Genomic DNA, 72,089 nt, shown 5'->3' on the forward strand with positions numbered 1-72,089 from the left:
ATACAGAGGCAATCTATTATTTGTTTAAGTAAGCTAAACCAAAGTTGTCATGTACATTTATTTTTATCAATAATTTTTATCCAAGAAAAAGCCAGAAGTATAGATGTTAATCTACATAAGATGCTTTTAGTACCATCCAAATCAGTGAACCAATCAAATAAAATATTTTACCCTCCCTATCACACTGGTGTTGTTTCTGGATAAAGGCGTACGTAGGATTTATATAGGCAGATGGCCCCGACTTTTGAAAAATAAAAAGATCGATGACAGTGTTAAAAATCGACAGTTTTCATTAAACAAAACTTTAAACTACCGAACTATGTCGTTTTTAATATTAACACATTCTCAGTATTGGTGTAAAATGAGTTCAAAGTACGAACGGTACTGGCATTTTGTGTTAAAATTGCTGAATTCGGCCATTTCAGACTCAAAATTCGCTTATTAGCAACCCTTGCTCCGGTTAACAATTTATAACAGCTATTAAAATTGTTAATTCCATTTAATATTTTCCTAACCAGAAACCGGAGCAAGGGTTGCTAATAAACGAATTTTGGAAAAAACGATAATATTTGTTTGGCCTTTTTCACGTATACGAGTAGCCTCCCTTGAAGCTAGGTGCTCGTTGCCAGGCAATATTATAGGTGGCGCCACTGTCAACATGTGGATGTGAAAACGAAAGTAGATTATTTATCGTGGAATAATTACAATTGTTTACCCTTCTACGTGGAATTTATATGGTAAGTAGATTAAATGCCATTTTGTTGTGTTAAATAAACCAAAAGAGTATTCATTCGATTCTCTTTCAGTGGAAAGCAAGCAGAATTATTGACACACGAGTGTCACAACGATAAAGTTATCTGTGACAGTGACACACAATAACTTGCAGTAGTGATTAGAGATATTCAACATTTCTGTATTTTCGAATGATTTTTTCAGCACTTGATTAGTAAATTTGACATCGTTAGAGCTTCGGACATACATAGTAACCGGACGATGTTTATGAAGTCCACAACAATAATGACATAATTTCATAAAAAGTTAAAATAAATGGACTGGGAAGGGATGTCTGTTAATTTATCACGCTTAAAACGGTGGTGTTTTGGTCATAACTGTCCACCTTGATAAGACTGCAAAAGAAAAAAAATCTACTGACATGTAGTGTTTACATTTTGCATTATTTTTTCTGATTTGTTTATAACAGTAGATTCAACCTGATGAAAGGTGTGACGACTCTACTCATTGAATTGCATACATGATCACTATATGAATATTTCATATTTACTGAAAGTAATGAAGCAGTAATTTGACAAATACAAGCAAGCAGATATTGTTAATTGATTATTAAAATATGGAATATTTTTTCTGATGTCCTTCACAAATGAGACAAACCCTTCAGGTATAAAAGAATGCTTCACTGTCTGCTTCATTGTCAACAGAATATGATTGAAATTGTAAAGGTCTTATCAACATTATTATTGTGATGTCTTGCATTAATCAGTGTTTGTTTTGTATCATATTTCAGGTAATGGTATGAATTGAGATGATTTATTTAGTTACCTTCAACTGGTCAGTGGTCAACAAGGTATGTCTTTTTGATAATTGTAAAATTTTCATTACACAATTTTTCTTATGATATAGGCTTTCCAAGTTAATCTCCACAGTTCTTTAACCATCTATCTACTTTGTTTCTACTGAAGGCATAAACACTTTAAAATAATTATTCTATATTCTGTATATCCAGGGTTGCAGTGTATTACAAGGTCCTTTTGAAATTTCCTTGACCTGTATTTTCTAGAATAAAAGGAAATGTTTGTCATATTTATGCACGAGTAACACCAGATCAACTATAAGACCCAAGATATAGTAGTGGTGTTATGACTTCTGTTCTCATGACACATTCTATACAGTGAAAGAGCAGCTGCTGTGGAATGCCAGTCTGATACATGTACCTGTCAGGACATTACCTTTTAATTCAAGAAAATTGCTTTGAAATTCATTTTGTGACTTTATATCTTTAAACCTGAGGCCATATTCATAAAGCTTCTAAGATTATTTTCATTTAAGATATTCAATATTTTCTTGTATTTTCATCTTATTCTATATTTTCATCTAAGATTGAATGTAAAATTTTATTTGATGAATATTAAAAGATGTTCAGTCATATTTTGCAAAACTGTTAATAATATTGCTATGAATTTGCCTTTGTAGTGTGATGAATGCTGGTTATATGAAGGCATTGTTTTTATTCTAAGCATTGAAAGTGTTAGAGACTTGAAGTTGAAATATTTTCTGAAACATTATGGATTATGACCTCTGTAATTAAATTAACACACAATTATGCATATTGGTTATGTCATAAATTATTCTTTGACTTTTTTATTTCAGGGAGTATTACTGTGTGTCTTGAAACATTGAATGCCCCAAAACAACCAGTATGATAAGAAGGTAATTTAGAACTCTTCCTTGCCTTTCACAAAACACAAAACCTGTAACTGTGGAATTGAATTGAATTACCTAAGGAAGATCTGATAAATAAAACTTTAAAATACTAATTATGCTCTGATGTACACACAGATTGTACCTTGCATTTTTGTTTTTTTTTTTTGTAAAGATGAGAAGATAGTACATGTATATATTTGTTTCTGAACAAGATTCAGAATTAATTTTCTATAAACTATGACAAAAGCAGACAGATTTCAATACATGTCCTAACAAAATTCAATATTTCAGTAACTCCTTTTCAAAGGGATATATTAAAAATTTATCAAATTGCTTTATATTACATTACAGGCCAGAATATACAGCTTCCCAAAATGTTGAAAGACTAAGCTGTTTTTTCTAAGGACTTGTGAGTATTTTGAGTGTTTGATTTCTCTTTTTAACCCTATGATTGAATATTTCATTTCAGTTAGTGATGGCACTTTTTCCAGTAATTTGCATCTACCTTTCAACATGTTTACAAGGGACAGCAAAAATAGAGATGTATCTTTTCTTAAAATTTTAACATTTAACATTTTTTACACAGAAAGCAAAATATTTTAAATACTTGGAAAATTATTTTTATTTCTTTTATTCTAGGTATACTATTTAGGTTGAAATTAGCAATGGACAATGAATTTGGAGGTGCATGCTGGAGCATCAGAAATTACATACTTGGAATAAATATTTGCAAAATATACAAGTAACATTTACTGAAAAGTGACTAATGTTTATGTAAATAAAGTGCAATATCCATCTTTGTAACATTTACATGGGGGTAATAGTTACAGTGTTGAAAGAGACTGCCAGTGTTACATTTCAATCTAAGTTACAGTGTGGATGCTAATTCTAAATTCTTGATAGTCAAGTGTTTTTAGTAACTTATGGATACTAATTATTTATCAAACTGTTTAATTTATTACATTCCTACATCATTATTTTACACAAAATGTTTGTGGTTATATAATATATGTTTATATGGTAATAAATTTTGTTTCTGTGTAAATATCTTTGTTTTTGAAAAATGAAAATGAAACATTCAGTGACCATCTTCTGTCAACAAGTTATTATAAATGCAACAAAACTGATGAAAAGTTATCCAATTATTTTTCACAGGTTAATATTGAATAGCAGAATACACATAACATTGTGTAATTTTCCTAACTTGTATCTGAGGCCATTATAAATTAATTGCTAGATTAAATTTTCTTCACAAGGGTAAGAATTTTTTTTTATTTCAGATATATTTTATTTTTGTTTAATGAAGAGTTAAATAGAAATAATCACATGTAATAGTTATTTTTGTCAAATAGATTTGATTATAAGGAATAACAACTGAAAGAAAATAATTTATTACATTCTTTATAGAAGTTTTCCATACTAAAAATGGTAAGGGGAGGCATAAAAATAGTGGGAGTGGATGATAATCTATCAATTAATATAGTATGGCCTTACATATATAAATCAATAAATATTTACTGGCAATAATATTGATTAGGTATGATGCAGCTATATGTTAAATATATATTTTTTTAAATGGTGATTTGTTATGAGAAAATAAGCTGATATATACAGTCTAGAGTCTTCTTGTAAGCTGCATAATCATGCTTGGAACTAGCTCCATATGTCCTTTCTTTTGAAATCATAAACTTTACTTCATATAAAATAACCAAGTATCACAATTATATGAATGTGTACACAACTGAAAAAGCATTGCATTCATTTTCTTAAGTAATAGTTAGCATTTGGTTATTACTCATATTTGGCTTTCAGTAACTGGAAAGGGAAATCAATAAAAGGAATTTATGATTATACACAAAATATGGAGAAGACTGAAAGCAGTAACTGATCATTGCAATAATAGCAGAATACTTCAGCTTATGATTGTCAAAATTCATTGTAGACTAATAGATGAACTCTTTCTTTAAGGTGCCAGTAGGTTAAATGTCAATATCACAGTGACCCTATATAAGACTGAAATATTTTATTATCGAAAGCTGAATGATACTTAATTTTGCCCATTGTCATCAGGCTTTAAATGTAACAGATGAATAATTTGGGGTCAGTAGATCAAAGATAAAGGTCACAGTGACAATTAGATAAACAGTGATTCAGGTATTATAAGCTTGAGAACACTTTGATATACTATGTGCAGTAGATGACCACTATAATAATTTGGCACATAGGTCAAAGTTCAAATTCAAACCATACTGAAAATAAATGTAAGTTACATGCCCAGTCACCACTGACAGGCCATCATGGGAGACATATAATTTTGTCTTTTTTTCTGTTGCCATTGTTATGAGACCAGCTCTTCAATTGGCTCTCTTCGAAATTGTGCAGTTTCTACTTATTTTTCTCCAGTAATAGTACCTTAACCTTTGAAACCTACATTTTCTCTTCTGTTGCCATGGCAATGAAAATTTTTTATACCTTTTTCGCATGCAAAACAAAGTGAGTGGATTTAAATCCATTTTATCACTGCTTACAGTTTTATCTTTATAATTAAGTTGTGACAACAAATGATGAAAACTTACCTTATCCTACGGAAACATTATTAAACAGATTACCACATGACCTGTTACCATGGCAACTGAAAGGCTATTTTCTGTTTTCTTTACAGGAGCATAGTGAATTGTCAGTTGTAACAGTGATCAGCCCATAAATGTCCAAAATCAAAATATTGAAGCCATAACATGCAAAAAGGTTAAAAAATGCTAAATTTTAGCCCCGTTGCCATGGCAACTGAAAGGCTATTTTTTTCTGTTTTCTTTACAGGAGCATTGTGAATTATCAATTGTAACAGTGATCAGCCCATAAATGTCCAAAAATCAAAATATTGAAGCCATAACATGCAAAAAAGTAAAAAAATGCTAAATTTTAGCCATGTTGCCATGGCAACCAACAGTAAAAGTACACCTTTTTTATTCACTAATATACCAGACCAAGAATTCTTCCTCTGAACATGATTTTAAATCATACTTTGAAACGTTAACAAAAATAAAACAATAAAATATTGTTTTTTAAGAAATTTTTAGTTTCAGGATTCGAAAGAGTTATTTCCCTTAGTTAGAACCGTTTCTATGGCAATTCTGTTATCGGGTTATACATGTTTGAATAGCCTGATGGGTTTACATTAATATTTTAATTAAACATTTGTAATAGTAATCATTTATTATTTTGTTTTTCCAATTTATTTAAGTATACCCACAAGACACGCTAATGCTTTCTTTCACAACAGCACATAATGCAAACATTGAATTTTCCATAAACAATTGTCCTTGCAGATTTTAATGTTTATTTTTGGAAAATACATGCATTTAGGTAGCCTGGGAAGCCGTTGATAATATTTTTGCTTTGTCAGAAGAAATCATACCTAATATTTATGCATTAAAGATATCACTGAATTGGCGCTAATAAGTGTTAATTGGCATTCATCGAGTTTCTGATGTTATCAACGCCTGGGGAAATCTGAAGGAGTTTCCATGTAACTCCTGATTATCGATTTTCTATAATTAGCATACTTAACATGTGATCATATTTGCGCTTGTTTGAATCGAAAACGAGGCAATGCTGCTGAAATTTCGACAATTTTCGTAGATCGCTAGGTCTGCATTAAAATAACATCTTGATAGCTATGACGCAAATTAAAGTTTATACTGACATATTTAAAAGTTGTTACAACTTGCTGGAAAAGCTATTGGAGGTACAAACTGGTATTTGTCTATGGCCCGGAAATGTTCGGAAACCTTCGGAAGTACACGATTCCGATCTGTTTTTTCCGTGAGAATTCCGTTTCTATTTTTAGCCATGGATTATTGCTTTCAGAAGTTATCGTTCTTTATTAAACACCCGCATATTTCGGGTGTAATATAGGAGAGATCGCCCTGACGTCACGCATCAACACCTGTTTATCTGACGGTGGGCAAAACAAATATTTTTTACATCGTTTGTGTATGGGATCGGAATTTTTAATTTCTAATAACTTTTTCGTTCATTTATGGATTTTAAAAATTCAAAAAGTTTTGAAATGCTTACGATTTTCATATTTTTATATTCAAATAACTTTTGAAAATTAATAACCGTTTCAAATGACATATGATTTTAATAGCGGCGTAGCGATGCTCCAAACTTTTAGAAAAAACACTGTAAGTTAAGCGTTCATAATTAATCGAATTTATTTCGAAATAAAAATTAAAAGTTATCAATAAATTGCTTGTTTTATATCCTTTCCATTGATCAAAAAATTATTGATATCATTTATGATTTAAGAAAGTTTAAGCCATTAGAAAAACATCAATGTTTACAAAAAAACATGGACGCTCGGCGACAGCCCACCCGGTCTTTGTCTTATCAGTTCTAAAAATAGAATATACAACGGATTTGTATACAAACACGATTTCTCCTATAAGGTGGCGCTGCGGTCGGAAAACAGGTTTCCCCAGGCTGTCAATTTGCAGGTAATAAAAAAAGTTAGAAATTGCCAGGCTGGATTCCCAGGCTAGCATTTAGGTAAAAAAAGGCATATACTTTATCATCATTTTGGTGGGGGCCAAAATCGGCCCAAATCCTACGTACCCCTTTGACACATCAGCACAAGACGAATGTTAACACTGGAAGTAATGTCAGTTTTGTCCCATAAATTTCTGCCATTTTAGCTAATTCCACTGACTTCGGAAAATTTATGTGCACATTATATTTTTAAAACCCCCCAATAAAGGCATAACGCCTACACAAGTTAAAAGTGTTATGACTGTTTCAAATGGCAATCCTTCTTTATTACCAGTAAAAGGACAAGTGGGTGATATAATACCGCTCAGAAAACAAAATTAGAATATTACTAATGGCCAGCTAAAATCTCTACAGCTTCATAACAGATCCTTGTGGTTAATTACAAGATTCTCTAATATATACATATTAAGAAACAGGGACATAAACTAAAGCATGTGTGAAAGTAGTCTCAGGTCTGACAAATAAACTCTTCGAAAAAGAGACAATCATTGTCTGACTATGCCCAGTAACAAGATCATTTTACTAGAAGCAAAGAATTTAGAACTCCCGATAAATACAGCGGCCTAGATATAATTGTGTTTTACACAGTATTAATAACACTTAATGCCTATTTAACGCAGTATTAATTATGAAGCTTACAAAACTCTTAATGCATATTGAACATAGTGTTCTGTATGCAACTTACAAAACTCTTAACGCTTATATAAGACAGAATTAAGTACTGTAAAAGCAGAAATTTTCGCGAGGGTTTAATTTTCGCTATATTCACGAGGCCATATATCTTGCGAAAATTGATCCTCGCGTAATTATTTACCATTAGTATTCTAATTATAGTCAATACAGTATTAAGTATGCAGCTTACAAAATTTTTAATGCTTAGTATTGTTTCTTTATCCACGAAACAGTGGGATTTATATAAAGAAACAAATCATCTTCAGCTTCCAATAAAATATAAATATTAACAGCAACAAAGCACATTAATCACTTCAAAATAGTTTTTTCCAACTTTTAGGTGCCAGCTTATTGTTTTGATTGCTTGCAACAGGAAGAGGAGGAGTACAGTCGTTTATAAGGGGTGAAACTGATATACAACTTTGTTAGGAAATCATACTTTAAGTTAATAAGAAAACAGCTGGCATTTATCAAAAATAAAACATGGATATGTTGCTTTTTCAATATATTTAAAGACGACAGAAATCATATCAATTACTTTTATCCAAAATGAAACTCACAGACAATAGTTTACACATTGAAAGTAAAATCATATGCTCCTTCCGACATAAAAATAAATAAGTCAACTTTTATATTTCTTATTTATATCATATTACAGAGTATACTGGCTGGCGAGGTAACATCGGCTAATAAAAAAAAAACGGCATTTTATAATTAAATCGATTTAAAGATTTTGTCAGTCAAGTTCAATATTTACTAGAAACATTCGAACTCTACAAAATAAATACTAAAAGCTCGCTCAGAGTTGGCAAGTTTTGAATATATTTATGATGACTCCGACTCTTTATTTACAAAAATTGTTTCAATGTATCTCGGGTATTTCGTTTCTGGTGTGCATGCGCAAGTGGCTGTTTTGGGAGGATCTCCGTAGATTTCCAAAATAAACCTACTTCCACTATCAACACTTAGTGGTAAAGAAAAAGCTCAGTCATAATTTAAGTGATACCTATAACTTTGAGGAACGAGTCCCAGTTGTTTTCCCGTCTTTTTGGGCAGTTGTGGGCAGATTCTTTTCAATATTTCAGTACCGTTAGTCTGTCCACTTCTACGGTTCCATCTGCCCACATTTACGGTATTTACGGAATTAATTTATAGATCAAATATAGATCTGCACACTTCTACGGTATGGTTAAAATATACGAAATAACGACAAATAAAGGTAGCCAGCCCAACAGATATTATTGTCCGTTTTTTGTTTTGTTTTTAGTAGGTATAAAAGTGCCGTTCTGGTGTCCGTACTTTGTCGAGCTGTCGTATTACCGTGTCATCGTCCCGCCAACATGAAAGAATGGCACTTTCTTTATTTTGTCGTGTTGTTGTGCTGCCGTGCTGGCGGTTCGAACGCACAAAAAATACGGCATCTCAATAGATTTTGCACGAAAAAAAAGGCAAATAAAGGTTGCCAATTTCACAGATTTTCTTTTTCGAGATCTCGTGTCGGTGGGTATGAAATGTTGTTCTGGCACCCTTTATTTGTCGATCTATCATATTATTGTGTATTCGCCACGTCGACACGATATCATGACAGAATGTCTCTGTGTTTGTCTAGTACTCCTTATGTCGTATTGTCAGTTAGAATATCAAAACAAAACGTTTAAAGCTCATAGAAGCAATGGCAGTCCGTCAGTTCCGAACTTTTCTTCGAATATTGTATATTTTGGCATAGATACATACAGTCGAACTTCGTTAACTCGAACTCGACGGGACCAGCAAAATGTGTTCGAGTGAGCGGTTGTTCGAGTTATTGAACATAATTCATTAAACAGGGATTTTTCTTGGACCTGACGACGTGTTCAAGCGGAGGGTGGTCTACAAATTCGAATTAACAAAGTTTGACTGTATTCGTCCCACGACATGATTAAGCCTAAGTACAAACTTTGTTTTTGTAGTCTAAGAAACAGATACTTGGGGTCAGAACACCTTCCCACCGCTCCTCCGCCCATGTCAACTGTTAGCCAGAATTGTGTAGCATTAAAACACGTTCCGTTCTGAGCGTTGTTGATGTTAAAAAACGGGTTTTGTTAAATCTCATCAATGCTCTGGGCATATCTTAAATTGACACTACAACTAATTAGCCCCTACCTAGAGGGGGAAGATATTATCCAGGTAAGAGATCGCCTTATCATTTCTACAGGAAGAAATAGCTACACGTGCGCATTGTGACGTCATATTTGGCGCCACATTATGAAGTAATAGTGTATTTTTAATTTGAAGTATCTGAAAATGCTGCGTATAAACGGTCGGCAAGAAAAATAATCTAAGTTTAAACTTCGTTAAAGCTCGGTTTTCCATTCCACGCTGTCTCTTGGTAATGGGAAAAATCTGTCTTGCTTTACACGGGCAGTCATATTTACATAAACTTATAAGATTCTTATATTATAATAGATCTATATACATTTTCAACGTATGGACATTTTGCGAACTTCGAAATGTACTGTGTTCTCCTGGTTTTTTTGTTGTTGTTTTTTTTTGTTGTTGTTGTTTTTTTGTAAATTATTAGGCCTACGTTACAACTCGGTCATATAGAATCTACATGTTATATTTTATTATTGAATTTCGTCTACTTGAACCTAGATCTAGCTTAAAATCGACTCTCTTTTTATTTATAGATCTAGGCCTATATCCGAAAAATTAGCTCTAAACAAGTTCCTTTCATTTTTTAGAAATATAACATTATCTACACAATGCGTTTGGTGAATACTAGAACTTTTAAAGTTTATATCTAGTAAGTCATGTCTAAATCCACGATGAATTATTTTTTGGGATAGGCAGCGCTTAATTACTATCACTGTACTAGCAATTTAACTCCATTTCCAGTCGAATTTGAATCTAAGGACCCGTAGTATTGAATGACAGGTCTGTGCACGGACATGACAAAACTGCAAGTATAATCTTGATTTACATCATATAGTCCAGTTAGACTCACCTTTCGATGTTTATCGTTTCTGGAACGTAAAACTTCTAGTTACCGTTCAGATCTTGTATAATTTTGAATGAATTCGTAAATAAATAGTAAATAGATAAGACAAAATCACATATTTTCACAAACACTAAAAATGGACAGCTTCCGCTTTTTACTATGGAATTCCTTTTACTTCTATGATATATTAAAATGACGCATATTGAATTTCTTTATTCAAAGTAATAAATAAAATCAGCTAAAACATAAACTGTAAATTATATTTCTGTAGCACATGTATAGATATATTTTTCCTACAGACATTTACTATTCAAGTGTGTATATGTATTTAAGTCCTCACCATTTGTTCAAAAACTGAGAGGGCCATCCTGACCGAGTGGTTATGGTCGCTGACTTCAAATCACTTGCCCCTCATCGATGGTGGCTCAAGCCTCACTCGGGGCGTTGAATGTGAGGAAGCTATCCAGCTGGCTTACGGAAGGTTGGTGGTTCTACACAGGTGCCCACTCGTGATGAAATAATGCAGGGAGGGGCATCTGGGGTCTTCCTTCACCATCAAAGCTGGAAAGTCGCCATATGAACTAAAATTGTGTAGGTGTTGGATGATAGTACAAGATATGTAGGTTTCATACTTCGGGACACCGATCCAGAAGTTTTAGTTTGAAGAGTTGGGAATCAAACTATCCATTGGTTGTGAAAAGGACTATTAGCACACTTTATTTACACTGAGCATACACCCTACGTGCCGGGCGTTTCGGCCAATATAAGGGAAAATTTTAGCCATATACGGATCATCATAATATTGATAACCAGTGTTCTTTGATACTGTACTAGCACTATAACATGTTCTTCGTAAGTGACTGCCAACTTCGCCACATGAATTAGAGGACGATGACGTATGATTTCAAATCAAATCGTCCCGGAGAATATAGGCCTCACTCTGGAATCGAACTGAGGCCCCCGCGATCCTTAGATCCTACTAAGCTAAGTAGGTGGGTTACAGTGTGGGAGGCATTTATCAGATACGAATGTTGAATAGGTGTCATAAGAACTCTCTGTAAAAAAAAATATTATATACGCAAATACTCTACATACTAGTATAGTGATCCCAATGTCACTTGTCACTTGTCATTTTCAAGCCTCTCAATTTCGGCAGTGGTAAAACTATTAGTTTATACTAATTTATTTTAGCTCGATTGTGATGAAGCTTCAAGCTTATTTGAACCACTTTCGAGTCCGCTTCCTAGAAAAACCAGTTCTGGTGTCATATGTGAAGGCATGGTCGTGATCTCAGTGGGGCCCGAACCCACGACCCCCGACCACCTTAACCACTGGACCACTGCTCCCCTGTAAACTACTGACACCAAAACTTTCCACCAACTACGAGTACCGATTTGATAAATGAATGGTTCACTATGAAATTCACTAGATAAGCGAATATAGCCACATCGACATCGTGCGTGTTTCAATAATTTCTACTGAATAAACAATACTTGCGATAGTACCTAAAAAATTCAAATTCGTCTTTTAATTACAGATTTTTTCAATGAGAAATGATAGCTAATTGCACCAGTTTTTATAATATAGCGGAAAGGGTCACTGGATATAACGGTATGATTTATGGTACACTGGTTACACGGTGCCCATCGTACATGCCTGAATATGGAGGTTGGGCGTTCACACAGGCTACTCTGTCAAGGACAGAAGCTTGAATGTAACATATTGCAGTTCGGTGTCAAGATAAACTAAGCATAAATTCATATAATTGCGTTACTAAAATAGAAGCGTTTTTATCTTATCTTTGAAACTACATGTTATGTCTTTGGTTAACACAATTTTGATATGTTATGACAGAATGAACGGACCGTTACAGTAGCTGCAATACAGGGAGAAAGGTTAGTACGTTTTGATAATACAAACATATTGCCTACATACATTGATTTAACCGACTGATACGTTTCTGTCTTCATTAGATGTTTTTACAATGTTTATTTTGCGATGCTGAGAAGATATGTGCCTTCCCCGAGGTCATGTATATCAGTTCAGGTGTTTGCAACACGTCTGTGAAAATACTGCACGTATGTCAAAAAGGATTAAATAATCTTTTTTGTTTTTTTTTCTATGGAGTTATTAAGTTGTCGACAACTTAAGTAGATGTAGAGAACTCTCTTATTTACATACAGAAAAAGATAAAACTGATTTTTATCATTCGAATATAGACCTAACGTTGCAAATTTTCTATTCATCTTTCAGGTGTATATAACAATGAGTCTCCTATTTTCAAAATTACTGTTAGTCAGCATTTTAGGTAAGTTTATTGTTTATTATAAACTCTTTGCCTTTTTTCTGTTTTTGATCTGGAGCGGCACCAGGCATCTGGTTGTCAAATAAACATCATTAAAGGACTGTGACTTCAAACTAAACATAACAAAGTCGACAAACTGTATTTTATAACTTAAACATGGGTGAACATTGACCGTCATATTCGACTGGCATTCTCTTATGTAGGCTTAATTACCTACCAAAAGGTTCAGACATACAGGTTACTTAATTAACAGTAAAGTCAGCACAGTAAAGTCAGTACACGTACTTGATGGAAGAAAATTAATTTATGATTTAATTTATTCAAAGGTATTCAATGTTTTTCGTATGTTAAAATTTCAGCACTATCCAAAGCCAAGTTCGATCCCATAGCATTCTCTGTATCCCAGTATGCAGTACTCAGTGTCACAAATGAGACGGTACTCCCATATCCTCATGTGAGTAATTTTAAGTATTGGTCATGTAAGCTATCAAGTAATATATACATGCTTGAAAAAATATTAGCGGAATTTTCAGGACATATGTTATGCCTAACCCTGATTTAATCGTTGAATAAAATCATCCAGTTTCAGAGGCGGAGTTACAATAACACGCACTTGAATGACAAAGACTGTACTTGATTTTTTTTCTCCCCGTGATTCAGAAAGCCCTATTACTTTGTTAGTTACATGTATTTGTGCACAAAAAAATAGAAATATCTTACTAGTTGGAATAATACAAACCCCCAATCCCACTCTCCCCAAACTCCCTGGTTAGTTATTATCATTCAAACAAAAGCTTACCAGTTGATTTTCCCTGGTTTACAGCGTGCACTCAAAGGGGGGAAACAACTAACCTGATAAATAAATGATAAAGATTGCCGACTAGACACTATGTACGTATCCACAGTACTACATATCACAAAAATAGACGCTGAAGAGAGGAAACCTGACTAGTAGGATCGGTATTCAAATAAAAACACATTTCCAGTAATTCTTATAGTATTTTTCTCGATTCCAAGGAGTGCGCTACTCTACGAAAACAAAGTAATTCGTTTTAATTTTTTACTATTATTTGTCGAATATGACATGCAAGAAAAAGTATTTATCACTGTATGAAGGTGTGCCAACTCTTTTGGCGTACACTCAGCAGTGCCTCGTTACCACCTTAAAAGCTACTCTCAAGTCGGGAATTTCAGTCTACACCTACAAAAAGCGAAAAAATGTCAATAAGTAAACCCCAGATTCGTAAATGCAGTGGCAAAAAAATCAAATTAAAGGTAGACAGTCAAGTCGGAGGATTGCGAAATAAAGATTTGCTGCAACTGTTAATAAGATTAAAATTCAAACAAATGCGTATGAAATGGATGGGAGCACAATACTACATATTAAAGGTGGTCAATCACATTTGAGCAACAATTAAAATTATGAAATTTTTCATTTTTAGTATATTCTGTTAGAGATTAAAGACCCATTTCAAGGAGTAAGATTCCTATTAGAAATGTTTGTTTTATTATTTTTACAGACTTTTGTAATTAGTATTACTCCCCTTTAATACAACAGGATTGAAAAAATTGACTTTTGAGTTTAATAAAATTTCTTATTTTACATTTGCATGAATGCCTTAACAATCTGAATCAGAAAGCAAGTTTTGAAACAATGTATAGCTTCGGAATTCATATACATTTTGTATTTCCAATCTATACTGGCTGCGCAACCAAGATAGATGAGGTAATAATATTTTATTTACTTGCATTTATGATGAATTTTGACTAAATATATATTGGTCACTGTAAATGATTGACAAATTAAATACAATAGGTCATATATTCATACGATTTCTGAAGCAAAGTATGTTTATTATATTCATATATATGCTGAGATATTTCTATCTTGGTTGAGCAAGCAGTACAGGAAAACCAAATTTTAAAATACCCCCTTGTATGAAGCAGTCAATGAATACAAATAAGTGTAAATGGCTATTTCTAAAATTTTCAATCCTTTATTCCATCAAAATCTGATTAATCACATTCAAAAGGTCGAAATCCAGATTCTCAGGCGAGGGAAATGTTCTATTTGAAGAATTGGCAGAAAACAATATGTCTGAAACCACTTAGCTGATTTCCAGCCTGAAAAATCAAAACATTAAGTTTATAGTAAAATCTGCCTGAATTTCGGCATATATAATTATGGCATCATTTAAAAAAATGATATTATATTAACGTTTATCAGTATGAACATTAGAAAAATTCTTTTGTTGAAATGGCTATAAATAATTCTTTCCAAAAAATATTTTAGATTTCCTTAAGATGATCTCGTATTTTATACATCTCGTAATAACAATATCTGCTGAAATGTTAAAAATGTGGCGTAAATTTATATTGTTTAACATTTTCAGAATCTTAAAAATATTTGTTTATGTTATTTTTAAACATCAAATATTTTATACTTTTGATCATCGATTTTTTTTTTCTGTTCACCCAAATTTACGGACTCCATTTTGTTTTAATACAGACGATAACAAATCACATGCACAGAAACGAAATATCAAACGGTGTGTTTACAAGTAGAGAGGGTGGAACCTTCAAATGTCAGGTGTACTCATTAGCCGGTAGTAACAAGAAAATATTCCTGGAAATCTGGCATAACGATCACCGGGTCGCTTCCCTATATGCGCATTCACCAAGTTACGGTTCTGGGGGAAACGCTGTGGTTCTCTCTCTCTCCGAAGGGGATACAGTACAAGTTAAAACAAGGATTAACTATCCTGAAGTCGTTTACGATTTGCCAAATGAAATATACAACACATTCACGTGTGTCCAGATTGGATCTGAAGCAATAAGTATGTACATGTGTGTAATACTATAGTATCTATAAGAAATACGGAATGTTAATTCCTCAAAAAAGCAATTATTAAAACCTTTCCATTTAGTGTGTTGTTTTAGCATAAAACTACTGTGTAGTCTCAAACCTGCCAAAGAGCTATACTTCTTTGAGCCTGCTCACAATTTGTTATCGTTATTTCTAATAAAGGTACTGATGAAACAGCCATACCGGCTTTCTCGGTAACATCCAACCGTAACCAGAATGTGAATGGTGGAGACTCGATCATGTACAACACTGAACTCGTGGACATTAATAACGCATTTAACCTAGACACGGGAGTCTTTAATGCTCCTACCTCTGGAATATATATTTTTCACTTTTTCAGGTAATTTAAGCCATGCAGTTTGCCCTTTGTAAACTTTTGTACGAAGTACTTTCCAAACATGATTAATAGTATTTAAGGCAGCTTTACTTCAAAACTTCTACAATCATTGTTTTTAAAGCACTGATAATAGTGTTTGTTAATTTGAAATAAATGTATGAACTAAAAGCAATTATTTATGCTCTGAACACGGGAATATTGCATTACTCCGATAGTTGAAATACTGGATAAGTCAAACGTGCTCTTTTGGGGATGTACGTAGTATGAGTTGGGTTTTATTATAGTTCTTTTTTTACTTATTTTCTATTTTTTGTTGAACACCACAGAAAGTCGTATTGTTTTCTGTGACAATGCTATAAAATATAATTAGTATGACCATTTTAAAGAAAAATATGTTTTAACTATTTTGTTAGTCTAGCTCACCAAAACGAAGAATTATGGCAAGATTTGTTCCACAATGACCACTACGTATGCTCCATAAAATGCGTAACTGACTTTGAATGGACTGGTGCGGGAAATACAGTCATTTTACATCTGAACGCCAACGATACCATGACAGTAAAAGCTCACGCAGGAGTTGACAATTATTTATTTGGAAAGCAAGACCAAATATTTACAACATTCTCGGGAGTCCAAGTTATAACAGATCTGGATATGTTATCACCAGGTACCACTTGCGTAACATTTGTTCTTCTCATTATACTAAGAATGTTCAACATTTTTACGTACTAAGTAGAGGTTTAGTTTTGAGAGAGGTGCTCGATTAGCACAGATGTGATAATCTACCTTTAACAGAAACAATATTATGTAAATCTTTAGTTAATTCAATACAATAAAACGCGGTCATTATAATATTCAAGATTAATTAATTAAAGAGGGCAATTAAATTAAAATTTAACAAAAAAAAAAAGTAAAATTAAAACCTTTCAGCAAATTTAAACCTGAAATTAAATGTTATGTATGCCATTCCAAGTATTTTAAAGAAACTATTATCCTATTAGAGTCTGATTAAAGAAATAATCGTAAAGCAAAGTAAAACGCAATTAACATTATATCTATAGATAAATGTTGCTTTATTAATTATTGTTGTTATATGATCGTAGGCCTATACATAACCGACCTGTATTCATGTTTTCTAGGATAATAAGTAGAAACAAAATAATAAAACTATAAAAATAATTTCTGATGCCATGAAACACCAGACTTCAAACAATACTCTTTTAACTATTGACCGGCAAGCTTTTCAATAAGTGTGTGCTTTTATACTTTTTCTGTGTAAAAGTCGAAATGAAATGGAGGTTATACCTAAATGTACTCATCATATTGATTGTACACTATTTACCGTAGGCAGATGAGGTCAGCACAAATTTTATATTTCATTTTTGTGCAAGATAAAAAGTAGGTTAATTTTACTATTAGTGTATATTTTTCTCCAAATGATACCATAGTCGCTCCTCAAAAAAAGTTCCGAGAAAACAGTAAAAATACAGAAAAAATATTTCAACTGCGGTATAAAGTAAAAACAATAAAGATATACATTATGTATCCCATTTAGTATTTCATAAGAAATAAAACAAATCACGTACACATCCATTTTCACACTGATATAGGGTACATATATGTGTACATGGAATGTGGCTTTTTCGAATGTATATTAATCTTTGTGATTTTTAATAATATAGAAGACACTTGCAAATATTGAGCATATTAACGCTACATGTACCTATACTTGAAATATCTGTTTATCATTTTTTAACCAAACAATATCTTCCAAAATATGAACTACTGGTAATAATTTATTACAGAATCATACCCGGTAGTGGCATTTTCTGTCGCTCTTACACATAACGTTACGGTGGCAGCAGGGTCAACTGTTCCATTTGACAAAGTTTTCGTCAACTATAAGAATTCCTACAATATATCAACCCGTCGTTTCGTCGCACCAGCAAGTGGTGTTTATGAGTTTAACTACCACGGTAGAACATCAACTGGAAGCAGTATATATCTAAGACTGATGCATAACCAAAGGTTTGTTTTGACAGCATTTTATATTTTTTAAATTATTTGAAACAAAAATAACTATTTCATCGGCCGTACATGGAGAGGATTGCACGGATGCACAATTTATGAAGCGTTTTTCAATGAATAACTTAAATAAATCTGGTAGAGTCATAGTGAAAAAATGTCAACTAAACAACACTTGGCTATGGCCATTGAAATGCAGAAAATATTTTTTAGATTTTATTGACAAAATTTAATGACAAACTTAAGTTTTTAGAAACCTATTATATTTCCTAAACAAGAGCTGTCGTAGTACATCAACGCTCGACTATTCTACAGCCTTTTCTATTTAATGAACATAAATGTCGAAAAAGGGGCACAATTTTGTAAAAACGCAAAACAGGGTTATTGTCTGTTACACTGGGCTTTCTTAGCGAATACAATGTAGTATTGTAATTGAAGTGTCTAAACAGGGTTATGGAACTTGTCTAAAGCCTGTCAGATCATCACAGTGGACCAGTGTGTTAAGTTTAAATTCATTACCATCAGTGGATACAAATCTACGAGCTTACATACAATAACTTCACCAAAATTGCTATGTGGAAAAAGCGGCATAAGTTGTAAAAATGCAAAGCAGAGTTGTGAAACATGTGCAGTGAATGACAGGTCATTAATAGTGAACAAGCGTGTGAAGTTTCACTCCATACCTATAAGTTGGTACTGAGATACCGGCTCACATACAAAAAAAACTTACCAAAATAAAGCTCAGTCGACAAAGGGGCAAACTTTTGTAAAAAAAGCAAAATAGAGTTTTGAAAGCTGTGCAGTGTAATTCACAGTGAGTTAGTGCCTGAAGTTTCAGTCCTTTTCCGCAAGTGGATAGTTAAATACCAGCTTACATACGAAATCTTTAGTCGAATAAGAGGCATAATTCTGAAAGAAAGCAAAATAGAGATATGGAACCTAGTATGTAATATAAGTCAGAGAATGAGTTTCAGTGGTAACTGAGATATCAGCTAACATACAAAAACGATGGCGCACTTGACACAGACGTTGTGTGGCGTTTCGATAGTACCTGTTTGAAGGCGCTTACGTTTATAAATTAGTGTGATTTGCCAAATGAATATAATTTGTAGGAAATTACAAAAGATATATCAGCCGATATTGAATACAAATACTTATCAAAAATATTTCATGTTTCCAGATACATAAACAGCATATATGATAATATACCAGGTCACCATGCGACCGCCGGAAACGCCGCTGTACTAGAAGTTGTTGGAGGAGATGAAGTTAGAATCGAATCAACAGGAATTACAAACAAACTGTATGGTGATCGAAATGAAATATACTGTACATTTTCTGGCTATCTGCTTCATGCTATCACACCGGGTGAAATAATTGTGGGATAATAAAAACCAGTCAATACACATCTGCCTTATATATTTCGTACAAATATACATCTGGTCCAATATCAAAAGCGCCCTTCGACGTACGTATATGCCTTGTGTCTACACTTTCAAGTCTCCAAAATAAAACACCAACACAAATGTTTTCAACGAAGAATGCATCCTGAAACTGTTATTGTCAGTGACGTTGAAACATATTTTTTTAAATCATAATCAAAACATCTGCTCTCAATGTCAATAGTAGTAATGAAAAGTGACGCAACAGTAGTGCGAGAACTATCTTCGCGTCTTCGCATCGCATTATAACACAAGTCAACAATGCGGACAACGGTGGCCGTAACACAGCATCGTACTTACAGCAGTTAGATATGTTTGAAACGAACAAAACAATTAAAAAGGCGTAAAATCCTAACTGCACACACCTTACACGTAATGGATAAACTAATCCCTGAGTCAGCTCGATCCCAAGTAAGCTAGTCCCCAGTTTCGTGCTATGTCATATCGTTTACCCTCGAACCCTAGTAAGCTAGTCCCAGTTTTAACCACATGTCAAATCGTCTCCCCTTGACCCCCCAGTAAGCTAGCCCCATTTTCGACAATATAACGTACCGTTTTCCCTCGACCACCAGTAAGTTAGTCCCCACTTTCGTATTAAGACATATCGTCTACACTTGACCTCCAGTAAGCTAGTCCAAATTTTCGTCGCTACGCCATATCGTCTCCCATCGACCCCTAGTGAGCTAATCCCCATGTAGGTCACTATGTCAAATTGTCTCCCCTCGACTCCCAGTAAGCTAGTCACCATTTTTTTTACTATGTCATTTAGTCTCCCATTAACCCCCGGTAAGCTAGTCCCCATTTTCGTACTATGTCATATCGTCTTCCCTTGACACCCAGTACGCTTGTCCCCAGTTCCGCCATAATGACATATCAGCCCTGAGTGAGCTAGTCGACATTTAGGCCACTATGTCCAATTGTCTCCCCTCGACCCCAAGTAAGTTAGTCCCTGTTTTTGTCATTATGTCATATTTTCTCCCGTCGACACCAGTAAGCTGGTACTCATCTGGTCTCTATGACATATCATTTCCCCTCGACCCTCAGTAAACTAGTCCCCATTTTGGTCAATATGTCATATCGTCTCCCCTCGACCCCATTAAGCTAGTCCCCATTTTGGTCAATATGTCATACCGTCTCCATTCGAACCCCAGTAAGCAAGTTCCCATATTGGTCACTATGTCATATCGTCTCCCCTCGACCCAAGGAAGCTAGTCCCCATTTTGGTCACTAAGTCATATCTTCTCCCCTCGTTCCCCAGTAAGCTAGTCCCCATTTCGAGAGCTTAGAGCGAAACTGGTCTATCTGCTTCTATTTCTATATACAGATAGACCAGTTTCGCTGTAAGCCCTCGATTTAGTCACTATGATATATCGCCTACCCTTGATACCCGTAAGCTAGTCCCAATTTTTGTCACTATGTCATATCGTCTCCCCTCGACCCTCAATAAGATAGTGCCTGTTTTTGTTATTATGTCAGATCGTTTCCACTTGACCCCAGTAAGCTAGTCCCCATTTGGTCACTATGACATATCGTCTCCACTCGATCCACAATAAGTCAGTACTAATTTTTTTCACTATGTCATATCGTCTCCCCTCGAAACCCAAGTAAGCTATGTCATATCGTCTCCCCTCTACCCAATTTATGCATTTTTGACTAAGTCAATGGCCATAAATCTGGCCTGACTGAGTGATATTTCTAACAAAATCCCAGATGCACAACTTCACATGCTGAATAATATTCCTGCAATGTGTCATATTCCTGGTTCAAATATTTTGTTACATACATGCAATACAAACAATGTCCTTTTTATGCATATTATTGACTAAGTCACAGGCCATAACACTGACCTAACCTTGTGAATCCAAATTAAAACTCCTGGTGCACAACTTTACAATCATGTGACGTTTGATGACTCTGTGTGAAATACTTTTTGAGATATGCACAACACAAACTCGGACGGACGGACAAGGGGAACTCTAAGTGCCCCCCTCCCCCTAGAAAATGTTGGGGTTACATTAAAAAGTAAGAACATACGCAATACGGGAATACTACTTTATTTGGAAAAGCAGAATATTGACTATTATCTCACATGATCACAATTTTATCTTATGTACAAAATATGTTGACACTTCACATAACAACAGCTATAGCATACTACCTACGCAATTGACAGCCGTCATAAAAGTATTGCACAAAATATACAAAGAAATGTAAATACTGCAATTATTAGCTAATGTTTCACATTTTCCCCAACTGTATTACAAACTTAAACTTCAAATATATCATAACTATTTTTTTTTGTTTCAAAGAAATAAAATTAAATAGATTAAGCATGGTATATAGTTTCAAATTTTTCAGGAAGAATAGCATTATTGGTAACTGAGTGAAAAAAAACAATCTCTACAATATTACTTCCCGATCAATTCATTTTGTTTTTGAAGTACCGAGTTCTGTGTCCCACCTAAAGCTTAAGCAATACCTTAACCAACAGGAAGGCTAGGGAATATGCCTTAAGCATTATTTTAAACATACTGCATATAAAACAGATCTTACAACGGCATACTGATAACCTACGATGGTTTACACTATGGAGAGTCAGTAAGATCAATTGGTTAACATCGCTTTGAAAGACTTAGACAAACCTACCCAAAACATCTTGGAGGGTCATTACCATCAGGGTTTTATATCATTAACCAAACAAACATTAAAGCTTTCATTTAAAAAAGAGTTGTGTGTACAATAGGACATTGTTCAAAGCTGGAAAGAATAAAACAATGAAACAAGATCAATAAAACTATGAAAAAACACACTCGTGTAAAAATATTACGTATCATGAAATTCAATAAATAAATCTCGTAAAAAAGTAATAAGAAAATAAAAGGCTCGAGGGTCTTCAATTTTGCTGCATACTTAAATGTGACCTTCCATACCAAGCATGTATTGAATATACCGTGGCAAACTATTATTTGTTTAAGTAAGCTAAACCAAAGTTGCCATGTACAATTATTTTTATTGATAATTTTTATCCAAGAAAAAGCCAGAAGTATAGATGTTAATCTACATAAGATGCTTTTAGTACTGAACCAATCAAATAAACTATTTTACCCTCCCTATCACACTGGTGTTGTTTCTGGATAAATTTGACACATTAGCACAAGACGAATGTTATCACTGGAAGTAATGTCAGTTTTGTCCCATAAATTTCTGCCATTTTAGCTAATTCCACTGACTTCGGAAAATTTATGTGCACATTATACTTTTAAAACCCCCAATAAAGCCATAACGCCTACACACGTTAAAAGTGTTATGACTGTTTCAAATGGCAATCCTTCTTTATTACCATTAAAAGGACAAGTGGGTGATATAATACCACTCAGAAAACAAAATTAGAATATTACTAATGGCCAACTAAATCCCTATAGCTTCATAACAGACCCTTGTGGTTAATTACAAGATTCTCTAATATATACATATTAAGAAACAGGGACATAAACTAAAAGCATGTGTGAAATCAGTCTCAGGTCAGACAAATAAACTATTGGAAAAACAAGACAATCATTGTCTGACTATGCCCAGTAACCAGATTCTTTTACTAAAAGCAAAAAAAAGCAAAGAATTTAGAACTCCCGACAAATACAGCCGCCTAGAAATAATTGTGTTTAACACAGTATTAATTAACCTTAATGCCTATTTAACACAGTATTAATTATGACGCTTACAAAACCCTTAATGCATACTGAACATAGTATTCTGTATGCAACTTACAAAACTCTTAATGCCTATTTAACACAGTATAAATTATGAAGCTTACGCAACTCGTAATGTATACTGAACATAGTATTCTGTATGCAACTTTCAAGCTATTAATGCTTATTAACATAGAATTAAGTTTGCAACCTACAAAGCTACAAAGCTCTAAATGAATATTTAAAACAGTATTAAGTATGCAACCTAAAAAACACTTAATACATATTTAATACACTCAGTATTAAGTATGCAGCTTATAAAAGTTTTAATGCTTATTTATCACAGTATTATGTATGCAATTTACATAACTTTTAATGCATATGTAAAACAGTATTAAGTATGCAACTTACAGAACTTTTAATGCATATTTTAAACAATATTAAGTATGCAGCTTACAAAACTCATAATGCTTATTTAGCATAGTATTAAGTTTGCAACCTATAAAGCTTTTGATGCATATTTAACATAGTTTTAATCATGCCACTTACAAAAGTTTTATTGCATATTTCAAACAGTATTAAGTATGCAATTCACAAAACTCTCAAAGATATCCAATGTGCATCTTTCATTTAAAAAGTTTATTTTTAGATACTAGCTTGAAATGTAGAAAATCCTCATCAAATGAATTTAACTTGACTAAATATATCAACTATCTGTGTTTGTAGACGTGCTACTTTTTTTTTGTTGGATTTAACGTCGCACCGACACATGATAGGTCATATGGCGACTTTCCAGCTTTAATGGTGGAGGCCCCAGGTACCCCTCCGTGCATTATTTCATCACAAGCGGGCACCTGGGTAGAATCACCGGCCTTCTGTAAGCCAGCTGGATGGCTTCCTCACATGAAGAATTCAACGCCTCGAGTGAGGCTCGAACCCACATCGATGAGGGGCAAGTGATTTGAAGTCAGCGACCTTAACCACTCGGCCACGGAGGCCCTAGACGTGCTACATCGATATTCCACATTTATATGTAATGTATAAGAGCATATTCTTTAACAAAACCTTCAGGTTTTTTTGTGACAGTTTGTATTGTACTGTGCTTAGTTCTACATGTATTGGATGTGTATTATTTTAAACCTAACACACAGTACTGTTTATACACACAACATGCTAATATTTTGTGTTCACAGATACTATGAAGTAATTTTTCATATTTCCAAATACCAATTAGGATCTAAAATACCTTTAATTATTAATGTACACAAAATTAGGGGCTAATATATTTTAATTATTATTTAACACAGTATTTAGTATGTAACTAAAACTCTTAATGCAGTACAATGAAACACTGTAGACTTGAATTCAAATGTTCATGTTCAGTATTACAGTACATTAAGTACATAAAGCATCATGAATATCTAAATAAAAGAGTTTATCAAAGTTACTAGTAGCTTTTTCTATCATGTTTAAATGTGAACAGGAACCCAAAACTGGCTATGAAACTATGCACATACAAATACAAGTATCTGTCTGTGAATAATTTTGATGCTTAGCAGGTGCTTGACACTGTAGATTTGTATTACACAAACACTGAGAAAACGAAAGTATAACATGTTTAAGAAACATCCCTACCTGAAATTGCCAAATCATAATACAGGTATCTACAATAACTGGTACATTGTAAAGTAGCAATTCAACAAAGCCAGCAAAACTGATATACAACTAGGTTAGGAAATCATACTTTTAAGTTAAAAAGCACGCCTGACGTTTGTAAAAAATTGCACCATGTTTTAATAAATCATAAAAAGATACAGTGTTTTTAGTCTTACTTATATGAAAACTGGTTAACATATTGATATATAGCTAACATAAATTCATGAATTTCAAGCCAAAAGGGAAAATATTGCAAAACGATGATTATACGACAACACTAGGTTGAAAAGTGACAATTTCAAAGCATAGCTATATTTTAAGTACCTAAATAAAACTAACAGATCTGATATTTTCTTTAAATCTTCAAAAAGCAATATATACAGCTTATCCTATGAGGTAAAGTTTTCAGTTTAAACAATCTTGATATTGATTAAATACCTAACATGACTACCAAGAAACCAGTCAAATAGGGCTTTGCAAAAAGCAAGTAGATTTCAGCTGCTTTGACAGTTCCAGTTTCAGCTGAATTCAAACATTGCTTAAAAACCATTGTATTAAGTACCTTTCAGCACAGATGGATACTGATACAGGCAGCTTATGATGTCAATCTCGCGTTGGGAGAAAGTGTTATTGCCCAGAGACCAGCCACAAACGAGTGATGCATCTCATATTTTTCTCAATAGCTAAAAGAACTGTAAGCAAAAGTTGACTTTTTAAATAATAAGATGACAGTTGTATTTTCATCCTTACACTGAATTATGTTAAAACTAAAGAGCTGACAAACTTGTAGCAAAAACAACAGTGAGAATGCAGAACCAATATTTATTTCCATCAAGCATTTTCCAACTAGTGCAGTATATTCAATTTAAGCTCATGTTTCTTTGATTATTTTAAATTTTGAAAGGAAGTCTTATCTAGGCAAATACCTACAGATCTTATTATGTAAGGATAAATTTGAAGTAAAAATCAGATCTGACTACACTGCTGTTGAAAACACACATGAGCCGTGCCATGAGAAAACCAACATAGTGGCTTTGCGACCAGCATAGATCCAGACCAGCCTGCGCATCCGCGCAGTCTGGTCAGGATCCATGCCGTTCGCTTTCAAAGCCTATTGGTATTAGAGATACTGTTAGCGAACAGCATGGATCCCGACCAGACTGCGCGGATGCGCAGGCTGGTCTGGATCCATGCTGGTCGCAAAGCCACTATGTTGGTTTTCCCATGGCACAGCTCACATATACATGTTTGATCATTCTCATCAATCGAAGTTTCGTCAAAATCACTAGACGAAATGGTAGACCTCTGGTAAGCAAGAATGACATTTGACTTTGTGTAAAATAAAGAAAGTAAGAATGATGTTAACATTGTATGGCATATTTCCCTTAAAAATGCTTGACAGAGTAAAACTATAAGAGAGTGTCTAACACCCATTAACAAAACGCCAAGCAGTTGTTAGAAAACTGTCTGGAAACCAGATGCCTGTCCTATCCTCAAAGTGTTTTCTAGACATAAGGGAATTAATTTGTTCTTGACTGAAGTTTAATGATTAAACTTCGTTTAATGATTAAACTTCATTTGTCTTATTTTGTTTACTTCAGATAGCTATATTTACCTGTACACAAAAACCTGACAGTCTCTTTATCCTTTACCCTGCAAAATTTCTAAAATAGACTGGTCTATAATTCAGTTTGGGCATTACCATTTATCATTCAAAGGGGTGTTCACTGAAAATATTCTGACTGAATAGTGAACAGTGTAGACCACTGGCTGCAAAGGCAGAATCACTTGCCACCAGCAGGCTAAAGGTTAATTATTATTTCTTAACAGGTAAAAAACGAAAGTGATACAAATCTATTACTGGCCAAAAAAGTTAGAATTAGTCATTACGTTTGCGCCAAAACTAAGACCTCTAAAGTGTTAATAGTAAAATTGTTAATGCCAACCAGAGACGAGGAATGGTGATAACAATAGCTCACCATGAAAAATAAACAGCAGCATAGTTCAAACAAACATATTCAAACATGGAAGTCCATAAAATGTGCATGCCAACTTCATGTTGATGATGTATACAAAATTTCATTTGGAACTGGTGGAAATTATAAGAGAAGTTGAGTGCACAAAAAAGTGTGATGGACGGAATGATGGACAGACAGATGGTTAAAACACTACATGCCTCACAAGTCTTCAACACTGGGGAGCATAGAAAGAACATGCAAATATTCTGTGCTTGGGTCATACAAAATCTAAGAATTATGGTATATCTGTACAATTATAACACAAAGATATGTAAATACGTTCAAGAAATGTCGGTGTCTGATGATTATGGTGATGATAACATGATTGACAGGAATGGTGATAAAAAATAGTTTCAAGGCAAGTTGAAAGATCTCTAATCAATCCTGGACTATTCTGTTTATCTTGCTTGAACAAGAAAACATGAAAATATATTTTATATCTATTCAGTAAAATCTAACAGTATCCGAGATTTAAACAACTTAAACACTGAAAACAAATTACTGTTTACACTGGATAAAAAGCATGATTTACTATGTAAAACAGATCACTTATCATTAAAATTTTATCCAGCCTTTTTTTTATCGCTATATGATCATTGTCACTGTGCATTAGTCTGACACCACGTAAGCTTCAGAATTCTGATAAATTCATTTATCAAAATATTTGTTTCACAACAACAGTCTTCAAAATTAACAAGAGCTCACAGAACATGAAATGACCCCTTTAATGCATTCAGTAATTGCACAAGGAAAAGAAATTACTTGGTCAATGTACACAAAAGTTCTACTATTCTGGTCAATGTGACCTCGACCTTTGACCTACTGACCTCAAAATCAATAGGGGTCATCTGCTGGTCATGACCAACCTCCCTATCAAGTTTCATGATCCTAGGCACAAGCGTTCTTGAGTTATCATCCGGACACCATTTAACTGTTCTGGGTCACTCTGACCTTGACCTTTGACTTACTGACCTCAAAATCAATAGGGGTCATCTGCTGGTCCTCCCTATCAAGTTTCGTGATCCTAGGCCCAAGCATTCTCAAGTTATTGTTCGGAAACTGTTTAACTGTTCCTAGTCATTTTGACCTTGACCTTTGACCTACTGACCTCAAAATCAATAGGAGTCATGTTAACATCCGGAAATCATTTCACTGTTCCAACTGGTCTACATACCGACAGACTGACCAACAGACAGACCGACCGACATCTGCAAAACAATATACTCCTCCTTCTTCGAAGGGGGCATAATGACTTATTCAGCCATAAATTATCACACTTGCACTCAGTACTGTTACTATATCTGGTCAATGTATTTTTTTAAAAGAGTTATTCTTAAGCTGGATTTGGGGGCATTAGGGCTGTTGCACTTTTCAAAACCTCTCATGCACAGACGAAGTACTTTTATTTTGCTTGGCTGTGTTCAGTGCTTCCAAAGGCTATATATTAACTGACTTTAATAAAATTTGGTTATTCTTACGATGACTGCTTTCTAGACATTTTGCTGGAACAAAGTCACATACACGAGCTTGACTATTTGACTTTTAATATATGTATGACACACTGAATCATGAGAGGAAACAATCATGTGTAGTATAAACTAGAAATGTGTCCATGAGACACATATGCCCCCACTACATGACAAAGGACACAGATCAACTTTGGGAAAACAAAATGTTGCTATTTAATAAAAAATGCAAAAAAAAAACCATATATAATGTACATATAAACATATATGCTTTCCTGAGATTTTTAGACACCTGTCCATGGTGACTCTAGGTCAAATACTTTTGGAGCTACGTGCGACACAACATTAAAATGACCAAATTTTAACTAAGTCAGGGGCCATAACTCCTACACGACAGAATGAATCCGGACGCGAAACCCCAGGTGCACAACTGCACATGCTGACCAACATTCCTGTAAACTTTGGTGACTCTAGGTCAAATACTTTTGAAGCTATGTGCGACACAACATTAAAATGACCAATTTTTTACTAAGTCAGGGGCCATAACTCCTACACGACTGAATGAATCCGGATGCAAAACCCCAGGTGCACAACTACACATGCTGACCAACATTCCTGTAAAGTTTTGTGAGTCTAAGTCAAATACTTTTGGAGCTAGGCGCGACACAACACTAAAATGACCAATTTTTACAAAGTCAGGGGCCATAACTCCTACACGACTGAATGAATCCGGAACGCGAAACCCCAGGTGCACAACTACACATGCTGACCAACATTTCTGTAAAGTTTTGTGACTCTACGTCAAATACTTTTGGAGCTAGGCGCGACACAACATTCTCGGAAGGAAGGATGGACAGACAAGGGCAATTCTATATGCCCCCCCCCCACCACCACAACCAAAGTGGGGGCATAAAAAAACATACTCCAGTCAAGTTCCTCCATTCAAACAAATTTGAGAGAGGACCTTACAAAGACGCTATGAAGATTCTTCAATACTAAAATCATTAATACAAAACAACATAAAGTATTCCTTATTTAGTAAGTACTGAAATAGATTTAAGAAAACAATGAACATTTTTAATCAAAAAGGGCTTTTAAATTTTTGTTCTGGACATAAGAAGTTTAAATATGTATGACAAAACTTTGAAGTATCAAGCTGGAGTCAGTTGCCAAAAAAAAAACTATAAAGTATTATCATGTACAGATTTACATCAGTTTAAACACATCTTTGTCTCAAGCCTTGTGTCTAATCAATCAGTCTAATGTAATAAGAATTTAGCGAAAAAATTATTCTGAGCTACTGCATGTGATATTTCTTTGGTATTTGGTGACATTTCTTTAATCATAATTTACCTATTGCACTTTGTTTTAACTATAAAAAAATCTGGGTACTCCTTATTTTAGAACAATCAGACATATATGCAACTACTTGTTTTCATAATGTTACTAATAAATACAGATTATTTTCATATCAAGATTAAAATTACTTATGAGTAACTAAATAATGCAAGAGACACAAAAAACTGAGTTAGGAAAACAAATATTTACACTATAAATAGAAATAGCTCCTTTCACTAAAAACCTGGAACTTGAATTTTTCAGTAATATTCACATATATCTATAAAATGTGACAAACACATATTGCTTTTGATATAGAACACAAGGGCAAAGCATCAAACAATTCAAAGCAGTACTAGAAACATTAGTAAGTGTTACAGACAAATACAACTTGAAACATTTGCTAACACCAATCCCAAAGTAAGTATGTTTCTAAATCTACGTCTATGCAAACCAACCAGCTGGATATGATGTCAGTATTTATACGAAATTATTGTTTTATACAGTCTACATAACATATATTCATGCTCTAATCTACAAACACTGATGTTAAAATGCTTTATGATGATTTGGTGATCAATGTTTGAGTCTGGTTCCCTGCCTGTCATGCTTTTGTTTTCACTGCATACATGAAAGAAAAGAAAAGAAAGCAAATGAAGCAAAAGCATACAATTAAAACCAAATACGAAAAACAACAAGACAAAACAAAGAAGACACATTTTGCAGGCTGGCACACAAAACTATGGTAATAAGATCTGTTTGTAAAACATGTATGTCCCCCATGAAGGCCTGTCCTATTTTCTGTCCGAAGATAACTGCGACCTTGACTTTTGACAATCCCCATACTGACCCAAACAGAATACAGGTCATCTACTGACCACAGGCATTTTTTGTACTGTAAGCCAAAGTGTTCATAAACCGTTTTTAGTATCAATGTCACTGTGACCTTGACCTTTTACCTACTGAACCCCAATAAAATAGAGGTCATTATTGACCACAGACAATTATTGCAATTATTCTAAGAAATCTGAAAGCTGCAGGCCAAAGGGTTCTTTTGTTACTGAGCGGAGACCATTTTCCAGTTTGAGGCACTGTGACCTTGACATTTTATTGACCCTGCCCAGACTCCTATGAAGTCTGACAACTGGAGGCCAAAGTATTCTTTACTCAATTAGCAGAAACATTCAGTCTTGAGACCACCATGGTCTTGGCCTTTGACATACTGACCTAAAACCAGTAGGACTTATCTACTAACCACAGTTTGGTGACTACAAGTGGAAGAGTCCTCTAGTTTCAGTTTCAAAGTCACTGTAACCTTTAACTTACTGGCCCCAATTATAACCATAGGCAATAATACATGAAGTTTGACCACTGTGAGATCAATATATATTTTCTAGCCACTGACTGGAATTCAAATGGTTAACCGAATGATGAACTAACTAACATACAGACTGACTGAGCGATGATGAGCAAAACAGTATACCCACCCTCCTTCGAAGGGAGGCATAAAAAAGACAACCATTTCAATATTAAACTAAAATAAAAACTGTACATATAGTGCAACATACCAGTTCTCTGTGAAACACACATATGAGCCGTGCCATGAGAAAACCAACATAGTGGGCTTGCGACCAGCATGGATCCAGACCAGCCTGCGCATCCGCGCAGTCTGGTCAGGATCCATGCGGTTCGCTTTCAGAGTCTATTGCAATTAGAGAAACTGTTAGCGAACAGCATGGATTCTGACCAGACTGCGCGGATGCGCAGGCTGGTCTGGATCCATGCTGGTCGCAAAGCCACTATGTTGGTTTTCTCATGGCGCATATATATATTTAGAACGAAGAACAGAATGTAAAAGAAGTGCAAAATTAACATGTGCAGAAAAGTTAAGCACCAAAACTGAAGCTTGCAGGTTTTGCTGTAGAGATGAGCAATACCAACATATTATATTATGGTCAATCAGAAACGTTTTTTTTCTTTTTCGATCATTTGATTAACCTGTTTTTATGTAAGAGATTTGCCTTTTATCTCATTTACTTTGTTCAGTTGCTCCTCATTATATATCAAAACTTATAGTCAGGTAAACTGTCACTCAACTGTAAAGTTAAGTTTCAGCAGAAATAGATATATCCCTTCTGTCTCTATCTGGGTTATGTGTGTTCTCACTGAATTTTGATAGTTAACATTTTTGTGTAGTTATTTGAAAATTTAGTAGAAACATTTGAAGAAATGACCCCAGAAAGGGATTAAAAATGAACAGACGCATGCATCTCCAATATAAACCCTATATACTTTGTTATCTAGAAGTACAATAATATAGAGACTTTGTTCTAAAAGTATGGTGTCCCATTAACAGATATTGGTAAATATAGAAATATTGTGTATCTTTCAATTGTTTTTAAAATAGTATATTTATGAAAGAGACAACAATGCAATTATCAACAAACTATCCTAGTTTTCCAGCATAGATGGAATTCATGCCAAAGACGAAACAAGCAAATTCTATGTGCATTTCACATGGGCATATAATTTTCAAACAGCTTGAACCCAAAGAAAATGAAAAATAAGCAATATTTCTGCTTCTATCTTTAAATGAAAAATCCTATCCCAACCAGATAACAAAAGATTTTTTCCTTATACAGAATGAGATCATTAGAAAACAAAATTTTTTTTTACAAAGACAAAAGAATGCACAATATAGCACAAAAAATGGAATCTATCAATTACACTGGAACATGTGCTGCGTTCCTTAACAAGAGGACCATGATGGCCCTAGATCGCTCACCTGAGGAAACAACTTTGGCAGAGTGTCACATACGGAAAATAGATGTGAAATTATTTTGAAGTTGAGCTAGTGTTTTCCAACAATTAATTTTAGGATATACATGTACTGTACACATGTATCAAAAAGTGACCCTGATGGCCATGTTTTTTCGACAAACTGGAATAATTTTAACAAACTTAGTCACCGAAGAAACATTTGTGTGACAAACATTCAGATCAAATTTTATGTAAATCAGGCTGATGATTAACCAAGTTTTTTTTTTAATGATTTGATCTAGTAACCTCGTTTTTCACCAGTGTGTAAAAGTTACAATTTATCCTAGATTTTAAACAGGTAAAAATTCTGACTAAATATCAACAAGACCGAGCAGAAAATGTGGCTACTAGGGTGTTAACAAGGTGCACCTACGAGTTAATCTAAAGACTTAGTTTTTGGCCTCATGCACCACAATTTTCATTTTGACAGATTCCATACAGCCTCCATTCTGACAAAGATTTATGATGATCAAGTAGAGAGCCTCTAGAGAGTAAAAAGGTTTGCCTATGATTTCACCTAAAGACCTACTTAAATATCTCAGATAACCCACTTTTGAACTTGACCTAAATTTCAAAGAGACAAACAAAGTTTTATTAAGATCGAGTAGAAAATGTGGCTTACAGAGTGTTAAAAAGATTTTTCAATGATTTGACCTTGAAGACCTTATTTCAGATCTCAGGTAACCCAATTTTAAACTTGAACTTTGTATCACAGAGACAAACATTCTGGCAAAGTTTTATGAAGATTAAGCAGAAAATGTGGCCTGCTGAGCTGAGAAACACTTGAGCTGAGAAACACATTCTGACTAAAGGTTTATGATGATCATGTGGCCTCAAGAATGCTTATTAATTAACCTAGTGACCTAGTTTAAGACCTCGTGTAACCCAATTTTAAACTTGACCTAGATTTCATAGCGCCAAACAATCTGACATCTTGTATGAAGATCAATCGGAAAAAGAGGCATTATCTGTGCTAAAGATTTTTCTACAATTTGACCAAGCGACCTAGTTTTGACAGCAGGTAAATAAGTTTTAAACTTGACCTATATTTCACAAAGACAAGCATTCTGACAAAGTTTTATGAACATTAGGTAGAAAATGTGGCTTCTAGTGTGTTAACAAGGTTTTTCTTACTAACTGACATAATTTTTGATCCCAGATGACCCAGTGATATAATAATTCACAATTTTACTGAGGGTAACATTCTCATCAAGTTTCATTAAGATTGGGCCAAACCTGTGACCTCTACAGTGTTTACAGTCAAACTGTTGATGACTCGCAATGCACATCACACGAAAACTAACGACAGACAGAGGGTGATCACAATAGCTCACCTTCAGCACTTTGTGCTCAGATGAGCTAAATGTTGATTTTCAAAGCATAAAATTTTCTTTGTTTACATGAGAAATATCAATACTGGTTTTGATTATACCTGTTCTGGTTTTGTTCAGTAAATGCAGGGTTAAAAATTTGTTGTGACCCTATTCGGCTTTGATCAGTGTTGTTAGTTTTAGGATAATGATGGGCAATATGAGAGGGGACATCATTCTGGATGGATGCCTGGGAGACCTGTCCCTGCTGACATCCATACATAGGCAGACGATCAGCAGGTGGCATAGGGTCTGCGGAAACATCATGAGTCTGAGACATACTAGTCATAGTTTGAGAAATTTGACCAAATGTTGATTTCACCCTGCTACTATTCAGGAGTGCTTCCCTACGAGAAATAGCTGCTAGCATTTGCTTTCTTCTTTCTTCAATAAGGGCCTCACTTTTTGAAAGTTCATGTAACAGTTTCATTTCGTCATCTTGCCCATCATTATGTTTAGTGTTAGTAGATGAAGCATGCAAAAGCTGGGAGTTATCAAGCAGATTTTGGTTATGAGAAGTGTGCTCAGGAATGGAATCTACTTGTGAATACAGGTTTTGGGAATGCTGGGACTGCATCATATCCCTGTGACCTTGACCTTGTGAAACTGAATCAGAAAATGTGGTGATAAAATCATCTTGACCTTGACTTTGCTGGTAGCATAATGACATTGGTGATGACTGACTTTGGTTTGATGTGAAAGGAAGTGGTAAAGTGGTTCTCGGCGTTTGTCTATTTTTGTCCTTTTCTCCACTTCCTGGTGGGGTACCAATTCTCACTGTTAGGTTTGGTTTGGGTCCAAACCTCGATTTGACCTTGACCTGTGTAGGAAGGCCATCGTCTTCTGAATCACATTCCATCAGGAAAGTACACGGCTCATTGTCAACTTGCTCAGAACTGTTGTCTTCTTGTTTCTGTTTTCTTTTTCTCGACGGTGTAGAGACAGACGACTGTCTGAAACTGGGGTCATCTCGTTTCAGATTTGAATGAAGCTAAAATAGACAGAACAGACTAATTAATCACTGTGCATTCATTGCTGCATTATTTACTATCTGAAAAGTCACAATAAAATCAGAATTATTTGTGAGGAGTAATTCTAAGCTAATTTAGCAGTTAACAAAAAAGCCCAAGTGTGCATAATTCCCTCATCTGAGGAGGAATTTAATCTTTTGCCTTGCTTCTGGTCATGTTTTGTGAACATCCAATAAGAAGATCATTTAAAGCTACTAGTATTTAAAGACTTTTTTGCTGTAATGGACCCAAAATGTGGAACCATTACAGCAAACCTGAGAGAGGTCCAATAAAGGGTGCTAAAGATCAAGCTTGGTCCATTAGAAGTAGTTTAATGGTATAAGTTCACTAGAAGAAGTAGTTTAATGGTATAAATTCATTATAAGAAGTAGTTTAATGGTATAAGTTCATTAGAAGAAGTAGTTTAATGGTATAAGTTCATTAGAAGAAGTAGTTTAATGGTTTAAATTTCACCTCTGGTTGCTGCTACCTGCAGTGTCAAGTGAAAACATTTAAATAAAAGGAAGAAAGTACATACAATGTGCTACAGACCAAATTCAGACTTTCAAGTGTTTCACAAAAATATGTTGTTCATTTTTATTTTTTTTTGGCTTAAATGAGTTGAAACGTCGAAAGATTAACAGAGAGTTACATGCAAGGTTGCTATTGAAAAGCTTGGTACCATAGAGATTCATGAAGTGGTTCATTAGAACAAGTTGTTTAAAGTTTTTTTCTCTATTTTTAACTCTGGCAGCCCTTACACGAAGTCAAGCAGAAATAGATACTATAAATAAGAGAAGAGATACATGTACATTTAAGAAGGTTAATAATATGGTTAATGAAAAGAAGTCATTTAAAGGTTTTTCTATTTCAAGACCTTATGGTCCATATATCAAGGGCCAAGGGGAATCACCGAAGTGAACTGAGAGAAGTTCCTAAAAGGATGCTACAGACCAAGTTTGAGGAAGATATATAAAGCAGTCTTGAGAAGTCATTTAAAGTTTTTTCTTTCATTTTTAGCTTTGGCAGCCCCTAAAAAAGGTTAGGAATAACCATTTGAAGAAAACTGAGAGAGGTCAATGTATTACATGAATGCTTCTGACAAAGTTTGGTGAAGATCCATCAACAAGTTCATGAGAAGAAGACATTTCAAAGTTGTTTTTTTTTCAACTGAGGCAGCCACTAAATGATGTCAAATGTTAGCATTTTGAAAAGTCTGGGATACAACGCCTGCCACCGGTGTTCACATAATACGCCCCTGCTCTTTCCAAGATGGGCGTATAAAAATTATACAAAAGGATCATACAAGTATGCTACAGACAAAGTTTGGTGAAGACCCATCACATAGTTGTTTAAAGGCTTTTCTTTTTTTACCTCTTGCAATGCCTTAAAGAAGTCTGGAGAAACCATTTGAATAAATTGGATAGAAATCTAAACAAGGATACTAATGACCAAATTAAGTGAAGACCCATTATCTAGTTTGTGAAAAACGAGCCGTCCGTAAGACAGCAAATGCTCGACTATTCAAATTGTTGTCCCAGAAGCAGGAATATTACCCTAAATGTTAGAATATCTATAAAGTTTCAATCCAGTATCTGCATTAGATTTGGAGATAGTAAACTTTAACCAAAAGTTTTAAGTTCACAGGGGACATAATTTGGCCAAAATGCATGTCAGAGTAACTTGATGCTATAACTTAGTTTTATAACCCTGAAGACACATGTAAAGTTTCAATTCAATATGTGCATTTGATTTGGAGACAGTAACTTGCATCTAATACTTTAACCAGGATTTTCTAAGTCCAAAAGGAGGCATAATTTGTTCAAAATACATGTCACAGTTATGGGACTTGACCCAGTGAGGTTGGTAATTGACCTAGAAAAGAAAAAATAAGTTACAGAGCTATATGCCTTTGAAACTGGGCACATCTGAGGAAACTGGAGATGTCACTGGAATGTTTAATGACTCCAATGGTGGATAAAGATATTGCACAATAGCTTGCGTCTGTGTCAAAAATATTAAGTAATAAGAGAGAGCTAAAGATAAAGTGTATCAAAACACTATATAAGTAAAATTCTAAGCAAAGGGGGGCATATTTCATGAAATATTGGTGCAAGAGTTATGCACCTCTGCATACGATGTGGGTGATGATGTGGAACAACTTAAAGTTTGATTCAAATCCATTTTCGTAATAACTAAGATATAGTGAAAATGCATCAAAATTAACCTTAAATTCTAAGTAAAAGGGGGCATAATTCATGAAAAAATGGTGCCAGAGCTATGCACCTCATGTCATATGATGTGGATGATAAGGTGGACCATATTTTAAGTTTGAATAAAATCCATTTAGAAATAACTGAGAGTGAAAGTGCATCAAAACTTTAACCTAAAATTCTAAGTAAAAAGGGGGGATAATTCGTGAAATATTGGTGCAAGAGTTATGGCCCTTGCATCGTATGATGTGAGTGATGATGTTGAACAACTATTTTAAGTTTGAATCAAATCCATTTTGTAATAGCTGAGATAGAGTGAAAGTGTTTCAAAACTTTAACCTGAAATTCTAAGTAAAAAGGGGGGATAATTCATGAAATATTGGTGCAAAAGTTATGGCCCTTGAGTCATACGATGTGAGTGATGATGTTGAGTTTCGTTAAGTTTGAATCAAATCCATTCAGTAATAACTTAGAGTGAAAGTGCATCAAAACTATCCTGAAATTCTAAGTAAAAGGGGGGATAATTCAAGAAATATTCGTGAGAGTTATGGCCCTTGTGCCATATGATGTGGGCGATGATGAGGAATAACTATTAAAAGTTTAAAGAAAATCCATCAAGTAATTACAGAGGTAAGGAGAAAAAAGAGAAAGTGCAAAAAAAAACTTTAACCAAGGTGGGGACGCGGAAAGACGCTAACGCTAAATTGACGTTTTGACCAAAACCACGAAATTTCATGCCCACGATGATTTTACAGTATACCTTTTGAATGTGTGTATTAAGACTGTTCTTTGTTGCATAACTTCTCTCGCAGACATCACACCTAAACTGCCGTGAAACATCGCGCCGCACTGTTTCTTCATGGTTCTTTTTATGATGATTTAGGTTTGACAGCTGAGCAAAAGATCGTCCACATCCCTCTACATCACACTTATAGGGCCGCTCACCTACGGACAAAGCAACGAAACAAATTCATTTACTAGGTCTTTTTCTAACAAAAAGAACAGCAACAGCTACATTAAATGGAACCCAAGTAATGTTTGACCATTTTATCCTCAGCACACACCTGTAGTGAAAAATCAGCCAGATACCTGCATCAATGACAAAATACTTTAAAGAAAACATCGGACAAACAGACAGCCAAAGATCACATAACATAATTATTACTGGTGTAACGGTCAGTTTTTTCCCCACTCAGTTTTTCCCCGGGGAAAAAACTGACTAGTCACTTTATTCCCCGGGTCAGTTCTTTCTCCCCCCCCCCCAGTCAATTTTACCCCCCAATTGCAACTGGTTACTCTTGATCATTCTTATGGGGGGAAAAAACTAACTAGTCAATTCTTTCCCCCCCCCCCCCCCTCCCCCGGTACCATTACCATACTGTTATACCAGGTCCCCTTCTCAAGATCTGTCTTCAGAGGGCAAATAAAATCTGTGTTAAGCTCAAATTGTATCAAATGTCACTGCTGAAGCTACTAGTTTAGTTATACATGTTGTTACTTCACTTAATTAAAGAGACTTATTAAAAGAAATATTACTGATTTACCTGTATGTACCCTAATATGCTGATTTAAATGGCAAATCTGCTTAAAAGATTTCTCACAGTATGAACACACATGTTTCCTCACATTGTTGTGTACAAGCTCATGCTGAGTCAACTGTGGTTTATTTCTAAACCCTTTAAAACAAGTCATACACATATGTGCCCTATCTGACTGACTTAGTCGGTTCCTGTCGTCATTTGTTGAAGAACTTGTGGAACCAGTTCGGTTTGGACTGCTTTCAGATGTAGAGCTGACTGGTGTCATTTTTTCTTCACCATAGGGCATGGGTTCTGACTTCACAGGCTGTTGCAGCAGCAGCTGTTGTTGCTGATGCTGCTGTAACTGTTGCTGATGATGTTGCTGTTGCTGGGAATGCTGTGCGTCCCGGTTCTGTTGCAGTAATTGTTGTACTTCAGCATCCCTCAGCATAATCTCACTGTCTTTCTTTACCTCATTTTCATAGAAAACACTGGAAGAAGACCGAGACTGAGGGTAGCTGCTCTCAGGATAGTTTGGCTGCTCACTGGAGGCCATCCTCTGAAATATAAAAATATGATGAAAATTATTTAAAGTGCTTTATATTCATATTTTAATTGAAAAATGTGTATTTAACTTTTTATCCTAAGAAAATACACCTAATCTGGACCAAGGCTTATCAAAGAGATTAATACTCATATTTACTTAGAAACTATCACAGCTATTTCACTAAGTTTCAACTGTCAAACAGTCTCCTGTAATATTCTAATATTTACTTTAATGCGAAGGTTGCGGTGTATTTTGGTTGTGTACAGTATAAAATAATTAATATCAATTTGATGTTACTTTTGGATCAGTTTTAACAAAATTTGTAAAAAATCACTTTTTAATGGTACTGGTAGCTCCCATGCTTGGCATTAAAGAGTTAAAAGGTTGTACCAGAAGGTAATAAGGACAGGTTAAGTATCTGATACCATTGTAGCTCACCCTGACTGTTGATCATGTTAAATAACGCTTAGCTTTACCTTTCTACAAAGACTTTCTCTGTAAGTGCCTGATAACTTGCAAGGATCTACTGATACTAATGAGTATGCAGAAAAAAACATCAAGCATCTAGCCTTCTGGTAAAGTTCTGGATGACTATTCTGCATTCTAGCCTCTGGTAACCTGATTCCTAGCATACCTTCTAGGAGTTTTCTAGGTGTTAGACAATCAAGTTATTTACAAATTAATGTTTCCACTAAAATTCTGTACTATACTTAGGATAATAAGTTGTTTATGGTTACCTACACCTGATCAATATTTGTGTCAACAATTGTGCTGCTTATGAAGTAACTGTTGTTGTTTTAAAGGCACTGGCCTCCAAATCGTTCGACAACAACAAAATTATTTTTTTTAGATATCTGGAAATTAATGCTGTATTTCTTAAGAATGCTTTGAAACTTTATTATCTTCATTTTCGTGATTTTCATTCACCATAATTATGTAATATGAGCGGGTGTGGGTATTTCCGAACAGTTAAGCAATAATGTTGAATGTTCGGAAATACCCACTTATATTGCCATTTAAAAACAACTTGTTTATAGAGTGATTCCAGCTGATTTAGTGTGTATAATTCCGAACTATATAAGTATACAGATATTGTCAGTATAGTGTATTGAAGATATTACCTATTGGACGTGTATTTCCGAACAGAGGGGGTAATTCCGAACAACAGTGGGGCTAATTCCAAACAGTTCCAACTTCTTAAAAACAGAACGTTTGTTTGTTTACAATGATAAACACAGACATTCTTTACGGTATTACTTGCATTTTTAACAAAGAAACTTTATAAAACAAAACATATAACTGGAATTTACAGAGCATCTGTATCTAAACCTAAATTTGCAGAAGCACAGCACAACATCTGTGGCAACTTTCTACATGCTTAATGTCCGAAAACTGAATATGGTATTAACACCCTTATACATGATGCAGTGTGCAGTGTTAAAAATGTCTTAGAATCTGTGTTTAAATCAACAGTATTTGCATTCAAACGGAAGTTCATCTGTATAGCCCAGTAATTCATCTACCACACATTTAGGGTGAAATCTGCATCCACAATTGGTGCATGTAGGGTTTTTCACATGCATAGCAGTAACGTGGACCTTGGTCGTGCGGGGTTGTCTTGGCTCCAAAATCTGCTTGAAAACTCTTGTCAAGCTCAGCTATTGCTACACCAGTTGCCGCCTCCTCTACCACAGACGGATCAAAATTTCACATGTTTAAAACGAGCAAAATATGAATGAAAAAAAGTTGAACTCATTTTACTAAGTAGTAGATTTATTTATTTTTTTACTGTACTTTTATATATATATATATTTATTATCTACTTATTTATTAATTTATAGTCTAGCTCTAGTTATTTGCTTCAAATGTATATTTTTTAAGTCTTTATATATACTTATTTGGATAAACTGTTCCTCATACATTGATTGTTTGGAATTAGCCACACATTATTAACAAGTGGGGTCTAATTCCGAACAGCTTCTTTGATCTTTCAACGTTTTCCTTAATGAGATATGCAGTTAACTCCCTTCCCACGGGACACTTGTGATGTAAGAATTCCATCAAAACATTGTCAGCGGTAAAAACCAATACTTTTTAGATCCTTACATACTACTTACATCAAAATACGAAAACAGGTAAGAACGACATGCATGCAAGCTGTCTTATAAATTCTAGTCTATTATTTTGAAAAGGTGCGCGACAAAACTTTGCATTCATTGCAATATGATATGGAATTCTTTGTTATCCAGTATGTGACGCCGTAGATTAGACTGGTGCCTTTCAAGAATACAAAAATGTCATTGGAAAAATGTGTTCGGAATTACCCCCCTGTTCGGGTTTATCCACACCCGCTCTACTCTTAATAAAATGATTTAAATATGAACAATTTCGATGCAGATTATAATTATAACTGCATGTCTGTGAATGACAAGTAAAATGTGTGTATTTCGTTAACGTTAATTACACGTCATGGCGTCCGCATTAACAAAAGGACATCAGAAAACATCCTGTCAGGTGTTTTAGTGTAAATGGAAAATGTTGGAACATCCGGTTACTCCGACTGTTGATCAACATATATGATTAGTATCTGTTACTAATTGACAGGTACTTATTAGTGGATTACAAAGCCGAAGAGCCACACAGTGTACATTTGAACTGCTTTCATCTGCACTCCATCTCTCCATCGTTTTCAAAATGAAAAATTTATTATATTCACCAGAATCCAAGATCTTTTAATATGTCAAAATTGATTGAATGTGTTTTAGTTGTTTCTTTTTCAGATGTTTGACTATAATGCTGTGGTTGTCAAAATCAAAGACTCTGCGTCTTCTTCTCTTTATACTTCTTTGTATTCATTATATTCTTCTTTGTTTGACATACCCCACCCACCTTTTTTCAATTATCACAAAACACGATACGTGATTCTGGGATTACCTGGCATTCAATTCAGATGAATGTATCTGCACAACTATGAGAAATAAGTTATTTACCATGGGATATTGATATGGAATCTATAGCTTATGACGTGTTTCTGCAAATCGATGAAATTTTAATAATTTGCAAAAAATAAACAAATCCCTGGCGTGCGTAAATTTTACATTTACGTGAGAATAACTTTACATGAATTTTTATTTGTTTGTTTTGGTTTCTACTTTTGTCAGTGTGACTCAGAAGTAGAAAATAAATGAACTGTATAAGATGGTTAATTTGAAACATATATTTCAGGATTTTAACCCTAGGTATGTGATTTTTTGCATTGATAATTTGGCTTTCCGTCTTTTCAATTTATTTATGTGAGTAGGTTTCGGAAAGTTTTCAAGTTCGGATATGCCAAACGTACTGTTGTGTTGAGTTTACAACAGGCAGAAGTTAGCACAAACCGTAAGATATATGAAGTCTTCCTGTAACTGTTACTCAATCAGACAAAATTAAATTTGCTAAAAAACCATGAAATTTTAGCAGCGGCTAGAAAAAAAGGGGTGCAACACCTTATGTACCAGTCACTTTATGTACCATACACCTTAATATGTACCACTTTGACACTTAGTGTACCACCTATATATTATATAGTAATTGCATGTATCTCATAGTGTAGCACTGTGAATATGTGATAATTACCTGTGAAAACAACTTTGATTTAATCAGCTTAAGTCCATAGAATGTTGTTAACATTTCTATGGGAAAGAGTTAAATTTTACCTTATTAATTATGAAAATTAACTTTTAAATTTAATAAAAAACATTTCAAGTAACATAAAATGTAACATTTTCATCAAATTAATACAAAAATGATCATCCACTATATATCATATATGTGGTACATAAAGTGTCCAAAGTGGTACATAAAGTGCTGGTACGTAAAGTGTCTGGTACATAAAGTGACACATTCGAAAAATAGAAGGAAGTATCCGCGATATCTACACTAGGGTATGCTACATGTACAGCTCCATACCTCTCGAGTACAGATCCGTACCTCTAGGCAAGCATGTTAGGTATTGATGCCCTGATGATTGATTGTAATCGAAAATTGATGGAAAAATGTCTAGAGTCTGCTACAATCATAGTTATGGTTCAAACTGTTGTACAACTCGCAGAACTCACATGGCCTTTCTGTTGTTCTTCTCTTTCTATGACTTCTTGATTTGGTTTAAATAAAGTTTCTCAAAATGGCGACGGATCAGACAAATCTGACAGAGTGCCTGATGGATTTTTCCATATCCTGACAATGCTCAGTCTCATGTGTGGAAGTATTATAATGGTTTACAGGAAGAGATTTGGGATGTAAGGACCTCCTGACAAGACTTGTTATAGGCCACACAAACAATTAGCTCTACCAAACACCTGTACCCGGCTACATGCATGCCATTTAACTATTGTACATGACCATATTCTAAATTTCTTAGACAAGACTTATTTTGATAGATTCATGAATGCGCAAATTTCCTGTGCGCTCTCCAAATTTCAATCTGGTATAAAAACTCTTATTTTATTTTCCTTTTATAAATTAGTTATTTATGTTATAATATACGAATGAATTCTGCCATAAACCCTACAAAAATACCATAAATTTTAATAAAAAATACGGGTGCCTTTCAGTTAATATGGAAATTTCCCGTGCGCTTGCCGAATTTCAGCCTTGTATAAAATCGTTTTGCGTGAACATACCGGTACTACTTTATTTTCCTTTAGTATTATATATGATTGATTCTTTCAAAAATACCTTTAATAAAAACAATACAGGTGTATTCTGGTTATGGAATGTGTATTCGGGTTTTTATGTGGATTCCAGTTTAATGTGTGACTGTTTTATTATAGTATACTATGATACTTTTTCTAATATTAAGGGGATGTGCAAGCTTATCTTGGTCTGCATTGGTCGCAAAAGCAAAATTACAGGCTACCAGCAGGCTAAAGGTTAATAATAGTATGCTTGTTGTCTAGAGTTAAATGATTAAGTCTTATATTCATAATATTAATTTATATGTTCTCACAAAATATTCTTGTTTACATTTCAGTAAATTTGTGATATTTTCCTGCCTGCTTGTCTTTTCATTCCTGTTTGCTCTGAGGCTTGATGGCACAATAGAGTGGAGTTACTGGGTTGTGTTCTTACCTATATGGATCTGGAAGTTCCTTGTCATATTTGGTGCAATAATTGGCAGTTATGTCTGGTTCAGACATCCTCTGTACAGGCAAGTATATTTGATTGGGTAATTAGCACCTATGTCTAGTTCAGAAACCCACTGTACAGGCACGTATATTTGGTGCAGTGACTGGAAGTAATGTCTGGTTTAGTCATCTACGGTACAGGCAAGTATATTTGTTGCAATGATTGGCAGTTATGTCTGCTTCAGACATCTTCCCAACAGGCATGTATATTTGATGCAATAATTGAGTTGTGTCCAGGGTTCTCGGAAATGCTGAAATTGGCATCCCTGTACGCATAATTGGTCCCGGTATACGCGTGTTTATTGTAACTTGGGAGTCCCCATACGCATGTTTCTGCAGTGGGACGCAGGCATTAAAACCATGAAAATTAATTGATTACATTAACCTACGAATAGTGTGTCTGGTTTAGACAATCTCTGTACAAGTATATTTGATGCCATACCTAGGGTAAATGATTTGTGTCTGGTTCAGACAACCTGTGTACAGGCATGTATATTTGATGCAATAATTGATTTGTGTCTGGTTCAGACAACCTCTGTACAGGCATGTATATTTATTGCAATAACTGACAGTTATGCATGGTTCAGACATACTCTCTACAAGCAGGCATATTTGTAGCAATAATTGACAGTTATATCCATTATTATTACGTAATGCAATTTCGGTATTCTCCAAATTTTTACGAAAAGCTGTGTGCTTGTTGAGTTGTATATTTTAAAGAATGCCAAATTGCCTAAGAAGAATAGTAAATGTTATTGAAATTTTAAAAGTTATTTAAGATAAGAACTTTGAGTAATATAACTTTCACTTTTACTCTAAGAATTTCATGTACGTTGTATATTTCAGGCTTGAGGGAGACAGTTTTGTGCAGTTTAAAGCAATGATAATGACAACCAGTATGCATCTAATGTTACTGGTTTTTGATATACTTGCCTGTGATAACCTCGAGACAAACGACCACTCCTGGATGTTTGTTTTCATACCACTCATGTTCATGTCTATTGTCTCTATTGGATTTTGTGTTTGGGCGATAAAAAATGAAAGATCTTTTGAGGTGAGTAACTGGTCCAGAGTTTTCATTTTGAAAATATTTCTTCTCCAACCTGATAGAAAACCGAGTTTTTGAAAACTTTTTTCATTTTTGATAATCAGGACATAGGATAGCTTTGTTTTTCATTTTTATACACCCAAAGGGACGTATTATGTAGTGACCCTGGTGACCGTCCGTTAGCAATTTCGTGTCCGCTCTGTAACTCTTGAACTCCTTGAAGGATTTCGAATAAATTTGACTCAAATGTTCACCACATTGAGACGACTTGCAAAATTTCGGATGGCTCGCTTCAAGGTCAAGGTCACACTAACTTAGGGGTCAAAAGTCGTATGACTTTGTTTTGTGTCTGCTCTGTAACTCTTGGACTACTTGAAGGATTTTAAAGAAACTTAGCACAAATGTTTACCACATCAAGACGACATGCAGAGCGCATGTTTGGGATGGCTGGCCTCAAGGTCAAGGTCACACTTAGGGGTCAAAGGTCATATGACTTTGTTTTGTGTGTATATTGCTCTGCATTTTGGTGTGCTCTTGTTTTTATTTTGATCTCTTTTTTGTTCCCATCCTCCTCTTATATAATCCTTCGGGCATATATTGCCCCGCTTGGCGGAGCTCTTTTTGTTCCATGTATTGATGAAAATGCACAAAGTACAGAATTTGGCTTTTCAAGTTACGCTGTTGTGATCCTTCTTTTCAAGTGTTCTGTATCAGCAATAATATTGCTGTTAACACTCTGAAGGTCTCATTGATGTTGTAGAAAAAACTTTGATTTGAAAATGCAGAAGTATGTTGAAGATACTTCAGTCAAAAACAGTATATAGGCATAGGAAATAGAGATCAATATAATTGCACCTTTAATCCAACCAGGTGTTCTGTATTACAAAAGTGGAAACTATTGTGACATTTTGATAAAAGCAAAACTGTATTATCTGCACATTATTTACCTACTGGGACTTCGTTTTATTTTTGGCTTTTTAAAAGTTAATTTTTTACCATATGTAACTTGACAGAATCATAGGGAAACCCTGTCTTGAGGGGTAAATCAAACACAATGAATAAATCCTTAATGATTTTGTTGTGCAAAAAAGTATGATATTGTGTCTTAAAACAGTTTTCATTTTTCCACTCAATGTGTAATTGCAAGGGAAGTAAACTTTAAAAGATCTCTACTTATAAGTACTAGCCCAAGCAAGAGTTGTCCTTTTTTGTGGATCACAACTTTAAATTAAAAATTATAAACTTCTGTTATTGATTAACAAAAAATATCATAAACTTCACATTTGTGAAATCATTTTTTTGGTTTTTCAAGGACTTGGAAATTAATTTCTAGACTTTATTTAAATCATTGAAAATTTTAGGGGCCCATCTCTACAGTATATATCAGAATATGAAACTGAATATAGCTTAATATATTTAACTGTATAAGTATCTAATATGACTTTGAAATTATTCAGCTTAATATGAAGAATATATCAGGTACCAGATTTTTATGCCCCCGGCATCTGCTGATGCGGGAGGCATATAGTGATTGTCCTGTCCGTTCATTCGTACGTTTGTCTGTCCGTCTGTACGAGGTTAACCAAATGGGACCGTTTCGTCTAGCATCATAACCCCTTACTAGAATGACTTGATACTAATGCAGATGTAACCTGTGACCATTCCTCATCTTCAGACATCACCTGACCTCAGTTTGACCTTGACCTTGACCTCATTTTGGACTAGGGTTGCTTTATATGGGCCATATCTTGGTTAACCAAATGGGACCGTTTTGTCTAGTATCAGTACCCATTACAAGAATGAATTGATACTAATTCCTCATCTTCAAACATCACCTGACCTAAGTTTGACCTTGACCTTGTTTTGGATTTAGGTGCAAAAATCTGTCGACAAGGATGCCACCGGGGGCATCAAGCGTTTATTGAATGCAGCTCCTTGTTATACACTTGAACCTGTTTGAGCAGCCATCTGTATTAAGCTGCAACTGGCCTTAAGCAGCCAATTGGCTAAGTGCCAAAATTGACATTTTGTTCCAGTTTCAACTTGTATTAGTAACTTTGAGCATCCACTTGCATTGAGCAACCAGGTTGCGTCACTTCTTTGGTTGGCTGCTTAAGACAAGCTTGACTGTATAAAACGTACAACCATGTTATGACAAACTGTGTGTATATCAGGATATGATTGAGTAGGTAGTTTATATTTCATGAAGAATAAAGAATGCAAAAATGTAATAAAATTTGATACTTTTAGTGTATGTGTACATTTCAGCTGGAGTTGTTTTGCTCTGTAAACATTCTACAGTTTATATTTATTGCATTGAGATTGGACAATGTGATCAAGTGGAGTTGGGTGGTACGTATGAACAAAATTATTGTTTTCATTCAGAATATGTTGAAAATGCTTTTTAAAAAAAATGTAGGACAGATTTATTCTGTTTTGTAGTAGTTCCTTATTTGAAAAAAGGAAAATTCCATGAAAATAGTTGGAAATAGATATACATTGATGCAATTTGTCTTGTACGATTGCTTTTTGTGTGTATGTTGTCATTACCCAAACAGGTGTCACAGTACTAAATGATTATATAATATGTCAATTGAAAAGGAGGTATGATTTTTTTTTTTAAAAATGAATCTTCTGTGGTTAGTTTTTTTTGGGGGGTATATTTTGGTATGTTGTACTAAAAGTTCCATAAGGCTTTTATGCTAAAAACACATAAAGCAGCTGTCCATTTAGATGTTATACATAATTACATGGTAAGAAAAGCACTATTTTCAATGTTGCACAGGAACTTAGTACACAGTTACAGCCATTATGATTATTTGAGGAAATCATTAACAACGGATTAAAGCATATTTTCTACTACATGTACATATTATGTAGTATAATTAATATTCAAACCTTTGGCAAATATTTGTGAAAACAACCATTGAAAAAAGGATTTTACAAGAAATAGACATATTTTATGTTTAAAGCAAAAGAAATGTGGCAGTCAATTATAAACAAATGCATTGTGAGTCTTTAACATGCTTACATTGCTGGCATGGACATCTATCAATTTGTTCAAATAATGGCCGCTAAAGTTGGAACGAGAATGGTTCTACATCAGACTTGGTCTGCAATATTAAGTTAAGGTCTTCTGTGAAATATTTACAAATAGGGGAGCACAGCACCCTTTAACCTTTGAAAAACTTCTGATATAACATCATTACAAGGTCTTGTCCCAGTTTTAACATCCTTTCCGAATTTTGTTCAAATGGGGATACTTATCCTCTTGGTTAAAGTTTTGCAAGTAATCAGGTTTCTTCGAAACTGCCAAGCAAAATGCTTTCAGACTTCACACATGACTTCGTCATTATGAGATGACCTCTTAGGACAAGTTACATAACTCTACTTTTTATTTTGTCAAAATTACACCCCTTTTCAACTTAAAATTTCAGGTTGAAGTTTTGCATGTAAGCAGGTTTCTCAGGAACTATTAGGCCAGACACATGTCTTTAGCATCATTAGATGACTTCCAAGGACAAGATACATAACTCTACTTTTTATTTTGTCCAAATTATGCCCCTTTTCAACTTAGAATTTCAGGTTAAAGTTATGCATGTAAGCAGGTTTCTTCAAAACTGCTAAGCAAAATGCTTTCAGACTTCACACATGACTTTGTCATTATGAGATGACCTCTCAGGACAAGTCACAGAACTCTAGCTTTTTTTTTTTTGTTAAAATTGTGCTCCTTTTTAACTTAGAAATTTTGCTTAAAGTTTTGCATATAAGCAGGTTTCTTCTCATGTGCAAGTTACATTTTTGCAAAATTATGCCCCTTTCTCATCTTAGAAATTTGGTGACAGTTTTGAATGTAAGCGTGTGACTCAGGAATTAGTTGACCAGATGTTTTCAGATTCTTCACATGTCTTTTATTTCATTGGATGACCTCACATGGCAAGTTAACTCTGGTTTTCATTTTAGCAAAATAAGGCCCCTTTTTCAACTTAGAAAATTTTGCTAAAGCTTTTATATCTACATGTATGCTAGTAATAAGTGGAAGGGCTTCAGTTAGTCAAGCAAGCTGTCATTAGACAGCTTTTGTTCTCACAGGATATCAAATAAACATAATGACCCAAGTATCTGATATAATAATTCATTTCAGATTGTATTTATACCTATATGGATAGTGATGTGTATATCAATGATTGGGGTAATATATGCCATCATTTTGGCAATCATTTTGTCACGTTCGCCAGAGATCATCAGGGACCAAAGGCGTGGAAATCTCACAACAGCCATTGGATATTCCCTTCTAGTCATTCCTATGTTGATATTTGAAGTAAGTTGTCATTTTTTCAAATTCTTTTATGAATTTAGCTGGAACTTAGTGATTTTTTTTTTAAAGATATGCATTAAAGGCAGCCCATTAATATGACTGAAGCATTAATTATTTGATTAGTTACAGTAACTGATTTTGCTGACCAATAATCAAAAATTATTAACTGGATAAAGGATTAAATATTTTCATTCATAATGACATTGTTTGTCCTTTGACTTATATAGTTTATTACATTGAAATGCCAGTTTTGGCTGCTTTCATCAGTGCTTTTAGTAAGAATTCAGACTTTGAATACAAAATACCTAACCCACCCGCTTAGTTCATTTGGGAGAGCGCAGATCTATTGATCGCAGGGTCATGAGATTGACCCTTGGGTGAGGCAAATGTTCTCCATGATGAATTGATGACGGACATTGTGTCTGAAATCATTCATTCTCCACCTCTTGTTGGGGAATTCAGTGGTTAAGGTCATTGGCTTCTGATTGCTTGCCCTCACCACAGTGGGCTTAACACCTTAATTTGAATGTAGAATTATTTCATGTGAGAAAGCTGTCCAGCTAGCTTACAGAAGGTCGATAGTTCTACCTAGGTATATGTTTATGCCTGAAATAACAGTTTCAGGGGTGCCTGGGGTTTTCCTTTACCATTTGAAGCTGGTAAGTAGCCAAATTACCTATAATTGTGTCAGTATGACATTAAACCCAACAACAGCCAACATTCAGAGATGAAATAAGAAATGTACTTACAATTGTTTATTTTCTTCTTACATTCCCAAACTTTTGTTTGCAGTTGTGTATGTCACAGTATTATTTGATTATATTTACAGATCCTGCTAGCAAACAGGCTGGATGAAGACAACCATTTCAAATATACAGCCATCACAGTACCATTATATATATCATTGTTTACACTAGTTCTGCTTTCATTTGGAGCAAAGGGAGGTAATCAGTGTAAGTATTAGGTTTCTTCTTGCATTATGCAAATTTGCAGTGTATTCCATTGTTTGTGGGGTACATTGAACTCTAAATCATAGGAACAATACAGAACAATGTTTAGAAACTTTTTAATCTTTCTATGGTCTGACTTATTTTCTCTTTTTACTCAAACTTCATAATTTGTACAACAATTATGGTAGATATAAAGGTTGCAGTTATACACAGAACCACTTTCAGATTGCCCGTTAAAAAGTTTTGAGATCAAAGCACTTCATGCTCGTGCTTATTGACATTGAATTTCAGAATGTAAAACCTAATTGAGCCATGCCATGAGAAAACCAACATAATGGGTTTGCGACCAGCATGGATCCAGACCAGCCTGCGCATCTATGCAGTCTGGTCAGGATCCATGCTGTTTGCTTTTAAAGCCTACTGCAATTAGAGAATCCATTAGCGAACAGCGCGGATGCGCAGGCTGGTCTGGATCCATGCTGGTTGCAAACCCACTATGTTGATTTTCTCATGGCGTGGCTCAATTATGTATTGTTATTGCCTTTTAATGTGGTCAATAACATGAAAGCAACATTTTATGACATTCTACAGCTTTCATATGATAAATGATTCTGTAAGAGGTCTATTTAAGTAACAAAAATAGACCCATTTCTTAGAGCAAGACCCCTATTAGAAATATATTTTTAAAATTATTAATTTTTTTAGGAAAATTTATTGTTTCTTTTTTATATAAAAGAAAATAACAAGCAACCTATTTTTTTATTTCAATATAATTTCTAGTTTTACATGTAAAAGGCATGTGGTCTCTTTGATGATTAGATAAAAGACATTGTGTCTGAAATCATTCGTCCTCCACCTCTGATTCATGTGTGCCCCGTTGTGCCCCGAGATGTAAAAAAAATCGACATTACCCATGTATAAATCTTTTAAAGGAAAACTGTTTTTAGGACCAACAGTAAATAGAGAAGACATTTTAATCACTGTTGACCTTATGCATAGCATCAAATGTATTGCAGATCAGAAAATGTGATATAAGCCCTGAATTATTTATTCTTTGTAATCAAAAATAATACTTCAGTATTCACAATACTTTATGATTAAGTATCAAAATGGTCCACTATGATTATGGGTCAGATACATTAAGCTTTTAGATGTGCTTTTATTTGAGCCATGCCATGAGAAAACTAACATAGTGGGTTTGCAACCAGCATGGATCCAGACCAGCCTGCGCATCCGCGCAGTCTGGTCAGGATCCATGCTGTTCACTTTTAAAGCCTATTGGAATTGGAGAAACTGTTAGTGAACAGCATGGATCCAGATCTTGAAACCTTGCTTGGGCTGTAGAATTCATCATATGAGCCGAGCCATGGGAAAACCAACATAGTGGCTTTGCGACCAGCATGGATCCAGACCAGCCTGAAAGCGAACAGCATGGATCCTGACCAGACTGCGCGGATGCGCAGGTTGGTCTGGATCCATGCTGGTCGCAAAGCCATTACGTTGGTTTTCCCATGGCGCGGCTCATATAAGGAAGTGATCCAGCTGGCTTTCAGAAGGTGGGTCAGTAGATTTTACCAAGGTGTCCTATGCTTGAAACATTGCCCAGATTGGCATCTGGGTCCGGTTGTTCGAAACTTTAATCAGCTGTTAAACTAACCGGAGGTTAAATTTTGATTCAAAATACTAGACTTGATGGGAAACACTAGTGTGATATTTTGATTTCATTGTAAAGATTTTTCAGTGTTCATAATTCTTACCTCATACATTTGTATTCTAAGTCTTCTGAAATGTCGAAAAATAACTCTAAAAGTTAACCAACCGTTAGCTTAATCGCCTGTTAAAGTTTCGAACAACTGGACCCTGGTGTATTCCATTACCGTGAAAATCTGCGCAGTCTGGTCTGGATCCATGCTGGTCGCAAACCCACTATGTTGGTTTTCTCATGGCACGGCTCATTTTACATTGTATACATGCACTTTGTCGGTTTTAGGGTGGTTTGGTGTCAGGAAGGATTTCTGTCAGTTTTCGCTCGGCCTGTGTCCTTGTCTGCAAGAGTATGGGAATATATCCTACTCCGCGGAGACCAGTAGTGAACCGGCCACAGAAAGTGAACATGTGACGCCCAAACATTGGCATAGTAAAAAGAAACCACCAGATGATATACTGAAAGTTGTAGTGCCCATTGTGTCCATAGAAACGCCAGATTGATTTACAACCATATATATATGTATATGGATTTGAGCATTGTGAAATTCTGAAATGAGGGACCGTTCATTATTTTAAACAGTATTTATTTGGCATAGTGGTACATGTGTAACATGTACAAAATGTTGTTATATAACATGACAATTGTGGATCTCAGATCAAACTATAACAAATAACTTACAATGATTTGTCGTCAGGAGACTGTTCCATTCTTAATTAGCGATTACGTTAAGCTTACTAGCCATCGGAGAACATTTATTTGACAGAATCAAAATAACAATATCTAAATTAAGGTAAAACATAGATTGTTTTACATGGCAAGGGACTGAGCAAAAAGCCCCAATTATCCAGGATTTTGAGCCGTCCATTTAGGAACCAAATCATACAGGTCAACTTACATTGGAAATTCAGGTCACTTATTCTTTGTTTACACAGAACTGTGATGTGTTATAAAAGCACACTTGTGACATTTTTAAATAATGCATTAGAAACACTATGTCATAATTAACTTACAAAATGGCTAAAACAAGAAATTATGACTTGCTTAATTTAATACAAACAAATTTTGATTGAAGACTTTTTTCTCATTTTTTTTTTAAATTAATGTTGTATTCTATGACGTGTGCATCAGTGTTATGACTTATTTTTACTACCCAGATAGCCTAGAGGTAGAGTGCTGAAAGTTGTGGGTCATCATGTGAAAATTTTGACTGTTCATTTGACAACAATTCTCAGAATTATTCTTTGGGGCATTCTAAGTTAAATTGTTGGATTTTCAAAATGTAGCAAAAAATTGTTCACAACTTCTTTATTGAAAGAGCTGAAATACCAATTAAGGGGCTTGGAATAACAAAAAAAGGCATATAAACTAATTCATGTGTATTTTCAGAATTGAAGATTTCTTTTTATCTCAGTGATACATGTATAACTTTTCAGTAGTGTCTTTGATATAGCAAAAAGAGCATTTTTCTTTAACCTTTCGCAAATAAATACTCTCATTTTCAGCAGAAATATACTTGCAAACAAACATTCTAGGAGAGAATATCACACAACTTTCTTTGCATTTGAAAATGGTGTATTTAGCAGATTTGCTCGTACTGCTGAACGTGCGAACAATTTTGACACCTAAACTCAAATTGAATAAATGCATTTAAAGGGACTGTGTTACATGTTTGTGCACTCAAGTTATTGATACTCTACCCAGCTGAGGTAGTTTCTTATAGAAAATATAGGGAAAGTGACCGGGAGGACGTGACTGAGTCCAGGTTCTTGAGCTAGCAGAGTTTCACTGTATATCAGTTGTAAAAGGAAAGCAAAAATGGATACATAATTATATATACTAGCAGTTTAAGAATATTTTTTGCAGAACTACAAAGCTTCGGACTTTTTGAATGAGCCAGTTTATGTTCTACAAAAGAGAAATGCAGCTAAGTAAATACTAATCAAATAAAATATTCACTTGTACACATCATATTTTTTAAAGTGTAGAAAGTACATTATACTTTGATTTGTTTGCTGTAAATAAAATATACAACAAAGTGGTTCAGTTCTATGCTATATTTATTTGCTCTGTAAATTGTGTATTTTCGAATGGAGTGCATCAATGGCAGAGTGGTTAAGGTCAATGTACTCAAAACACTTGAAAATATGTGCTTGAAACCTTGCTTGGACTGTAGAATTCTTCATATGAGCCGCGCCATGGGAAAACCAACATAGTGGCTTTGCAACCAGCATGGATCCAGACCAGCCTGAAAGCAAACAGCATGGATCCTGACCAGACTGCACAGATGTGCAGGCTGGTCTGGATCCATGCTGGTCGCAAAGCCACTTTGTTGGTTTTCCCATGGCGCGGCTCATATAAGGAAGTGATCCAGCTGGCTTTCAGAAGGTGGGTCAGTAGATTTTACCAAGGTGTCCTATGCTTGAAACATTGCCTGGATTGGCATCTGGGTTCGGTTGTTCGAAACTTTAATCAGCTGTTAAACTAACCGGAGGTTAAATTTTGATTCAAAATACTAGACTTGATGGGAAACACTAGTGCGATATTTTGATTTCATTGTAAAGATTTTTCAGTGTTCATAATTCTTACCTCATACATTTATTTTTCTAAGTCTTCTGAAATGTCGAAAAATAACTCTTAAAGTTAACCAACCGTTAGCTTAATCGCCTGTTAAAGTTTCGAACAACCGGACCCTGGTGTATTCCACTATCGTAAAAATCTGCGAAATAGCACCATTTTGCCTGGTTGTTCCTTGGATGGTTCTCTATAAAAGTTGTTCAAATTGGGGTGCTTAGCCCTTTTTAAGAGCCATTAAAAACGAAATACCGGTACTTCTAAACTATTCCTCATGAACGAGTTGATGAATCTTCATCAAACTTTGTCTGCAGCATCTTTGTAGTGTCACCTCTTAGTTTATTCAAAATACTTCTTTGGCCGCAAGGCATAGAAATACATTTTAACAACTTCGTCTTAGGAACACCCGTCCGTTTTAGGTGCCACTAGAGCTTAAATACGGCTTCTTCTCATGTATCTTGGTCTGTAGCATCATGATAACGGTTTTATGCATCCTTTATTCCTGTTTCAAGTTCTCGTGTTTCTTCTCCATAGCATTTTGTATTGCTTCTGCATCTGTTCCGATCATTTTTGAGTGGTCAATAGCACGTCATTTATGAATTTATTTTCACATTTCAAGTGATCTCGTTTCTCATGACTTCCTCTTTGACATTTGTTAGGCGAAGGAAGATCCTGTAATTCAGCTTTTCCCTATACTTACGGGCATAACATAATGTGCTGCACATCTTTGCCAGTACATAAGAATTTTTCAATTTTTATGTTTATCACCGTTGCAGTCTGAGAAAACAACCTGAAGAGAATAAGCATAATGTTCACAAAGTGGATTTCATTAATGATGTTGTTAAGCTGTCAATATAAATAATGAGACCATATGAGCCGCGCCATGAGAAAATCAACATAGTGGCTTTGCGACCAGCATGGATCCAGACCAGCTTGCGCATCCGCGCAGTCTGGTCAGGATCCATGCTGTTCGCTTTCAAAGCCTATTGCAATTAGAGAAACTTTTAGCGAATAGCATGGATCCTGACCAGACTGCTCGGATGCGCAGACTGGTCTGGATCCATGCTGGTCGCAAACCACTATGTTGGTTTTCTCATGGCACGGCTCAATTATGTTGACAAGTCTAACACGAAGCACAGATCTTGAAATACAGAAAAGAAATATAGGTATTCGATGAACTGCATCTTTTCTTAAATTATGCAATGTCATCTGGTTGTCTTTAAGAAGTTTACCTGGCAGTAAGATTCGCTCGTCTAGAAAACTGCTACCTATAAAACATATGCTACCACCATTTATGGTAACCTGTTTGTTTAGACGCAGGTGTATAATGAATTCGGGTTAATGCAGCATCAGGTTACTTAACGATTATAGCTTAGCTAATTCTATAGAAACTGATATTTCTTTATTTTTCGCTGTTTTTTAACTGATATTTCGTTATTTTTCTCTAAAATGAAATGTTTGTTTAAACTGATAGTTTGTTATTTCTCATTCACTTGAAATGTTTGTTATTCTTAAAGCTTAAGAGAGTTTCGTCATGAAAGTATTCGTAAGGCTTAATTGTGCATTGATACTCATATAAAAGAAACATTCCTAGAAATTTGTTTATGATTTGGATTCGCGCTCGTTTATAAAAATCGTGACATATTCAATTGCCACGTACATCTGCCCGTCCAAATGTGAGTCCGTCCGTTTCATTTTGAATACAAATATTGAACTGACCATTAATGTGTATATATTTAAAAGTTCTATATAGTGTGGAGTTAGGACCTATTTGTATGTTGTTATTGTTTGTACACCCCGCCCCCCCCCCCCGCCCCATCCCCCTCTCCCAACAACTTGGTATAACCATGACGTCAATTTATTCCACTCTTGAATCCGTTTCCTCCAAAGACCAGTACTTATATCATATATATATCACCACAACAGGATTCGAAACCACGACCGCCTCTCTACGGTGATCCGTTAGGGCCGGCGCCTGCTCCCTGTGAAAGTGAAACGCGAGGGAACGACGGTACAATGGCGAAGCGCGACAGTACGATGGTGACAACACAACAGTGCGATGGCGAAGCGCGACAGTACGATGGTGACAGTCCGTCGCGCTTCGCCATCGTACAGTCACGCTCCGCCATCGTACTGTCGCGCTTTACCATCGTAGTGTAACCCGTACAGTCCTTACAGACTTGCTTAATTTTCTTCTAAACAAAAAGATGTCCAATTAGTCTTTGTATCTGTATTAGATCTATATAAAGCAAATAATGCCAAAACTAAATTGCTCATACGAGGGTCATTCGGAAAAAAAAGATAATTGTAAAGGAATATGGTATACAACCTACTGTCTAACTAATATATAAGCTTCAGATTAAGTTTATCTCAGTCTTTAAAATATTTGCCCACTTCCGCGGTCAGGAAATCCATGAGATCATAACGCTGCAGTGTAGTCTCCCCTTTGTATGGTCTCAAGTAACTGAAAAAATACGACTCTCAGTGCTTTATTCAAGAATATTTTCGCCCGGAAAACATCTTTTTCAGCCACGGAAAGATTAAAACGTCACAAAGACGTAAAAAAGCGGGATGATTGATTTGTACAACTTATTCATCTCTCAGAAATTTTTGAACGATTGGACTTCTGTGAGCCTCAGCGTTATCATGGATCAACTTGAGACCGCAATTATACCACTCATTTGACATATTTTTTTGTATTTTCGTTTAACCGCTTTCAGTATTCTGTTTCTATAAAAGTTTCCAGTGACTTACTTTCCTGACGGTGCAGGAATATTTACAAAATTTTAATGTACCCCTTGAGTTAAAGAAGATGGAAAACAAAAGATAATAGGTAAGTGTAGATTTCTAGGAAGCACAGAGCATTAAAAAACACACCCTCAGAACCACGCATCTGCAAAGTAGGCCCACAACAACAAAAAACTGTAACGGAAAAATATTACTGCTTCAAAAATCTAACAAGTACATATAAATTTATTCCAAATATAGATGGAGGAAGGGGTAAAAGCGGGATGGGGTGGGGGAGGAGGTTGAAGGGGGAGGTAGACCAAGGATGAAAATACAAAGGGAATGCTACGTTCCTTAATCACAGCTACATCATAATGCAAAACACAATAGCGCAGACATTCATGTACCAAACATAAACGCACAACCACACCCAACTGACTAACATAGGAAAACAATCAAGTAAGATACAAGAACACTGTAGGGCACCACTTTAGACTCACAAGCACACAAACGCACACCTAAAAGCAGGAAAAAACAATCGTGTACCACCTTAGGATTCTGGTAGCCAAAATAAAGAGGGGATGGGCACGAAAACTAACTCATTATTATGAGGGTGCAAGAACCCAGAAATTTGAAATTTACGTACCAGCAGTAGATCTAAATAGTTTATTCTGATACTGCAAAGTAACCAGTTCACTGGGTATCTGCCTTGCAGGTATTTCTAAAGAACAATGTGCTTTAATGTACGCTTTAATTTCAGATTTTTATTCGCTTTCCATAGCTATATTTTGTTTGGTGTATATGACTACACCTGATACAGAAACTAAATATCTCCGAAACGGTACGATAGTTTTCAATGAAACTTGGAGTCATACATGTATCTTCCTTGTAAAACACGGGATTATTGCGTCTCAAACTTCTATGAAAGTGCGCGATTGTCTTTGTTTTTTTAAAATCACCTTAAAGATGTAGAATTTTATTGTCTGTAAGATTGTTTAGTAAAATGTTCTCACAGAAAGTTAACAGTATGCCCGAGATTATAGCCACTTTAACTGTTTCAAGACTTCTGGACATCCCTTTTGAGGTAAGTTTGAAATGAGCGTTCCCTGTAATTTAGATATAGCACAAGTTGAGATAATTGTAGTTATTATATTAAACTAAACCTGTCAATCAGTTTCTTTAAACACGCCTTTAATAAGGCAGTCCTTCCTTTTCAGTATTCATGTACAATAGATCGACTAAATTATTGGCTAATTCTAACATTTCATTGTTTTCGCTTGTGGACAAATGAGTAGGATATTTTCATATATAATAGTTCTTATCATAATAACATCACACATGAGGATAATAGGTGAAAAAATGTTCATGTCAAAAAACAACTTAATACGTATATGGTTTTTCGTTTTGGTGTTTGGGACAAGGGACGTTAAAACAAAGGGTTTGTTTCATTTTAGTATTGATTTAATACATAAATAAATTAAACTTAACGAATGAAAGTTACAAATTCAATTAAACGAAGAAACCATCACATACAAAAACTAAGTAAATAAAACCATTTAAATTACTTTTTAAAGAAATAAATTTGCTAAAATGTTAGCATTTTATTTACTTTTGCAAACGTCTGCATCATGACTGTTTAGATGCAACAAATAATTGTTAAACAAAGAAACTTTCGAGAAATCTTTTTAATTATAATCAGCTAATCATTTCTACAATGCACAACTAAAGAAATTGAAGATGCAGTAACACCATTTATTTTCTTTTTTTAGGGGGTGGGGTGGGGGGGGGGGTTGTTTGTTTTTGTGTTGGTTTATTTTTTTTATTTTTTTTCTCAAAAGAGTTTATTACTTAAGTTAGGTTTCTTGACTCTATAAATGTGGTATTGTAGCTGGGTTGGACACACCAGCGCAGATATTATTTACTTAATTCAAACTAAAGGAAGTCATTATTGATCTGTTTGCATATTTATTGTGGTTTTCGGAGAAGGCAGTTGGTTGACATCAAGTAGCTTCTATAGAAAATGATACTAAAAGAATAATTCATTTCGACAGTTCCCATTTTTCTCTCTTTTTTTCAAAACTCGGGGAATATGTTATTAATCTAATTTTTTCTACACAGCTTTCATTTAGTTAGAATTCATAATGGAAAGAAAGAATGTTTTGGCAGGCTTTAAAAGTTCCTGAGTTTTTTTTTATTATTATTAATTTTCATTACTCGGATTCTGGGCAGAAAAATGTTGACAGGAGGAGGGGGGAAAAAGGCAGTAAAAGTTACTAAAACAACAGACGATAAGTGATCACTTCAAATGTGTTGCCTTAAAGGATTTTAACACTACTTTAATACGCATTTAACCTGTAATGCAAAGAAAATTACCATTCTGTGTTTAACTTTTTTATGATCTTGAACATAAAATTGATGATTTCAAAAACTTTAACAAAAATTTCACTCTTAGCGCACGAGTACTATTTGCCCTTGGTCATAACATCTCCGGCGAGTATTAGATTGATGATTGAATAGCAAACCATCTGTCATTTTCAATATTTGGTAGGGTGACAATCAGGCCATTCAGAAAGTTGAACCCGGACTCAATTTTTTAACAATGCATTTCATATACCAAAATGTTCGTAAATGTCTGAAGTTTATCAGACTGCCGGCATAAATTGGCATAAAGGGTGGCGAGCTGAGAAATTCAAGATGGCGTCCAAGATGGCCGCCATAACAGTAAAGATGACCACAAAGCTTTAACAGACCATCAATTTTACATTTCGATATGTATGTCATTTATTTTTGGTGCAATTATTTTTTAATGTTAGCCGTATAAAAGGACAGGATAGTCAATAAGTCTTAGTTGAACAGGCTGAATTTGAAAATTCGCGGCCAAGCTAGGGGGTCCGGGGGCATGCCGCCCTGGAAAATTTTGAAATTCAACGCTTCATTTCCTGCATTCTGGGGCATTTTAGGAGCATTATAGGACACCTTTTCCGCTGCAATTTTATATACACAGTTTTTATTTTCACAGTTTTAAGGATTAACCTGTTAAATGTGGGCAAAATTATAAAATTAAGTTTCCTTAAAGGTAAAATTCTTTGTTTCTTTGAGATAATTAACATAAATATGAAATATGCAGCAGCCACATACACTTTGAATGCAGTCCTAATGTTGCCTTTTCGGAAAAACATTTTCTTTCGTTCTCTTCTTTCCTTCTTTTAGAATTTCTGGTGTGGGGGGCGGACCACAGGACCCCCCCCCCCCCCCCCCCCACCTCCCCTTCTGGATCCGCGCATGGTATCGGCCAATGCGGATAGAAGCTATAGCCCAATTTCACTAACCTCTGATTAAAGATGTGACCACATTTGTTTACCAATAACCTCGGATTAAGGATGTAGCCCTATTTGTTTGTCACTCACCTCGGATTAAGGATGTGGTCCTACATGTATTTGTTTGCCACTAACCTCCGATTAAGGATGTAGCCCTATGTTTGCCACTAACCTCGGATTAAAGATGTAGCCCTTTTTGTTTACCACTAACCTCCGATTAAAGATGTAGCCCTTTTTGTTTACCACTAACCTCGGATTAAGGATGTAGCCCTTTTTGTTTACCACTAACCTCCGATTAAAGATGTAGCATTATTTGTTTGCCACTAACCTCCGATTAAGGATGTAGCCCTATTTGTTTGCCACTAACCTCCGATTAAAGATGTAGCCCTATTTGTTTGCCACTAACCTCGGATTAAGGATGTAGCCCTATTTGTTTGCACTAAACTCGGATTAAGAATGTAGCCCCAGTTGTTTACCACTAACCTCGGATTACGGATGTAGCCCTACTAACCTCCGATTAAGGATGTAGCCCTATTTGTTTGCCACTAACCTCCGATTAAAGATGTAGTCCTATTTGTTTGCCACTAACCTCGGATTAAGGATGTAGCCCTATTTGTTTGCACTAACCTCGGATTAAGGATGTAGCCCCAGTTGTTTACCACTAACCTCGGATTACGGATGTAGCCCTACTAACCTCGGATTAAAGATGTAGCCCTATTTGTTTGTCACTCACCTCGGAATAAGGATGTGGTCCTACATGTATTTGTTTGCCACTAACCTCCGATTAAGGATGTAGCCCTATGTTTGCCACTAACCTCGGATTAAAGATGTAGCCCTTTTTGTTTACCACTAACCTCGGATTAAAGATGTAGCCCTTTTTGTTTACCACTAACCTCCGATTAAAGATGTAGCCCTTTTTGTTTACCACTTACCTCGAATTAAGGATGTAGCCCTTTTTGTTTACCACTAACCTCGGATTAAGGATGTAGCCCAATTTGTTTACCACTAAATTCCGATTAAGAATGTAGCCCCATTTGTTTGCCACTTACCTCCGATTAAGGATGTAGCCCTATTTGTTTGCCACTAACCTCCGATTAAAGATGTAGCATTATTTGTTTGCCACTAACCTCCGATTAAGGATGTAGCCCTATTTGTTTGCCACTAACCTCCGATTAAAGATGTAGCCCTATTTGTTTGCCACTAACCTCGGATTAAGGATGTAGCCCTATTTGTTTGCACTAAACTCGGATTAAGAATGTAGCCCCAGTTGTTTACCACTAACCTCGGATTACGGATGTAGCCCTACTAACCTCGGATTAAGGATGTAGCCCTATTTGTTTGCACTAAACTCGGATTAAGAATGTAGCCCCAGTTGTTTACCACTAACCTCGGATTACGGATGTAGCCCTACTAACCTCCGATTAAGGATGTAGCCCTATTTGTTTGCCACTAACCTCCGATTAAAGATGTAGCCCTATTTGTTTGCCACTAACCTCGGATTAAGGATGTAGCCCTATTTGTTTGCACTAACCTCGGATTAAGAATGTAGCCCCAGTTGTTTTACCACTAACCTCGGATTACGGATGTAGCCCTACTAACCTCGGATTAAGGATGTAGCCCTATTTGTTTGCCAATAACCTCGGATTTAGGATGTAGCCCGGTTTGTTTACCAACCTGCGTAAGTTTGTACAATTTTTGGTAGATACACTCAGTATAATCAACAGATAGAAGATTTGCTGCAAGTGAAACTTATGTACAATATAAATGAACATTGTACCGTCAGATTAATGCAAGTCTCTTGTCACAAGATCTGTTTCGGCCGACCCAGTATTATCTTCACGGTAACTGGCGATAAAAAAAAATAAACACATATGTAATCAATTTTCAATTGGTAGCCTATAGGGCCTATATCATAACTTTCTTTCAGTCAAAGTTTACAGCATCAAGTTGTAAGTTTAATCGGCTTCAAAAATGTAATTAGATCTAATTCGAACATGCGTTTTCCTATAGATTACAATAATAACTAAACTGTTAAGACTATTTAGTATAAATTGCATAATTAGTATAAATTGCATAATTGTATTCGTACATACCAGTGCCCTAACAAACTAATTCATTTTAAGCCAGCTGAATGGACTATGGTAAATGTAGTATTTGGAAAGTCGTAGAGCTTGTTAATAAAACTTTAAATAACTTAAAACAGGTTTACTGTATTGCTTTCCTCGAAGTAAATAGTTTAAACTTTCACCCTCTAAGGGGCGTTCAAATAATATAAATACATTTTGCGCGGGGGCATTGTATTATAATAGTTTTCAACTGTCCGTTCATAGGGTATCTTGAAATGTTTGTATAAATATATAAGCTTTTATACAAAAAGAAAACTTTATACGTGGTAAGTAAATCAAATAATAGAGAAACTTTTTAAAGATTTTTTATTAATTTAGTTAAAAATTAGTGTAAACAAATTAAATGGCGTACGATGATAAAATGATTAGCATTTTTGAAAGCGAAATAGTATTAAAGGGAGATAAAAAAAATCAACGCGCGACTACTACGGTATTTCAATATTACATTACACTTCTTATACAGTGCTTTAGGGTATAGCGGTTGGCTAACTAATTTTTCCTGCATTCCAATTCAAAGAAATGAAAATAGTAGTTTTTTTTTCAGTATATCAGACAGAAAACATCTATTCTTCTTAAAACATTCAGCTTTCAATAGAAATTCATGTGTTTTTTCTCTCCAAGCCATTGTTTACATATGCGCTGATTTAGCTTTGGTCGTTTTTTTCCATTTTAGTTTAAAATCCACATCTTAACAAACTTTCCAAGATTTCTTTACTATAAATCAGAATAATAATGTATTCTCTTTTCAAAAACATTCAGCTTTTTAAATTACTATCAAATACTTTTCATTCACTGACATTTTTTACATATAGGCTACACTGATTTAGTCTATAGGGGATAGCTTTATTTTACATTTGATGACATATGAAAAATAACACAACAAGCAAATATTTGAAATGTATGCCAGAATGTTTGTTTGCATGCCAGTAAAAGAATTATATGAAAATATATACAATAATTCAAATCTAAATATAAAATTTATCAATCTATCCTCTATAGCCTAAAATCCGCTATACCCCAATCTGACTAAAGTACATCTCCTATTACGCTACGCATAGGATCTGACAACGAGCTATTCATGGCCTCGTTCTGACAACCCTTCCGCTAGCCAATCAAAAGCTACCTTACAATATCCTGCAAGCTTTAAAAGCCGTGGGTTTTGATATCAACAATTTTTATGTTGAAAGATGTCAGATAGCCGGTTAGCTCAGTCGGTAGGGCACTTGCTTTGTAAATGTGAGGTCCCGGGTTCGAGCCCTGGATTAACTGCAAATTTTTCATACTCTTTGACATTCGAACAAGTTGTCTGGTTGGTTCAAACAAAAATAGATTTGCGAAAATAAAAATAGCAATATTGGAAATCCAAAATATACAGAAGACGAATGTGAATGGGTCGTTCTCAGATCTTCGTTTAGAAGATCAAGTACTTTAGTCAGATTGGCTATACCCTAAAGCACTGTATTGATAAAAATGACTTTTGTCCACTGTCGGATCATGAAAAGTCTTGAAAATACCGTTTTTCATAAATTCCACCTGCTCGTACTTACGCATTTTTATTTTTGTGAACCACAGACTTGAACGTAAAACAAAACCTTCGCCGACGGCATCGCGAGTTTTGCCGGGCTAAGTATTACTACATAAAACGGTGACCGATCTGTTAAAGTGAGTATATCATACCTGTATGACGAAATACGAGACATTTTAACACTAATTTATCCATTTACAACGAGAAAATTAGGGGCGGTAGTCAAATACGTGTTTTTAGTGAATATTTCCTGAATGTTAGAAAAAAACTACAAATGATATGAAAATTTCGATATATCCCCATAAAAGCGTGTTCATTGTAGGTCATCCTCGGCCAATTCCCAATAAAAAAGCTTTCGTAATAAAAAACTGCGAAGGAAAACATTACCTTGACTGGTGAAAACCACCGCAAAAAGCGCCCTGCTCGCACGTAATTATGCCTCCGGTCAACGCTTACGTTGAGATTCGGTGGTTTTTAATTGTAAATTCAATAGTCCGATCGGCTGATTTTTAACATGTACATACTCTTATTTTCAAATCACAAGCTTTTTTCTGACCAAGTTCTTTATTTAATACATACATTTATTTGTTGTGTTTTAAGTCACACTGACACAATTGTATAGGTCATTTGGAGACTTTCCTGATTTAAATGGTACAGGAAGACCCCATTTTCCTCTTCATAATAGGTCCTTCCCTCAGAAAATATCTTTTCAGTTGTGCAGTTTTCACCCAAAAATTGACTTTACATAAGGTTTTTTATTCCCCTTTGCCAAAATACCAAGCTATTTTTGCCCCAAATCGCAGGCCTGCGCCCCTTTCCCTCCTGGTAAAAAAAAAATACACAAAAAAAGACAAAAATCTGAAACGGATGACTCCTTTGTTTGACAGCACTTTGTTGCTGCTATATCTCATCCCCATGTAATATATAACTGCCGAAGGCATGTCAAATTTACAATGTTGCCGTTGTTATTTACGTCGGGTAAATCTATGTTTTTCTAGCATTTTGAGACACCGTCACTGACCGCAACCGTTTCGTTATCTAAATTTAGCTGAAATGTTTCTAGTTTTCATCTTCTTGGCCTTTACAGAACTTGTATTTCGTCGTTTTATTGTCTATATACTAGACCACAAGCCAAATATTCCGCTTTTCTATCGCGCTTAAATCGTTCAAAGACAATTTTAATTTCACACAAGTTTTTTGTTACGTACGGGAGACGTTTCCATTTAAGCGAACATTTTTGCACCTATATGACACTGACGGATAATGCGCTGACGAATATCGATGTTGTCGTCGTCATAACGCAACAAAACATCGATCGTCGCCCGAAAATAACTTTGAAATTTTTGAAATTTCAATTATTTTTTTCGAAAATGACGGAAAATGCGGGTCTGAGTAACGAAAAATCAACGAACTCTGGCCTAATCCAAAGAAGGAAAAACCGATCCTCTTGTCCATATAAATAATACGCATACTGTGTTATAAAGATAAATGATAACGTTTACAGACAATAACAATGAAAGTACGAGCATTTAAATATATTTCAGATGCAGCCGATAACAATATTCTTGAGTTAAAGAATATCAGAGAGAATCAAAGTAGAGTTTACGTCACATCAAGACACATGGCTTAAGCATTTTACCAGTCCTGCTATGGGGGTGTTCTAATGCAGTGTTATTTTCAAAACCTAGACCGTTTACTTCATTGTGTACATGATTTTTCTCTCTCTCTCTCTGTTTTGTTCAGATGTGAAAGAAAGTGTGTTTCCCCCAGGACCGTTTGTCTTGCTTATGTCATCTGATGGATGTCCAGGTGAACCGGAGGACGGATGGCATGACAGTTACATTAACATCACAACTCGTATACCATTTAATCAGTCCGAAACGTTTTTACATTCTTGCGGAAACCAGTTCAAGGAAACGTCTTTTAATGTTGGTGTTAATGCAAACGCAGCCGATTCTATATCGAATATCTCACGAAAATTTGATGAATTTACTCTACAATGGAATTTCTGTTTCAAGTCCGGCAAACATCAAAACAAAACTGAGCTGAGTTGGCCTCTAGGAATTTATGGTGTGTATGGAACAGCAGAAGGATGTCCTAAAGGTAAATATTACGATTTTCGTAAAGTTTATCTTAGGATTTATCTTTCAAAGTAAATAAAAACGGTGTTAAACCAATACAGAAAAAAAACTTGATATGATCCAAATCGGCTCATTTTTTATGCCCCCGGCATCTACTGATGCGTGAGGCATATAGTGATTATCCTGTCCGTTCGTTCGTTCGTCCGTCCGTACGAGGTTAACCAAATGGGACCGTTTCGTCTAGCATCAATACCCCTTGACTAGAATGACTTGATACTAATGCAGATGTAACCTGTGACCATTCCTCTTCTTCAGACATCACCTGACCTCAGTTTGACCTTGACCTTCACCTCATTTTGACTTAGGTTGCTTTATATGGGCCATCTCTTGGTTAACCAAATGGGACCGTTTCGTCTAGCATCAATACCGCTTACAAGAATGAATTGATACTTATACAGATGTAACCTGTGACCATTCCTCATCTTCAAACATCACCTGACCTCAGTTTGACCTTGACCTTGACCTCATTTTGGACTGAGGTTGCTTTATATAGGACATCTCTTGGTTAACCAAATGATACCGTTTCGTCTAGCATCAATACCGCTTACAAGAATGAATTGATATTAATACAGATGTAACCTGTGACCATTTCTCATCTTCAAACACCACCTGACCTCAGTTTGACCTTGACCTTGACCTCATTTTGGACTTTGGTTGCTTTATATGGGCCATCTCTTGGTTAACCAAATGGGACCGTTTCGTCTAGCATCAATACCGCTTACAAGAATGAATTGATACTTATACAGATGTAACCTGTGACCATTCCTCATCTTCAAACATCACCTGACCTCAGTTTGACCTTGACCTTGACCTCATTTTGGACTGAGGTTGCTTTATATGGGACATCTCTTGGTTAACCAAATGATACCGTTTCGTCTAGCATCAATACCGCTTACAAGAATGAATTGATACTAATACAGATGTAACCTGTGACCTTTCCTCATCTTCAAACATCACCTGACCTTTGTTTTGGAGATATATATGGTGGCATATTTCTGCCAATTACATATCCACTTACTTAAATCAATGTTTTTCCCTAAATCTCATTTATATTCAGCTAAATTCTGACAAGTGGACACATATAAATTTCTTAATAGAATAGGATAAATCTTGATTTTTTCAGTTAGACACATTACATATTTATTTGCAAACGAAGTGACTGCATATGTGCATCAAAACAAAACAAGACAATTTTATTGCAAATCATTTAGGCTTAAAAGCCCATCATGACATAAATGTTACATAATACAAGACATACAGCAAACAGTGGTGGACATCACTACGCAATAGTTACCGATACAGAATTATATAAACATGCAGACGAGAGCGACAGAGAAGACAAAATCACAACCAAAACACACACACAAACAAAAAAATAAACGGAGAAGGCCATCTTTTTGACAAGTTTACAAATGTGGTACTACTTGCAATAGATCAGTCTATACAAATAAAAAAGAGAAGCATAATTAATGCTTACATATGCAGTTTCAAATACAGAAGCAATGAACCAAACAGACATTTTATATATGGACCGTCTAACAATACATTTAAATAACAGCGCATTGTCGAAACGAAATGCAGCTAGTCAGATACTATCGTCTTCAAAGTAATGGATTTTAGCTAACTGATTACAGGGAATACTTGCATGTAATGGATCCATACACTGATTTTTTTTCACTCTCCTGTTAAGCAAACTAAGTATCTGCTTTAACATGTAACTTTTCAGGATAATAACTAGATAAATGGCATTTTACACAGAAAAGAAAATAGGTAGATGCATGATGTATCATCATACAAGTATGTGTTTATGTCTTCTCCAAATCTTTAACTTATACTTTTCTTACAATTGCAGGATTCACGTCACACAATATGACGTCATGTTTGCCTCCCATACTTCGTCACAACAGCGAGGGCTATCTTCCTTATTACACTGTAGAGATGACTCAGGACAGTGCAGGTGAGGTTTTATCAAAAACTAATTTACGTGCACCGGGATTTTATTTACTGTCACATACTTTTATCGCAGGTAAAGTATGCCATTAGAAATTGTGATCACTTTGAGTCCATATTTTATATTGTATTAATATCTCTTAACTGGCTGTGTAGTCATAGACTGTGAGACTTGCTGTTCCTCGCCTTGACGGGAAGCAAGAGGATGAAGGCATTCGGAAGAGCCTCACACTTGCTATGATCAATGAAGACTATCCTCCGGAATCATGGACTCATGTCTATACAGACGGATCAGTCACATGCGCCGTCAAAGATGGAGGAGTAGGAGTTTTCATTCAATACCCATCTGGCAAGAGAGAAACACTACATGCAGCTACAGGAAAACACTGAAGCAATTACAAGGCAGAGACTGAAGCACTCATGAAGGCCGCCTCAATGGTTGAAGACTCGGTAGAAGAAAGCTCCTCAGTCGTCTTTCTCACAGATGCACTGTCTGTCATGGAAGCTCTGATCAACAATAAAGCTCCGCAGCTAGCCAGGAGAATGCAGAGCGTGAGTATAACCTGCAAAGTAGTGCTTCAGTGGATTCCATCCCATTGTGGACTTGCAGGCAATGAAGAGGCAGACAAACTGGCTAAGCTAGGAGCTCTGTCAGAACAACCAACAGAACCTGTGAGTTACAAGGAGAAAGTCACCATCATCAAGGCACTAACGAGACCAATAATGGAGGAAGATGCTTTTCATCTCCTTGATCGGTCTGAACAAGTGATGATAGTCAGGCTCCGCTCAGGGCACAACAAGCTCAATGCTCACATGTACAAGAAATACAGACTGACATCATCGCCAACTTGTCCATGTGGTGAAGATCAGACTGCGAAGCATATACTTCAGAGATGTAAAAGGCATGACCAGGAGCGAGCTGCGACTTGGCCGATAGATACCTCAATCCACCAAAAACCTGCACGGAGGCATTGAGGATCTGTGGGAAACCACAAGTTTCATCGAGGCTACTGGTCTGACAGTGTAGTCGCGAACGACAAGAAGAAGATCTCTTAACTTACGGAATTTAAAACACCTTTAGAACAAAGTGTTGTAAATTGATAAATCAGTTAAAAGAATATAAATTAACGCAACGATATAATTTTTACCTGTTACTATCACCCTAGTAAAACTCTTAACAATACAAATTACAGTTATTACCTAGAAAATTAGTGAATACCATTTATAAGAATAAAGCAAAACTTGTACGTATTAATAATTATAGTATCTTTAGTCAAAGATGGCTCTTAAATCTTAACCAAATATTGTTATCATTTGTTTGTCGTCTTGGGAATGAAAGAGCCATGATTACGTAATTTGGTATTTATATATATTTTGTTTTATTATATAGTCTCGTCAATGTACAAATCCAGCATAGATTATTTTATAACAAAGGTAAACTCGTAAAATATAATGCATTGTCACTCGTTCATTAAATTATTAGACTTATAAAAACAGAATAATTATCGCTGAAACGTCAACATTTATTCTTTACCTGTTAGTTCAGATATTAGCATAATATAAAAAGTATGGCTCTATTTCATTCCCAAGACGATAAACAAAACTTGTGATAAAAATATTTGGATAATATTTAGCCATTTTCGACTAAAGATGCTATAATCATTAAATGTACACCGCTTTATTCTAATAAATGGTATTCACTAATTTTCTATGTCACAACTTCTGACATTTACCCAAATAGATTCGCCGAACACGTTTTTCGTGAAAATTTTGTAAAAAGGCTGTAGTTTGACTAGCGCATAGTCGAGCCAGATTTGAAGTCAAACTTTGGAGTCCCACTAGTGCCTGGTCGAGCTAGCTTTGTATTCCGGTCATCGCCGATGAGCCAGATTTGTTGTCCGACCAGCACTGTCAAGCCAGCGTTGTAGTCCGAGCAGGTGGTTAACCCAGCTTTTTAGTATGATTAGCGCATAGCCGAGCCAGTTTTAAAGTCTGACCGGTATCTGCTGGAGCCAGCTTAGAAGTCTGATTAGTGCCTGGTCGAGCCGGCTTTGTAGTCTTACAAGTGCCTTGTCTAGCCAGCTTTGAAGTCTGATTAGTGCCTGGTCGAGCCGGCTTTGTAGTCTTACAAGTGCCTTGTCTAGCCAGCTTTGAAGTCTGATTAGTGCCTGGTCGAGCCGGCTTTGTAGTCTGATTAGTGCCTGGTCGAACCGGCTTTGTCGTCTGACTAGTGCCTAGTCGAATCAGCTTTGAAGTCCGACTAGTACCTGGTCGATCCAGTTTTTGTATTATGATTAACGCCTGTTTGAGCCTGATTTGGAGTCCGACTTGTGCCTGGTCTTGCTAGCATTGGAGTCCGACTTGTGCCTGGTCTTGCTAGCATTGGAGTCCGACTTGTGCCTGGTCTTGCTAGCATTGGAGTCCGACTTGTGCCTGGTCTTGCTAGCATTGAAGTCAGACTTGTGCCTGGTCGAATTAGCTTAGTTTTCCTATTATTAAATAGCAGAATGATGCACGAGCCAGTATTTGAAAAGACAATTTAACAAAATATCAATAAATTTGTAGACTGGAGCCCTAGCCAGAATTTGAATAGAAAATTAACAAAATATCATTTAAATAGTAGAATGGAACGCAAGCCAGTCTTTTAATTGATAAGTAAATAAAGTACTAATTACATAGCAGAATGGTGCCGATGCAAAAATTACTTATAAGTTAACGAGATACGTATTAAACAGTGCATTATCACATTTAGAGCTTTATGATACAGTAAATGTTGGTACACGTGTACATTGTTAACTTAAAATCTTTTCATAACTAAACGGTTATACATGTAAATAGAATTATATATAAATCACTGTCTGTTCTCTTTAATACGATATTATGAACAGACATTTTATTTATATCAATTCGAAATTAATTTGGCTTTTTTAGTTCTGAATAATAACAGATTGACAATTTCAGAGAACCCCTCTTGTAAGTCCGCAGTCCGCGTCGAAAAAAGTTGAAAAACTCTATAAACAGGACACTTTTAACATATTTTGTGCGTTTGTTTTACGTTTTTGTATTGCCAGAAAGACAACGGGTATTTCAAACATGCTTTACTGTCATATCTATGTTTCTGTAACTAACGACGGGTAATTTGAAATGTTTAATTGTAGTGAATAGGTGTTTGTAACTGAATGAAATTGCTTACTTTAAATTTGTCTTTTGCAGCGTTTACGTTTCTTTACTGCAGACGTTCTCATAGTGAAGAAGTAATATCCGATGATATTCAAAGTT

General features: G+C 35.2%; 3 protein-coding genes and 1 long non-coding RNA gene across 5 annotated transcripts; 3 read left to right on the forward strand and 1 right to left on the reverse strand.

Moving 5' to 3' along the window:
- Positions 1-248: 248 nt before the first annotated feature.
- Positions 249-4,589, forward strand: LOC123539040 (uncharacterized). Its single transcript, XR_008367049.1, has 4 exons — positions 249-737; positions 1,523-1,582; positions 2,386-2,445; positions 2,791-4,589. It is a non-coding gene; the product is annotated as an uncharacterized LOC123539040 (long non-coding RNA).
- Positions 4,590-12,430: 7,841 nt separating this feature from the next.
- On the forward strand, positions 12,431-19,583 carry LOC123527267 (uncharacterized). Its single transcript, XM_045306618.2, has 8 exons — positions 12,431-12,537; positions 12,896-12,950; positions 13,307-13,401; positions 15,457-15,784; positions 15,976-16,153; positions 16,564-16,817; positions 17,956-18,178; positions 19,356-19,583. The coding sequence occupies exons 2-8, from the start codon at positions 12,908-12,910 to the stop codon at positions 19,561-19,563; spliced, it is 1,329 nt and encodes a 442-aa protein (XP_045162553.2). The 5' UTR covers positions 12,431-12,537; positions 12,896-12,907; the 3' UTR covers positions 19,564-19,583.
- A 6,249-nt stretch (positions 19,584-25,832) lies between these two features.
- Positions 25,833-42,367, reverse strand: LOC123527268 (zinc finger protein squeeze-like). Of its 2 annotated transcripts, XM_045306621.2 has the most exons (5): positions 42,252-42,365; positions 38,739-39,273; positions 37,955-38,139; positions 34,614-34,962; positions 25,833-30,402 (listed from the first exon to the last, which is right to left on the reverse strand). In XM_045306621.2, the coding sequence occupies exons 1-5, from the start codon at positions 42,252-42,254 to the stop codon at positions 30,386-30,388; spliced, it is 1,089 nt and encodes a 362-aa protein (XP_045162556.2). In that variant the 5' UTR covers positions 42,255-42,365; the 3' UTR covers positions 25,833-30,385. The 2 variants fall into 2 exon arrangements, with proteins under 2 accessions (XP_045162556.2, XP_045162554.2); XM_045306619.2 differs by lacking the exon at positions 25,833-30,402 and having other exon boundaries at positions 31,571-34,962; positions 42,252-42,367.
- LOC123527269 (transmembrane protein 185A-like) lies at positions 42,350-54,366 on the forward strand. Its single transcript, XM_045306623.2, has 7 exons — positions 42,350-42,500; positions 44,276-44,452; positions 45,276-45,483; positions 47,746-47,829; positions 49,622-49,798; positions 50,625-50,748; positions 52,736-54,366. Exons 1-7 carry the CDS (start codon positions 42,460-42,462, stop codon positions 52,951-52,953), a joined length of 1,029 nt encoding a protein of 342 aa, XP_045162558.1. The 5' UTR covers positions 42,350-42,459; the 3' UTR covers positions 52,954-54,366.
- Positions 54,367-72,089: the final 17,723 nt, after the last annotated feature.

Source organism: Mercenaria mercenaria, chromosome 14, assembly GCF_021730395.1.
Source record: "Mercenaria mercenaria strain notata chromosome 14, MADL_Memer_1, whole genome shotgun sequence".
Taxonomy (NCBI): domain Eukaryota; kingdom Metazoa; phylum Mollusca; class Bivalvia; order Venerida; family Veneridae; genus Mercenaria; species Mercenaria mercenaria.

Bases quoted from the DNA above. Each gene is read 5' to 3' on its own strand.
- LOC123527269 (XM_045306623.2), top strand. From the start codon at position 42,460: ATGGTTAATTTGAAACATATATTTCAGGATTTTAACCCTAG. The intron at 42,501-44,275 runs GTATGTGATTTT...TTTACATTTCAG, and splicing joins TTTCAGGATTTTAACCCTAG to TAAATTTGTGATATTTTCCT. The intron at 49,799-50,624 runs GTAAGTTGTCAT...TTATATTTACAG, and splicing joins TTCCTATGTTGATATTTGAA to ATCCTGCTAGCAAACAGGCT.
- LOC123527267 (XM_045306618.2), top strand. From the start codon at position 12,908: ATGAGTCTCCTATTTTCAAAATTACTGTTAGTCAGCATTTTAG. The intron at 15,785-15,975 runs GTATGTACATGT...TTTCTAATAAAG, and splicing joins GATTGGATCTGAAGCAATAA to GTACTGATGAAACAGCCATA. The intron at 16,818-17,955 runs GTACCACTTGCG...AATTTATTACAG, and splicing joins TCTGGATATGTTATCACCAG to AATCATACCCGGTAGTGGCA.
- LOC123527268 (XM_045306619.2), bottom strand. The intron at 38,140-38,738 runs GTAAATCAGTAA...CTTTGTCCGTAG, and splicing joins GCATATTAGGGTACATACAG to GTGAGCGGCCCTATAAGTGT. The intron at 34,963-37,954 runs GTATACTGTAAA...TGTCTATTTTAG, and splicing joins TTAATACACACATTCAAAAG to CTTCATTCAAATCTGAAACG.